Source organism: Arachis hypogaea, chromosome 6 (genome assembly GCF_003086295.3).
Source record: "Arachis hypogaea cultivar Tifrunner chromosome 6, arahy.Tifrunner.gnm2.J5K5, whole genome shotgun sequence".
In the NCBI taxonomy this organism is placed as follows: Eukaryota; Viridiplantae; Streptophyta; class Magnoliopsida; order Fabales; family Fabaceae; genus Arachis; species Arachis hypogaea.
In genome coordinates this window covers 9783970-9856058 of record NC_092041.1, presented here as the reverse complement: position 1 = coordinate 9856058, position 72089 = coordinate 9783970, and the positions used below count along the sequence as shown (strand labels likewise).

The 72089-nt window shown below is 32.7% G+C and overlaps 6 protein-coding genes and 1 pseudogene across 20 annotated transcripts; 2 read left to right on the top strand and 5 right to left on the bottom strand.

The window, feature by feature from the left end:
• Positions 1–1816: 1816 nt before the first annotated feature.
• Positions 1817–6491, bottom strand: LOC112695893 (protein WHAT'S THIS FACTOR 9, mitochondrial-like). Its single transcript, XM_025748424.3, has one exon. The coding sequence runs from the start codon at positions 3088–3090 to the stop codon at positions 1879–1881; it is 1212 nt and encodes a 403-aa protein (XP_025604209.1). The 5' UTR covers positions 3091–6491; the 3' UTR covers positions 1817–1878.
• Positions 6492–8112: 1621 nt separating this feature from the next.
• On the bottom strand, positions 8113–13642 carry LOC112695892 (carbon catabolite repressor protein 4 homolog 2). Of its 3 annotated transcripts, none has more exons than XM_025748423.3 (12): positions 13037–13642; positions 10993–11737; positions 10773–10859; positions 10609–10692; positions 10447–10533; positions 10262–10348; positions 9589–9642; positions 9411–9502; positions 9187–9301; positions 8873–9017; positions 8628–8784; positions 8113–8361 (listed from the first exon to the last, which is right to left on the bottom strand). In XM_025748423.3, exons 1-11 carry the CDS (start codon positions 13192–13194, stop codon positions 8636–8638), a joined length of 1803 nt encoding a protein of 600 aa, XP_025604208.1. In that variant the 5' UTR covers positions 13195–13642; the 3' UTR covers positions 8113–8361; positions 8628–8635. The 3 variants fall into 3 exon arrangements, with proteins under 3 accessions (XP_025604208.1, XP_025604206.1, XP_025604207.1); XM_025748421.3 differs by having other exon boundaries at positions 8113–8309; XM_025748422.3 differs by having other exon boundaries at positions 8113–8304.
• Positions 13643–14290: 648 nt separating this feature from the next.
• On the bottom strand, positions 14291–20803 carry LOC112695890 (carbon catabolite repressor protein 4 homolog 1). Of its 2 annotated transcripts, XR_003150610.3 has the most exons (13): positions 20049–20803; positions 19085–19829; positions 18894–18980; positions 18726–18809; positions 18564–18650; positions 18377–18463; positions 17478–17531; positions 17298–17389; positions 17078–17192; positions 16810–16954; positions 16569–16725; positions 15868–15970; positions 14291–14655 (listed from the first exon to the last, which is right to left on the bottom strand). XR_003150610.3 is itself a non-coding variant. In XM_025748417.2 (12 exons), the coding sequence occupies exons 1-11, from the start codon at positions 20204–20206 to the stop codon at positions 16577–16579; spliced, it is 1803 nt and encodes a 600-aa protein (XP_025604202.1). In that variant the 5' UTR covers positions 20207–20803; the 3' UTR covers positions 15734–15970; positions 16569–16576. The 2 variants fall into 2 exon arrangements, 1 of the variants encoding a protein (XP_025604202.1); XM_025748417.2 differs by lacking the exon at positions 14291–14655 and having other exon boundaries at positions 15734–15970.
• Positions 20804–20867: 64 nt separating this feature from the next.
• Positions 20868–23397, top strand: LOC112695891 (protein SUPPRESSOR OF QUENCHING 1, chloroplastic). Of its 11 annotated transcripts, none has more exons than XR_003150612.3 (6): positions 20868–21291; positions 21557–21929; positions 22010–22120; positions 22307–22389; positions 22633–22755; positions 23073–23397. XR_003150612.3 is itself a non-coding variant. In XM_025748419.3 (4 exons), the coding sequence occupies exons 1-4, from the start codon at positions 21261–21263 to the stop codon at positions 23193–23195; spliced, it is 360 nt and encodes a 119-aa protein (XP_025604204.1). In that variant the 5' UTR covers positions 20868–21260; the 3' UTR covers positions 23196–23397. The 11 variants fall into 11 exon arrangements, 3 of the variants coding, with proteins under 3 accessions (XP_025604204.1, XP_029143248.1, XP_072054069.1); XR_003150613.3 differs by having other exon boundaries at positions 21145–21291; positions 21568–21929; positions 22010–22064; XR_003150611.3 differs by having other exon boundaries at positions 21145–21291; positions 21568–21929.
• An 8257-nt stretch (positions 23398–31654) lies between these two features.
• Positions 31655–36196, bottom strand: LOC112805291 (uncharacterized). The gene is made up of 4 exons (XM_025847690.1): positions 34705–36196; positions 34400–34623; positions 33383–34051; positions 31655–32620 (listed from the first exon to the last, which is right to left on the bottom strand). Exons 1-4 carry the CDS (start codon positions 36194–36196, stop codon positions 31655–31657), a joined length of 3351 nt encoding a protein of 1116 aa, XP_025703475.1.
• LOC112695888 (F-box protein At2g23160) lies at positions 31718–50478 on the top strand. Of its 2 annotated transcripts, none has more exons than XM_025748416.3 (3): positions 31718–32182; positions 32255–32413; positions 43739–50478. In XM_025748416.3, exon 3 carries the CDS (start codon positions 43920–43922, stop codon positions 44874–44876), a length of 957 nt encoding a protein of 318 aa, XP_025604201.1. In that variant the 5' UTR covers positions 31718–32182; positions 32255–32413; positions 43739–43919; the 3' UTR covers positions 44877–50478. The 2 variants fall into 2 exon arrangements, with proteins under 2 accessions (XP_025604201.1, XP_025604200.1); XM_025748415.3 differs by lacking the exon at positions 31718–32182 and adding an exon at positions 43505–43643 and having other exon boundaries at positions 32274–32413.
• A 7221-nt stretch (positions 50479–57699) lies between these two features.
• LOC112695887 (uncharacterized) lies at positions 57700–59935 on the bottom strand (annotated as a pseudogene).
• Positions 59936–72089: the final 12154 nt, after the last annotated feature.

Sequence of the window (72089 nt, the reverse complement as noted above, 5' to 3'; positions counted from 1 at the left end):
AATCAATTAAAATTATTTTATTTTAATAATTAATAAATATTAAATAAAATAATTCTAACTATGTTTTTTTTTTCTAACACTAGCATAAACAAACAAGGTATAATATACGAATATTTCTACACCGTGCCAAATTCTTTGACTTTGACTTATATACATGTGTGTAATGAAGAGTAGGCGCGTGGAATAGTAATGCTATGTATAAATGAAGCGAGAGGGTGGTGAAGGGGTTAGTGAAGTGAGGAGAAGGAGCTTTTAAGGGAGGCAATGCAATTTAGTTGACGTGTCCACATCGCCTCTCGTTTGCAATTATTCTATTTCTGGTAGTTCGGTGCGAATAAGGGTGCCATATGCTTTGTTTTTTACTTTTCTCTAATGTCCTTGTGTTTTTAGCTTTGCATATTTCTGCTTAACATTTTTTAGATTCATTCAACGATCAAGTTGGTGGGACTCGTGGCTCTTGTTTGTTGATAGCCAAGCTTTATGAACTTCACTACATTATTCTATTTGTTACTATTGCTATTATTATTATTTTGCCGTCGGTCACTAAGTATATCAATAAGAAATTAGAAATCTAATCTATATATCTAAATATGTAAATGAATTTGAGCTACTACCACTCGGTATTTATACTTAGTGTGTGTTTGGATTATAGTTTGTAAACGGGAGTTTGAATAAAATTGATTTTGCAAACTTATATCAAAATGGATTATATCAAAATAAACTTGTATTAAGTGATTTATGTTTGACAATATTTATATCAAAATAGATTATAGTAAAATAAATATTGTTTGGATTACACTATTTAAAATCACTTTTAGATACAAATTTTTAAAATAGACATCAACTTAAATAATTTTTGTATATTATTTTAATTTAGATATTTAAATATATCTTATTAATTAATTCTAAAATAAAATTAATATTTATACACTAAAATAAAAATAATATATAAAAATTGGCAAAATATACTTTTAATTAAAACTAACAAAATATAAATTTTAGAGAGTATTAAAAATAATAAAAAATTAAATATTTATTTTGGTAATAATTGAAATAAATCAAAAAAAAATTTATGATATTTTTTATATAGTATATTTTTAGTACTCTTAGTACTCTTTTTTAGTATGTTATAATTTTTTATTATTATTATTTACAATTAATTTTTGTTTAATTCACTTTCTAATAGGATCAATATATTATATTAAAAAAATAAAAATAATACAAAAAAATTATAATTATAAAAGTGTATAATATCAAATAAATAATTAATAAAAAAATAGTAAATAATAGAAAAAGATAGTTCATATAAACAAAAATAATATAAATAATCCAATAGTATGCATAAAGGATAAAATTGGTAAAAGATAAATAAAGATTGAGTATTGATGGCTAAAAGTTCGTTGGTGAAACGCAGAAATTTAAAATTATTACTTCTTGAAAACGTGGTTTTGAATGCAAAATCACTTCTGCGTTCATAAATCAAAAATTTGTCAAACCAAAAATTACAACTTTCAAAATATCTAAACGTACTTCTTCTCTTTGAACTTCTTCTCTTTGAACGTGATTACCAAACACACCCTTAGTAATTGCTAGTCAGTGTAGACTTCTGCTATTTTCTGGTCCCGCTTCCAATTTAATTTTGTCATATCTTTTGGCTTTACTACCTCAAGGATTAATCTTTTAATTTCTACAGGAATGTTTTTGTTTAGAGATTTTTTCCTACTTATACTTGCATTATTATTTGTTCCTGAGTTTCTTTATAAACAAGAAACTACCTGAAAATGAATGGGCATATGCATCCATGAAGATTCAAGAATGGGACAAACAAAATCTGAAGATTCAATTACAAAGAATGTGTTTAACTAACACTAAAACAAATTATTCATTTTCTGAATCCGAAACCTCATCCTCACACAACTCATCACTCGATTCAACCTCTTCCGAATCCTCTCCTCCGTGAGCATGAGGATCGGCCTCCTCTACCAGGGCGCCTTTGGCCCGGTAGAGAAGGCCGGTTCTCATGACATGGTAGAACTTGTCTCTATGGCGAGCAAGTGGATGAGGATCCACAAGCTTGCCACTCTGATAAGCTTCTCTGAGAGTGACAGTAATAGTCTTACACTTGAGAGACAAGTAAAAGATGCCAGGGTAGCGAGTGAAAATCCTTGTAAACTTATGCGGAAGACTCAATTCTTCTCTCAAACTCCGAAGGTAGTTCCTCTTTGTTTTCTTATGAATACTCAAACTCAGAAACTCGTGCAGAACTCCAACAACCCTCTTCTCCATCAAGTCACTCTCAGGATCAATTTTACTGCAATCTGCATACGGAGATATGTATGGAAGCTTCTCGAACTCTTCCATCCAACTCCTAACCTTTTTCTGAGATCCGTAACCTCTCGGGAACCTCATCGGAAATACTAATGCCGCTTTTCCTCTCTTCGATTCTCTGCACTCATTCATCTTCTGTACTGCTGAAATCGCCAGATCTTCCCGCCATTGCGATATTTTCAGTCCGATCACGCCGTTAGGGTACTTTACCAGCTGGAACTGGTCGGGGAATTTGGGGATTAGGGTTTTCTCGAAGCAATCGGGGAGGCCGAGGTCCCATTTCAGAGGCTGGAGTGCGTGCAACGGCGCCGTTTTGGTTCTCATCATCATCAGCACCTTCGAGAGCCTCTCCACGGCGTCGTTTTCGTGGCTCTGGTGGATTTCTTCTTCGAGCGAATCGAGGAGCTTTGCGGTGTCGGTGAGGCGGAAGCAGGGGAGGGATGGCCAGCGAGGGTGCGGGAATTCCTCGAAGAGGGAAGGATAGCGGCGGAGGAAACGGAGGACGGGGACTGTCAGCCCGAGGAGCTTCTGCCAGTCGGCGACGGACTTCGCCGTCAGGAATCCGGCGGAGGAGCGCTTCACGGCGTCCTTGAGGAGGCAAGCGGCTTTTAGATCGGTTTCTTTGTCGATGATGTGGTCGAGGCTTCGGTTCTTCACCCACTTGAGCCGCACCTTCACTATGCTCCGCTGCCATTGCTGGTGGTGGTGGTGGCAGAGCTTGAGAAATTGAAAGACGCGATTTTTGTTTCCGAAATGGTTCATGCTTGCAGGGAAACTCTTCTGGAGGTAATAATTTACAAAAACCCCAATATAACCCTAGCACTCTTGTTTTTGTTATGGTTTTTTCTCGGTGGCGATTTTTTTTGGGGGTAGCGGGAGGGAGGGGCGGCGCCGGGCGCGGAGGTTGATGCTCATAATCTTGCTTTAAGCATAATAGGCTAGTGAGTGTGATCAGAGAAAGATAATGGGCCAAGGTTTATGGAGTGGAGTCCAAAAAAATATTGTAAATGGCTCTTTGGTTATAAACCCAAGAATAAGTAACATTGCACCATTCTAGACCAAAAACAATAAAAGCAACATTGCACCATCGCAGCCTGTCCATGACCACCAAAAAATTTTTACATAGACTTCATCCACAAAAACATAAATATTATTTTTTGGGTTTAGTGAACACTACACAGAAGTTATAGAGTAATTCTGGGCCTATCAAATTGAACTGTAGAACAGCAATGGAGGACTTGTAAAGGCCCAACAGAAGTGTATAGTATGATCCAAGTCTTTTATGATCCTACAAACAAAACAAAGATCTGATGATCAAATTGAAACAAAAAACGAGAAGTTTGTAACACACCCTGTCACAGGTTCTTTGATGATAGTTTTGACTATTGACTTATTGAGACGCATAAAACTATGAAAGTCTCTGCACTTTTGAAAGAAGCAGATCCAGTTTTAACTATGCTTATGTTAAGAATGATGTCTAATTTTTTAGAGATAAGTGATCCTTGTTTTTTTCGGGGAATAAACAATGTTCTCACCAAAGCCTTGTGAGATACTTATGTCAGTATTTAGTCATTGTGGTTGTCTTTTTCAAAAATTTTAACGAGTTTCTTTCGCAATAATATCTTGTATGAGATATCCCTTTTTTTCATCCATAATAGTCATTTGAAAAGAGAAATAGACTATGAGCCCTTTATATCTCTAACTAACAAACTAACATGTTCCCTTTTTTCTGTTGGATAATCCAGCATGGTGAATATTCTCTTACCCTTGATGCATTGCATGCTTCATCACCTCTTTTCTGTATCGCATAGCATAAGAATAATAACATCATCAATCAAATTAGAGGACGCGGTAAAGATCAGATGAGATGAGGGGTGATCCGTTGCTTGTAGCAAGCGTTCACCAAGAATGCCATTGTCTTTTCATGTCTCCTTTTTTCTTTCTTCTTTTTTTTTTTTCCTTGAAATGGTTCAAACAGAAGGAATACACAAGCACTTTCACAGTTCACTCACTCAAACTCAAGCATAATAAACAAAATAAGCATAATTCTTCTGACAAGTGACAAGATATGTCTTTGCAAGAGTCACTCACGTTCACGAAGGATATCTCACACAGATTCTCGTTGGTGTTCCCAGAAGAAATTCAAACTGTGTGTGTCCCTATCCTCTGTTTTCTGAAGGCACCTCATGTTTGAAATGACAAGACAAGAGTGTTCCTATTTTCCCAAACTCTATAAACAAAAGATCATAAAAATATTTGTTCACCTTAGACCAAAGTCACCCCCATCATTACCCCCTCATGCCCCAACATATAGCTGCGAAAAATCCTCTCTCTCTGTAGTCCTTTCAATCTTCTGCATAAATGCAGTACCTTCTTCATGTTCTGTACATTAACACGGTAAGAGATGATCATCTACCCTCACAGTATTCTTTTCATAAATAGGTACGAAGGAGCCAATAACAGTTTGTTAGATGGCTTATGCCCCACCACACTACTTAGGCTGAATTTAGAGATTGCTTCAAAAATGAAATAGAAAGATGATAGATGACACAAATTTATTTGCAGAGATATATAAGAGAGAGTGGATCAAATAGTCGTTCATTGCTTTTTCTGTTCATTCCAAAATATTGGGACAGTGGTCAGTGGGGGACCGGGGACATATTTTCTGTGTCCCGAATCAATCACCGTACAGGCCTTAGAGATATGGGACAGACATTCACAGAGGTTTAGGTTCATTTGACATGATCAGCTTTCTTCTTCACTCTATGGCTAGTAGCTTAATATGTATCTACATTGCTATAAAAAGCAAGAAGTAGAACGATCTTTATGCTCATCCGGACATGCATGCATTACTTTAGAAAAGTAATGATGACTTAAAAGAATGGGTTGAAGAACTACTACTTTTTGGTGGCATATGGGGAGAAGTCCAGGCAAAAGTTTTGCTTCTTATGTTCCAGTTCATAAGTATTTCAATTCAGTTTTATTAGTTATTTGCATCTTTTTGTAAGGTGAGTATGAAAATGGATTAATATTATCATTGATAGATGATTTTAGTTCATCTCAATAGTTGTCTTATTCTTCTGTGTGTTACTTCTTGCTACTGATGTAAATCAAAAGGATTTGCATATATATTTTCTTCTTATTGTTCCTGTTTTGTTTTGCAACATGCCAACAAATCCAATCAGAAAAAAAAAAGGGTTCCATTTCTTACAAATCGTACCATGCTTGCCACTAATCATGTACTATATGCTCCAAATTGGATGGAAATATTACCATACGTATCATATCGACTATTAAACATATATATTGGTCACTATGGGAAATATGCTAATGTGTTTCAAAAAAAAAACGTATGTTTAAGAATAAGTCATTAATATGACAAGAAAATATTTAATTTCTATAAATAATATCCCATGCAAAATAATTTCATTAAATAAGAATGATACCCGGTCTTGAATACCATTTACGAAAAGAAATAAACCACCACTCGCTCAAGTTAATTTGAGGGGAAATTATATATAATTGCTATCTTTCCTTCCACTTCTCTATCATCATCTCAACCCACGTATTTCTTTTTGGTCGCTCTTGCTCCAACTATGTATCCCGTATGTATGGTAAGTGATCTATAAACATTCAAATATTTAGTTTAATTTCTTTTATCTTGCTATTGGTCTCTCAATTTTTTTTTCTTCTATTTGATGCTAATAACTAGTTATTGTTTGATCTTGTAAGCTGCAAATTGAGTTGTTGGAATAGTGTTACCTAGACAATAATGTAGAATTCACACTCCATTTAATGGTGGGGTTCCAATAACATTTCTTGTAACAAATAATATTGTATTGTAGATGAGTCAAGGTTACTACTGTTGCCATGAGGGTTCATATCCTTACCCGTCATGTTATTGTGAACATCAGCAACACTATATAATCGACAACAACAATAACTATGTGGAAAGAAACCCTTACCCTTTTGACGGTTCATGTTTTGATGCAAGATTAAGGAGGCCTTATTATCCCTATTATTACCATAATTCTCGAAATGATGGTATTCAGGGAAGAGTGGATCCTTATGCAAGCTATGGAACACACTACTTTGAGTCTCCACTTTTGGCGTACCCTCAACCATTGCCACCACCACACAAGCATCCATTTCATGATCTAGAATCCATGTGCACAATTATGTGATCTTAGCTAGTTAGAAGCATCATTGAGTCGAGATTTTTTTTTTTTTGGGGGGGGGGGGGTGTGGGCTTAGAAACATTTTTTAGTTTAATGTTAACGTATCTTATCATATCATAATTTATGAGGTGGTGATGCGATATCACTTCCATTTTGCAGTCTGTAATCTAATTTATTGAAATCTTTTGTTCCTTTTTGGTGATACGACATACGACTTTACGCGGCATTATGTCTCTGATATAAAAGAATATTTTCAAATTGTCATTGTGTTTGTGCAAGTTTTGCCATATGAATGATGAGACATCTCGTTCATCTTTCACGGAATAAACTTTTTGTGCTTCACCGGTGATTTCATCCATTTATTTAAAATTAAAAAATACAAAACAGAAAACAATATATAATACATGTATATCTTGGAGAAGAAATTAATTCCCATAATGAAATAACAATTTTTGTTTTTGGTAAATCATCAGGGCAAGGGCCCAGAAAAGAGGACAAAATTCAAAAGAAGTAAAATTCTGCCCAAAAATTGAACTCTTTTGACAAACATCCAAAACACTAATGGTATTCGTGAGGTACACTTTAACTCCCCCAACCGCACGTCATGTTTTCTCTTGTTAACCATAATGGGCAAATTAATGTCTTCTCTTTCATTGTTGGATAGTAAGCCCTTAAATGCTGCACCTACCATAACCAATAGTACCTTATGAAAGAGAAGACATTTTGGCATAAAAAATTAAATTTTTAATAAAATAACTAAAAGATGACATTTTAATCCTTTAAAAATGATTTTGATTTTACAAAAAACATCATTTCTTCACATTTGACAAGCAACTCAAGTATGTATTTAATTTTGATGTCTCATCAATATAAAACCGTTTTACACATACATCCTTCATGACAGTCACATTTGAACAAATAACTTTACATTAACAGTGTAAATATTCATCCCAAAGACCAAATGTAATTACACAATCAATATATCAAAATTAAACTCATTCATATATTTGGTCTATTTTTTATTGAAACATTTAGAAATTTAATTAGAAAATACACTAAAAAACAACAAACTTCAACCTCTAGACCCTTTTCAACATAAAAAAAAACGTGCCAGAAACAAATTCACGTAGAAGATAAAAAAAAATCTCATTTTTTAAATAGACTTGCAAAATACCACGTTAAAATCTAATTATTAGAGTTCTTTCAAATGTCTTTATATTTAGTGCATTTTATCAAACTAAAATTATCTTTAGAAAATCAAAATGTCATTTTCTTTTTTGAAGGTCATTTTGTCAAAAATTAGATCTTTTGGAAACCAAAATGGTAATTTACCCTTTCAGTTCAGTCCCCATGCCCATTTCAAACTTGTCAGTACAATTAGCAACGCACTTGATTAGCAAAACAACAGTTTTGAAGACATACGTAAGCTAATGCTGCATTATTAGCAGATATTTAAACCATAAACTCGGCAGTTAGTTGATGTGACGGACTTAAAAGTGATTAGTTAATTGCTAGATCTATTAAGCCATTGGAGAATATAAGAAAGCTATAACTTTATAAAGAAAAATAAAAGAAGGTAAAGGAGGAAATTCGTAAAAGGGGATAATAATAATAATAATAATAATTACTTTTTTTTTTATGAAACAAAGGTGACATAATACAAAGCAGATCATTGCAAGGAACCCCACATGGGAGATACCTGGGAAAAAGACAAAGGCCATGATCTACCACTCTTACAATATCTTGTCAACTAAATACTTGATTCTTTCAACCTTTTTGTTTAAGTGTATCTCTGGATCTGACCTACACAAATTGAGATCCATGATCAATTAAGAAAACCCTCAACACAACATGCCTGAAAGACATAAGACGGGGAAAATCCTTCATCACATGCAAAATTCTGCTTTGTTTTTGCAATTTGAACATATATTTATTTGTTTATATCTTTATGAAATTTTTATGGCATCAGTTCACATATATATTTAAGTATCTTATGACACACATTACAAAATTGATACACCATAATGCACAATATGACAATTATGCTTTAAATTATAAAAGATAAAAACAGCGGATAGCAGGGAAGCAAGAAGAATGAATTATCAAGGGAAGGAATAATACCTTATGAGTCAACGCCTAGATCTATTCTTGCAGCAGCGGAACTCAGCTAAGAGAGCTATATGATCCGAGGACCATTCTGGAGAAGGAAGTGCGGTATCTTTCCTCAAACTCTCCTCATCCAATAGCTCCAATAGTGACTCCACAACCAATGAATCCGCTGAAAAGGAAACAAAAATGATATTGCGTCACAATAAGGAACCATGATGTTAGGTTTATAAATCATATAATACCGCAAGAAAGCTTACCTGTATAAAATATATAATCTAGAGAGCCAATAAAATCTCTCGTGACATTTGTGAATAAAGGTTCATTTGTTGTGCTGTCAAGTCTACGTTTATGCTGTTCATAACCAAGACCCATTGTTCTTGCAAAGGATGAATATGCACTGACCTGAAATTCAAAGTAAGATGAGTCAGGAAGAAAAAGCAGGGCGGAATTTATAGAACCAACGTGAGAGACCATACTACTTCATAGGTTCTTGTACATAACAACAAAGAAAAAACCAACAAAACAAAAAGAATTACATTATGGATTGTACTTGAATGAATGAATACATTACCAGTGGCAACTGGTGAACCAACTTGCTGTGAGGGCGCAATATATTAAGTGGGTCAACAGCTAAATCGGGATGTGAAGGATCTACCTTCCCCATTGCAAGAAGTGCATGGGGAGCACTACAGAAAGTATGAATACAACTTAGAAACAAATTACAGATAATGATTAAAAAAATCCCTTATGGAGCAAAAATGTATTGAAATTAAGCATAAAGAGAGGCAATCCAACCTTCCTGGAATTGAGTTGAAGTCTCCACAAACCAACATTGGAATGTCTGCACTAGCAGCTATTTTCTCCAATCCTTTTAACAATGTATGCACCTAACGGGGGGAGGAAGGAAATTTTTAACTATTACATTCATCATACACACAATGTTAAACATGAACGTGTGAAGGGAATGCCTTACCTGCCAGAGCTTGACATCCTTTAAATCTTGCTGCACATTTACATGAGTATTTGCCTAGCATCCATAAGAAATTATATTTTAGCAATGCCAATTATTTTGATAAAAATAGTCTTTTGAATTCAAACCTAAGCAAGAAAAGTAAGGCAGACAATACCATCTCTTTCTTAAAGGAATAATGATTCACCCTTAAACAAAATTCATTTAAAAGAGAATCAACAAATTTTGAAGCCAAACATTTATGCCAGTCTTTCAATGTTTATTTAGAGAGAAAAAAAGTAAACACCTCAGCATCTGCCTAATCCACAGTTCTTGAACCAGCCTAAAAGGTAAAAATACATAGCTAAGAAAATAGGCCATCAAAAATCAAAGTGGAAGCTGATTGAGAAAGGAAACATGCTTAAATGAAACAAACAAATTTCCAACACATATTACCACCCTTAATATTAATGGAATACTAAGAAGAAAATCAAGTGGAAAGCTGCTTCAGAAGGAGCATGCTTAAAAGACACAAACATGCCTAACATATATTGGGATGACCACCCTTACTAATAATGGAATAATAAGAAGAAGAATTCCATAGAGCAGATTCTAGATGCATCAAGGAACAAAAGGGAAGAGACGACCACCTAGTGATCAAGGAACATGAATAAATCAAAAAATAGAAAAAACATACCACACATAGAAGCTGCCTTTTTCCTGGATTATCAACAGGCTGATTGTTAACCTTTGCCTCTAGAACAACTATTAGTGCAACATTATCCTAAAAGACAAAATGGAAACTCGGTAAGCATCATTTCTATGAGATACTATTTCTATCTTCAGCATACAAAAGGTGACAAGTTATGTTCAACAAGTCACCTTAACAAGCCTATTCAAGGCAGTTTTCCTCTGGGTGGTGGGGATCATAGCATCTGTTAATGACTGTGCAGCCTTATTAAATTCAACCTGTGTGCACATATCACTGAGTTGAGTATAAAATGATTGGAAACACTACAAAGTACGCATAAAATAATCCCTAACCTCATATTTCTTCACATGTGAAAATCTGTCTCTACGAAAAAATGTTGCACAACCATCAATTTTATTGTTGCTATCATTGTATACCTGCAAGTTCACAAAGCATAATTAAACATTAGAAACGAATTTAAAAATTCCGTCAAAACAAACTAAAACACTGCAACCACCTCATTTGTTTTTCTCTTGTATAGACCATAATAGCCATGTTTATCCAGTTCTGGGGAAAAAAATTCCTCATAATGGTCACTTTGAACCTGCAACAGTACAATAAAACAGAGAGTACTTTATTCAAAACAATTTTAAAAAAAATAAAATTAGAAATAAATTTAGAAAAACAGATGTCATTAAAGATCAGTATAGATAACAGCAAAAAGCAGATGTACATACCTCCTGCAGACAAATAATATCTGCACGGTAACCAACTATTTCTCGTAACAAATTTTGCCGGCGATATGGCCACGAAAGAGCCCATGAAGGGCAATAATTGTAAAGATCGCTTGAGGCATATGCATCAGATAATATGTTATATGATAGAACTGTAAAAGATCCTGAAGATGTTATACGTCCGTCAGCATCTAAATGCCCCATCGGATCAACAGGTATCATTCGTCGTGGGCTAGGTGAAGGAGCAGGAATGACACGGGACGTTAGTAGAGTGCTAGCATGCCCCACAGGAAGTTTTGTCTCTGCGTCAACTACAACACACTCAAACTTCAGGACATGACCAATGTCATCGGCAGTAGGGGTGTATGTCTTAGAACGTCCAACTTCAAACCACGTTTCACCACCGCTTCGTTGTGTAACTGCTGCCGGATACAATGGTGCAGATCCATTTGTCAAGCTAGCACTTGATGCAGAGGCAGATAAGCTGGTATTTGATGACCCAGAGCCAGAATTATTAAAACGCCCAAATAACTCCTCCTCTTCATTTCCATTTTCATTGATTGCACTTGCAGCACGGTCATGTAAGACACGATGATGTTGCCATGCATCTGAAAAACACTTTGATGTGCAATGGTAACTCTTGGCAACAGGTATTTTGGCCTTGACACAACCTAGACACTGCAGGGTGGCTTGCTCTGATGGGTGTATGCTACAAACAGCAACCTTTTTATCACTTTGTACACGATACCTGCCATAAGAAATGTCGAAATGATCATGTCAAAAAACAGAGCAACTATTTGGAGAATCACCTTTTTAAAAAAACTATGTATAGAAGAATACTATCAAGACGTAGAGATTACTTTTGGTGATAAACAAGGTGACATCGTAAACATTCTTGCAAATCATAAATTAAAAGACACAACATTTTTCTTGCATTTGAGCCAACAGTAAACAGCTCCCCATTGTAAAAACTGAAAGTGATGGTCACATCCTCCTTAAAAAATGCATTTTGCATGCCAATTTTCCACAAAAATTAACACTAAACTAGATTTGTTTAAGAAATAACTAAACATCAGCACAAACTATAAAAGAAATCATGTGCAATACCTAACATAAAATTTGGTATTCATGTTGAGCTTTTCATTACATCTAGAACCTATATGCTATATTTACTAGTAAATGAACTCGTTAAAATACCTTTAAATGACTAACAATAAACATATGCACTTAAAATCTCCAACATCACAATGATACACTGGAAGACAAATCCACAATCCTGTATTAGAGATTATGAAACAAAATCTAAATGTAGTGATTTGTTGAGAACATATCACAATGTAACAAACTTGAAGTCCCAGTTTCCCCATATATGTATATAATTTTGTGCAGGCCAATACTGCCTAGCAGAGGACTAGCTGACAAGGGCATAGATGCAAATACCCAAGAAGCCATATATGACTATATCATGCAGTACAGGAATGGCGTAGCAATATCAGAACAAATTCTTTGGACAGCCAGACAGGCATCTGTGAGCACCACAGCACAATCAGAAAAAGTTTTTTTGATACTGCAACCAATTCTCTAATCACTACATACTTCAGTCAATTGTGCTGCACAGGTTTTGTACTACTATTATTATTTCTGTTTCTTAACCTTTGTTTGAAATAAAAAAAAAAAAACAATACTTACATGAAGATATAATAAAAAAGAAGCAAAAATGACATCAACCAATGGTGAAACCAAACAATATGAAATCCCGCTTAATAAGAGTAATCCGACTGCTTTCTAAGTTCAAACCAAGACTACATAAAATGAAATTTCAATTCATATTATCAGAAAAGAATAGACCAAAGTAAACAAGCAGATAAAGTAATCCTCCGACACGCACAATGAAGCTCAAATACCCACATTACACACGTATATACAACTACCCCCAAAGTCATCAAAAGCAAAGGCAATTCAAATAGCACCCAGAAAAGGTCAAATTTTTTGTAGAAAAAGAAGAGGGGGGAGGGGAAGAAGCTGCAAATAGGGGCAGTGCACTAACCACTTGTAACGCAAGAAATGGCCATCTAAGGGATTGGTCTCGGAAACATCATCGGTGGTAACGGTCTTATCTGGGCGGCGGAGGAGCACGTAAGGCGTGAGCTCACATCCTACAATGGGAATATCGGAAGGGAGGTGCACTCGCAGCACGCTCAGCATGCTTCACTCTTTGACCCTATCAACACCAATGTTCTTCTTCTTCTCCTGCTGCTACTGTTGCTGCTTCTGACGCTACCGCCCGTAACTGTATCTGTAACTGTAACTGTAATACGACGTTTGCAGGGGCAGATACCTGACGGATCCGCCATTTACATGGCTCGAGTACCCGCCAGCCTTGACGGAGGCCCAATCCGAAGAAACCCTAGGCGGAAAATTAGGAGATCTTACGAGGATAGGAGATTGGAGAGGGGAATCGATGAAGGGAGAGAGAAAGTGTGGGTTTTAGAGAGAGAAAGAGAAGAGAGATCGAAGATTAGGGTTTTACTGAGGGAGGATGTGGAGGGAACAGTGGAAGTAATCGCAAAATGGGTTCGAGTTTGTGTCTTGTCGAGTTGTCTTCTGCCTTTGGGGGGAAACACTTAGACAAGAGAGAGAAAGATACCATTATTCTTTTTTATATCAAAAATAGGAAATATATATTATCACTTTTTAATTAATAACCTTATTTTCTTCCGATGTATTGTTTCAAATCATTATTATTAATGATAAAAAAGTTCTTATATTATCATGAACAATAAAATAATAAGAATGAAAAATAATTTTAATTAGAAAGAAAAATATCATTTTTTTAAGACAAAACTGTACACAAAAATAGTGTCTCCTATCTTTCTCTCCTATGTTAGTTGTTATTAATATGCGTGGATTGATAGTTTTTTTCCGATACACATTTTTTTATTTTTATAAAAATAAAAATAGTTATATAATTTCAAAACTAAATATCATTATGAATTTAATTTTGATGCACTGTTAATGTTAATGTAAAAAATTTTATACGTACATCCAATTATATAATATTATATCAGTAAAAATAATTACCTTTCACATTGACGTAGATGATCATAAAAAATAATAGATATAATTGCACAACTGTATAAAATATTTTATACTATCAGTGCATCAAATTAAACTCTATTATTACATGTTAAAAATTATGAAAGGATTAGTAACCAACCATTTTTAACTAATATTTCAACTAATAATGTTCAAAGGAGCAAAATTTATGTGTTTGTAAATATCCCTAATCAAGAGTAAGGTATATGGCGCACCAAACGATATCAATCATCCACGTTAGTGGGGATAGAACATTGGTACTTATAAAATGAATATTGCTACTCCCATCATACTATCATACAAACATTACAATCTTACATTTATATATCAAACAACCGTATAAAAATTCCGGCAATAGAGATTGACATTAGAAGCTCTAAAACACAACACTATTCCAACTCAAAAAACCATCTATGGCGGCTCTTTTCCCTTTCCCCATCGGCGTACTTTGTCATTTGGGAACAACATTTTCACTCAATCTCAGCTCCCTAGTGGCTCTTCATCGTCCTTGTCCTGTGCTACAACATTAATCTTCACTGCTTACTTAACGGATGTTTAATATCACTCTATCTGAAAGTGATCAAAGATTGATAGTTGACTAGTTGTAATAATTATCAGAAAAAAAGGTTAATATGAAATTAACTACAATACTATTATGATCGTTTTCTTTATTCCTTTTCAACTACCAGTTAATGTTACAAGGGACATGCACCACAAGCCGATAGAAATACAGTGCAAAAGGGTTTCAGAGTTGAACTAGAAGAACCACCTCCTTGACTTGGTGGAATTTTTAACCAGTGCAATAATTATATTCACACGTCGTTGATGGTATCATGAGGTTCATTCCGACTTTGTTAGTTCGTTCATCATCAAAGTATCTCTGAAATATCGTCCATACTTTATTGGATCTTTGGCCATTAATACATGAGCAATGATAGGAGTAATCTCTTTACAATTATACTATGGCACAAACTTTAATTTTCATTCATGATTCAATACTCAAGTACCTATGTACAACTTGAAATAACTTCCATAAAATCAAATTAACTAAATAGTAATCCGATAAAAGTTTAACACAATTATATATTTATATGCTGCCAAGTGAGCAGAAGAAAGTGACTTTTGTACTTAATATCCATAATCTCAACAAAAAATAATAAAAATAGGAGAGAGAGCTTTGTGTCTACATGACAATGCATTATCAACTGTCAATTTATAACTCTTTACATTAACAATGGACAGAAATTAAATAATAGAAATGCATCATTACAGTTACATCATTCTAATTTAAGAAAATGCTGATGATATTCTTGCAAATAATTTGTATTTGCTATCTACCAGAAATTATGACGTAGAGCCGAAAACCTACTATTCCATTAATTATGCCCATGCTAGGCAACTCACCTCGTATGTGACAAAATTCACAAACTTAAATCAATACGCCATCCTAAACTAGTAAACTTTCAGGTTAGCAAATGAGATAAACAGTTTTCAAGATATATTATAATTTAATGGAGACAGATATCTATAAGCCCTGGACTCAGCACTCAGCTGTCACTTGATCAGAAGGACTTCAAGAATGGAAAGATTGATTAGTTAGTTGAGTTTTAGATGTATAAAGCCCGTGGGAAAATAAGAAAGCTTTCACTTTATAAAAAATATATATATTAGGGAAGAGGAGGTGAAGTAAGCAAATCAGTAAAAGGGATGATAAATTTTCTATGAAACAAAGGTAGCATGATACAAAGCAGATCATTGCAAGGACCCCCACATGGGAGATACCTGGGAAAAAAGACAAAGGCCATGATCTACCACTCTTACAATATCTTGTCAACTAAATGCTTGATTCTTTCAACCTTTTTGTTTACGTATATCCGGATCCGACCTACAAAAATTGAGAGCCATCACCACAAAAAAGTAGTAAAGCATAAAGACATAAAAAGGATCAAAACTCTACCCACTGTGGTAGTGGAACAAAACGATCAAAGACAAGAACGATTCAATGTGGGAATGGAAACAAGACACATCAAGGACAAGTACAGACACAATAAAATTGTAAAAACCATCAGTGAAAGAAAGTCAAATCCTGGAGAAAAAAATATCAACGGCATATAAGATATGGGAAATCCTTCATCACACCGAGAGATTACTCCAACTGATAGAAGTCCTTTAACTTTTAAAGAGACTCTAAAACAAAACTGGTACATACCTATTGGGCTCAGTGTTCATATTTAACAAGAGGGGAAAACTTAAGAGATTTCCCGTCATTAAGGGTCTATCTATGTGGGAATTATGATAAAATGGAAGGGGAAGTGTTTTAGGTCTATGTCCCCTACTTAGCACTTCTCTCTTAACATCTAACAAAATTATTATTTTTAAAAAAATTATGAATAAAACAAAATATATACACCAACACAAATCAAAAGATAAGAGGGTGTAAAGGACAATTCATTTGTCAAGGGAATAAGGAGTGATATTACTACCTTATGAGTCAGCGCCTAGATCTATTTTTGCAGCAGCGGAACTCAGCTAAGAGAGCTATATGATCTGAGGACCACTCAGGTGAAGGAAGAGCTGTATCCTTCCTCAAACTTTCCTCGTCCAATAGCTCCAACAACGACTCCACAACCAAGGAATCCGCTGAAAAAACAAATGATGTTACTTCACAAGCAAGAAACCAGGATGTTAGATTTATTAGTAAGATAATATGGCAAGATAGCTTACCTGTGTAGAATATGTAATCTAGAGATCCAATAAAATCTCTAGTGACATTGGTGAATAAAGGTTCATTTGTTGTGCTGTCCAATCTCCGTCTATGCTGCTCATACCCAACACCAATTGTTCTTGCAAAAGATGAATATGCACTGACCTAAAACAGAAAGGATGCCCCACCCAAAAAGTTAAAGTTAATAAGAAAAGTTGACAAGGAAATACAGAATTAAAGCGAGAGAGATTATATATAACTTTAAATATACTTGAATGAATGCATTACCAGTGGCAATTGGTGAACCAACTTGGTACGAGGGTGCAATATAGTAAGTGGGTCAACAGCTAAGTCAGGATGTGAAGGATCTACTTTTCCCATTGCAAGAAGAGAATGAGGAGCACTGCAGCAAAGTCAGAATAGCCCTTAGGAAAAAAATTACTGACACCGATAAAATGACCCTTGAAGAACTTTATTTAACATTAAACGTAAAGGGAAGGAACCAAACCTTCCTGGAACTGAGTTAAAGTCTCCACAAACCAACATTGGAATGTCCGCACTGGCAGCGATTTTCTCCAATCCTTTTAAAAGTGTATGCACCTAAAAGGGAGGAAGAAATTATTAAAGATCGAGTTCGAAGTACACACTGTTTCCTTTTCAATATGAACAAGTCAAAGCAATTACTAACCTGCCAGAGTTTGACATCCTTTAAATCGTCATGCACATTGACATGTGTATTTGCCTGAACTCCACAAACAAAAACTAAGATTTAGTAATAGCAATTAGATATTAGTTAAAAGAAATGAAGTTGAACATAAACCAACAGTAGTAAAGGTAGGGAACGGGGAGGAAAAGCATATCTTTAATAAAGATAAATCCAGACAGTGATTTCAATAAAAAAATTGAAACCAGACAATTATGTTGGTCATTTTTATATGAGGTTTCAGAGTTAATTCACGGGGGAAGAAGAAAAAACTAACACTACTGCGTCTACTGATGACAGACATCGTTTGGCTCACCAATCTTGTGAAGTTAATAAGCCCACTATGTTGAAAATATCCAAGAACCCATCTTGTTTGGCCAAACCAAGGATACTATACTAAACCTCTTACTGTTAAGAAAATTTAGGTGAAATAATAACAGACCTTACTATAGAGAATTTCAATACAACTCAACTAGGTGTGACAAGGTGTTACAATGGTTTATTTATATGCTACCCAAATTTGTATTAACAGAGCCAAAATCCACAAGTAAGACAATAAGCCATAAGAATAATGATTAAAAGAAAGAGGCCTTAAACATATATCAGGAATGATTAGCCTTAATAATAACTGAATACTAAGAACAAAGAAATGTCCATAAAGCAAAATTCAAAAAACAGCCCAATCATCAATTAAATATTGCAGCATAACACAGAAATGGAAAACAATAAGAGAAATCCATGCATAATTTGTGTAAGTAATATTGGCAACAACAACAAGGATGGATGCATAAGTATTTATATTACAAAAAAGCAACAGGAACCACAAAGGAGGACCCACGTAAGTGAGCAAGGGGAGTGACTAAATCAAAGTAAGAAAAGCATACCACACAAAGAAGCTGTCTTTTCCCAGGATTGTCAACAGGCTGATTGTTTACCTTTGCTTCTAGTACAACTATTAGTGCAACATTATCCTAAAAGCAAAATAAAGGAAACTTGTTAAGCAACATCTCTATTACAGATAATTTCTTCATTCAAAATATCAAAAGTATCATGTTTCATGCAATAAACAACCTTAACCAGCCGATTCAAGGCAGTTTTCCTCTGAGAGGTTGGAATCATTGCATCTGTTAATGACTGTGCAGCCTTATTAAATTCAACCTGCATGCAAGAAAACACCACTTTAAGTTGTATAGAAACTTAAGAGAAGTCTATACCCATAAAATAACTCCTCACCTCGTATTTTTTCACATGTGAAAATCTGTCTCTACGAAAAAATGTCGCACAACCATCAATTGTATTGGCATTACCAAGGAATACCTGCAAGACCCCCATCATCTTAGCTTAACAACAAAAGAAAAAACTTAAAATTATGTAAATAATGAAGTAAAGTTAAACATCAACCTCATTTGTTTTTTTCTTGTAAAGACCATAATAACCATGTTTATCCAGTTCAGGGGCAAAAAATTCCTCATAATGATCACTTTGAACCTGTGGTTGACATAAAGAGCTATTTACTCAGAACCATTCAACGAACAAAAAGTTTAAAAAACATTAAAAAAAATCTCATAGCATCTAACAGCACATGAACATACCTCCTGAAGACAAATAATATCAGCACGGTAACCAACTATTTCTCGTAACAAATTTTGCCGGCGATAAGGCCACGAAAGAGCCCATGAAGGGCAGTAATTGTATAATTCACTTGAGGCATATGAATCAGACAATATGTTGTATGATAGAACCGTAAAAGATCCCGAAGATGTTATACGCCCTTCTGCATCTAAATGCCCCATCCCATCAACAGGTATCATTCGACGTGGACTAGGCGAAGGAGCAGGAATGACACGGGATGTTAGTAGAGTGCTAGCATGCCCCACAGTAAGTTTTGTCTCTGCATCAACTACAACACACTCGAACTTAAGTACATGACCAATGTCATCAGCAGTAGGGGTGTATGTCTTAGAACGTCCAACTTCAAACCACGTTTCACCACCACTTCGTTGTGTAACTGCTGCCGGATACACAGGTGCAGCTCCATTTGTCAGGCTAGCACTTGAAGCAGAGGCAGATAAGGTGGTATTGGAAGATCCAGAACCAGAATTATTAAATCGCCCAAATAACTCCTCCTCTTCATTTCCGTTGTCATTAACTGCGCTTGCAGCACGGTCATGTAAGACACGATGATGCTGCCATGCATCTGAAAAACACTTTGGAGTGCAATGGTAACTTTTGGCAACAGGTATTTTAGCCTTAACACAACCTAGGCACTGCAGTGTGGCCTGCTCGGATGGATGTATGCTACAGACAGCAACTTTTTTATCACTTTGTACACGATACCTGCCAAAAGGAAGGTCCAAATGGTGATCTCAAATAGCAGACACTAAAAGATTCAAGTTTAATACGCCAAAATAGCTAAATGAGCTAAAACCTAACAGCAAACACTACATACACCCACTTCTAAGAAACAAGAAACACAATTCAAGATCATCAAGAAAGATAAATAATTCTTTCACAATAGAGTAAAAAGAAGATGCGAATAGAGGGAAGTGCACTAACCACTTGTAACGCAAGAAATGGCCATCTAAGGGGTTGATCTCGGAAACATCATCGGTGGTAACGGTCCTGTCAGGGCGGCGGAGGAGCACATAAGGTGTTAACTCACATCCTACGATGGGAATATCGGAAGGGAGGTGCACTCGCACCACGCTCAGCATGCTTCACTCTTCGCAATCTTCACAACTCTCTGACCCTATCAACACCACTCTTCTCCTTCTGCTGCTGCTTCTGCTTCCTATGCTACCGCCCGTAACTGTATCTGTAACTGTAACACAACGCTTGCAGGGGCGGATTGTTGGCGGATCCGCCATTTACATGACCCGGGTAGCCGCCAGCCTTGACGGAATTTCAATCAGAACAAACCCTAGGAGGAAAATTGGTGGCGCAATAGGAAAGCTTAGCGATTGGGGAGCGGGGATTTGATGGGCGAAGCGATCTGGAGGATCGGATATTAGGGTTTTAGAGAGCGGAAGAGGAGAGCGATCGAAGATTAGGGTTTTTACTACTGAGGATGTGAAAAAATGGTTTCTTTCTTTCTTGGCGTATGGTTTCTTTCTTGGCGTCTGTGTGTGAAAGTGAGTGTAAATTGGGGGGAAGACAAGATACGATTATTTAATCTTGTTTTGTTTTCATTTTCCTATTTGTTTGTTGGAGCTTTCTTCGGTGGGAAAAGAATAATCTGGACCTTGAAGGACCAGGTTATAAATTCAAATAATAAAAAAAGCATGGGTTGGTTCACAATTAAAGTAAAATAACGGTTGAGAGGAATTTGAAAAAATTTCAGAATTTCTTATTACAAGAAAGCACCAACGGCACGTCATGGTTGAGGGGAGGAGATCTGCACGGTGTCATCGCTGCGTCGTCTTCCCCGACAAGTTCTCCGCTTGTTCTGCTTTTGCTCCGGCGGATGTGAAGCACTCGGAGCACAGTTTGGGCGTGGACTCAATGCCACTGGCTGAGGAGATCTGAGAGAAGAGCAAAACAGAGAGATTCAGAGAGGAGAGAGAACTCGCCTCGCCGTCGTCTTGCCGTCGCCACCGCAGTTCATCGCCTCTCCAGATCTGGTCGCAACGCCCAAGCCTCTGAGGATGTTCCATTACGACCTCCTTGACGAGACGCAGAACAAGCTCGATTATATCCTCCCTCTCTCTCTCTCTCACTGTTGAGAACTTCCTCGAGTGCCGCCTTCATATTCTCATCTTCAAGTCCGGCATGGCCAAGTTCATCCATCAGTGCATATTAGGTCTTTTTACATCTTTTCAAATTTCCCTCAATTTAGGATTTTTAAATTCCTAATTTTCTATCACTCATGTTTCTTTGTTTTTTTGTGCTTACTTTAAAGTTTAGAATCTAATTTCTTAAACATTCAAGTAGCTCAAAATTTTAGTCTGATCTCTTTGTTGGTTTCTAGGCTTTTGATAAATTATTTAATTATGTATCTAACTTGGCTCAAATGATTGTTGATGAAGTATGATTTCAAGAAGTGACACAAATTTTACTGTGAGTAGCTTTTTCACAGGCCAGAGAGGAGGTTCATTGAGCTGGAGGCTCTGGAGAAAATCATACAGGAAAGAATATTGTCAGTACTGAAAATTTCAGTGGAGGATCTGTTGGATATAGTATGTAGTCTTGGGAGTTTGTTGTAAAATTTTTATCACAGATAATGTTTAAATCTCCTTATTTGGAAAAGGAAGTGGAGATTGAATGTTGAAGTTTTGGCATTTAGCCCGTGAGTGAGCAACTGTGGCTTGTAAATGAGAAGTTTTAATTTGATATTTGTCGTTAATTTCCCTTTACTGTTCAAGGGGAAACACTCAGATTGTTCCAGAATTTCCAGCGAAACTTGATTGGCTGAATACAGCTCCACTACAATTTCGCAGGGTACCTTTCTTCAGCTTGTGTTATAATCCAAATAAAAGATTTGCAATAACTCATTGGATTGTAATTTTATCTTTTGACAGGATCTGAAAGGAAAAGTTGTTGTCCTGGATTTCTGGACTTATTGTTGTATAAACTGTATGCATGTCTTACCAGACCTAGAATTTTTGGAGAAGAAATACAAAGATATGCCAGTAATTTATTTTAAATTTTATTTTTATATATTTTGGATATAAAATGTTGCATTTGCGTTTCTGCTTTATAAAATTTTCTCTGTTTGTTCAGTTTTCTTCTGCATGAAGGTGGCTAGTCATTATTGACATTGAAAACATGAGGTTATAATTTTATGTATGCTTTATATATCCAGTTCATTGTTGTAGGTGTTCATTCTGCGAAGTTTGATAATGAGAAAGATTCTGAAGCCATTCGTAATGCAGTTCTACGCTATGATATCACTCATCCGGTACGACAAAAGTTGGAATTCAATTAGTATTTCAAAGTCCATAATCTTTTACTTGAAATTTAACATTTTTAAATATTATCAAGTCTTTATCCTCTTCTGCTTATGGAGAACTGATATATCATGGTTATTCTGCTGCTATTTTGTTTTATTGTTGCACTACTGTTAATATTAATGCTTTAGGACTCCTGAACACATGATTAACAAAACTTGTTCTATCAAATTTCTATTTTGACTCATTTGTAGGTTGTGAATGATAGTGACATGTATCTTTGGCGCAAGTTAGGCATAAATTCATGGCCAACATTTGCTGTCGTTGGCCCCAATGGTAAGCTCCTAGCACAACTTGCTAGAGAAGGTCACAAGAAGGTACTGATTCAAATTGATATGTTGAATTAATGAAATATAATTTTGAGATATACTGATACTTGTAGTCATTCTTGTTATAGATATTAAGCTTATTACAGTGTGGTGATTTAAAAAAGTTTTGCATTGTTCCTGTTTTGGAAAGGATCTTGATGATTTTGTAGAGGCAGCACTGATGTTAGCAATTGATATCCTCAACAACTCTCTCTCTCTCTCTCTCTCTCTCTCTCTCTCTCTCTCTCTCTCTCTCTCTCTCTCTCTCTCTCTCTCTCTCTCTCTCTCAACTTCAAATTAAACCTCAAATCCCAAAATGTATTCAGGTGGTTACCGACCTTGATGGGAACTTCATTGTACAAATTAGTAGCAGTTGGGAGCAAGGTCTGCAGGATGGTTCATTTGATGATGCCACCTTTAACAAATTGGTGATAGTACTTGAAATTTAATGGAGATATGGAGGAGACAGATGATTCGATAAGCTGATCAATCTTGCTATTCTTTTTTTTATTAATCAAACTAGTATTTTGTGGATTATGTTGCTATATAAATTTTTAGGAATTCCGTTACCTGATGTACTCATTCTGTTCAAACAAGAGACTATAGTTTTTGATACGCTATTACTATTAAGGGTGACTTTATGTTTGGCAACTTTTTTTTTCTCTGAACGTAGACATAATTTTGTATTCTAAAAATGCGTTCACTTGACGCACAAGAAACTATAGCTTTTGCGCACTTAACGTGTGTTTAGGTTTGTTACTGGTCATTATTGGTTTTAATAGTTTTCTCCATAATTTTTTTTATCATTTTTAATACTTTCTTTTATATTTTGATTTTTTATTTTTTTAATTAAATTTTTTATTATAATTTTGTTATAATATGAATTATTGATTTTATTAAAAATGACAAAATAAATAAAAATTTGATCATACATAACAATAGAGTCATAAGTAGTAAAATGTTATCGTCTAAAATAATACTAAATAAAAAAATACTAAGAATATTAAAACAATTATAGAATATTTTTTGTTTGATATTGTAAAATTTATCATTGTAATTTTTGTGTATTGTTTATTATTCTAATTTTTTTTATAATATGTATTGTTGTTCCTATTAGAAATGATAAATTAAATCACTTGGAATTTATTATAAACTCTTTTTCATTTCTTTCAAATTTTTCCAGAAAAAAAAAATCAAATTTCAATATGAAAGATGAAATTGTACAGGAAAATATGTGTTTGATTAAAATATGTAGTGTTTGATCATTAAAATACGGGTAGTAATTCAGGCTGTTTTGGGAGTATGAATTTGTATTACATTATTTTGAGCCCATGTTACAAAAAAAAATAGTTGGTCCAAAAAGAAATCAATTTTTTCAAAAAAACCGGTCTTTAAATAGTTGGTCTAACTAAACCATAGTGAACCGGTCTACAAATTCATTAAATTTTGGGTCAAACATTGAATTTCTAACACTTGTTGTACGGATGCAATCCTATCCATTGAATTAGCATTTTTTCACTTGGTCCATCAAGGTCTTTAAAATACTTTTCCCACCAAAGACAAAGCCTGTTTTCATTTTCCTATTTGTTTCTTTTCTTTGTATTTTGTCTTCGTGTCTTGGCTGAATTTACTTTAGTTAAAGAGATCTTATATTCCTATGCTTGATGGACTTACATTATAAAATATATTTTAGTCTTTAGTAAGATTGATATCATGAATTAGTTTGTGCATGTGAATAAAAAAATCACTAAGAAATAGTAATTCACAAAACTTTTTTTCTTATGACATCAAACAATTCACTTCATTTTTTAATAATAGGTTAAAGTGCGGAATTTTTTTTGTCAATGAGTTAGAGTTCAAATGGTATAATTTTTTCATACTTACTTAAAAAGTTGTGATATTTATACGAGTTACATTTTATATTTTTTAGAAAAGATTTTAATATCTTAGAGAACTCAATACAATATAGAATCTTTATAAAAAATTTTCTTTTAAACAGAGGCCTCGCCTGCTTCACGCACTTGTCCCCCGGACGCCATCGTCCCTTACCTGAGGAAAGTTGAGTTTGGCGACACGGTGCAACTCATTGACTGTGTATTTAATAACTCTCTAATCACTACATTCGTTGAGCGGTAGTATTCGGAGACCCACACTTTTCACCTGCTATGGGATGAGTCCACCATCACCCTGCAAGACATTGCATGTCACCTTAGGTTACACACAGACAGGAAGCCAATGGGTGGGTGTCTACATGACTTTCAGACTTGGTACCACCGACTGACATGGGAGCACATGGAGGAACTCCTAGGTGCCAGACCGCCACTTCCAATGCAACAAGGCACCCAGAGGAAAGAGTCGTTTAGCATCAAGTTGACGTGGCTCCGAGATCGAGTCTGGCACGTGCCCCCACAAACTATCGATCCAGCCACCCTTTGACAATACACCAGGTGTTACACATGATGTTGATCGGTGGCTACCTGATGACACACAAGTCTGACAATTAGGTGCATATCAGATGGTTGTCATTGTTGGCTGACTTCAAAAGGTGCATCGGTCTTTCGTAGGGGATCCGTTGTGCTTGCATAGACATACCACTTCTTGTGCCATGCAGCACATTGTGCCACAACTGACATAGCTGGGTTGCACACTATTGCTTGTCTCGTGGATATACCACAGGTTTCCACAGTGATATTCGGTCGACAGGCAGATTTCGACCTTTTCCCTAGAAGTGAGATACGATTTTGGTTTTGATTTTATCTCATCGGGTTTTGTACGACGCATTCAAGGCCCCGTTTGAGGCGGACCATGTGATCTCCATTCAGCCTACTACTGACGACAGGCCGACACTAGAATACTGGGTCTAGTACCAGTAGGCCTGCAGGGTCAGGCATCTGTCCGGGGAAGATGTGCTTAACGATCCCAGACTTTCGACCCTCCCTGACAACGTCTAGCCCACACCTAGTATGCTAAGGGAGGTCCTCCACCTTCCACCAGATGTCCCTGATCGCCGTAGGCGTGCCAGGGAGGTGCGACCAGACATTCAGAGGCCTGCCCAATAACCATATATCTACGCAATTGCCTTTTGTTTTGCCATCCAAACTTTCCTGTATGACTGCTTGAAGTGATAGCTATGCTCACTGTACTCTATAGAATAGGGTCGGAAACTGATGGATTGGACTGTATGAGGGACAAGATGATTCTACATATGAGGCTGCTGTTCAATTGTCGATGATCCTGCAACATGGTGAGGCTATACACGTGTGTGATCCGCCAAATTTACGCACCTCCCTAATAATTTTAAATATAATCGAATTAAAATCTAACCAAAATAACAACGACAAAGAAGAAAACAAACTAAAATACTATAGCACTCACCAATATCCTAGATTCTATCGGAGGGCGACACGCAAACTCCAAGGACAACCATTAGTGAATTGCCGACAACATACACGGTACTTTAACCGATTCGACTCGACTACTCGATACTCCGCATTTCTCTGAATACTGTAATTCTTCATGCCTTGCAGCACTACCTCTCTACTCCTGAATTTGTGACCAACCCTAAACTTCACACCACCGTCGGTATCGTAATCGTCGGCCCCCATACTCGAATATGGAATTTTCTCGTGCATCGCATCCAAATCTAATATATGGTAGTGGCTGGATACAGATGCTAACTCTGAAATTAGACGCGAAGCAGGAGAAAGGTATTGAACTGATCAACCAACAGGAGTCTCTAGTATGAACTCATCCTCACCATCATCGTTAGAGGAACCACTTCTGTGTCTATCTGCAACGTAGTCCTCGTCGGATTCCTCATCCTCAACGTCCATGTCCATATCCTGCATTGAACTAGCACAGTGTAACGGTCGTGGTGTGAGAGGAGGGTCATTCGACACAAAGTCCGAGCTGCCAGTACCACCGCCACCAACATCACGAACCTCCATAAAAAGTTCCATCACTTGTTCAACCATACTTCTCCCGTGCACGTCAAACATTAGGCGCACGTGTTCATCGCCATCAAGCCATAACAGACGAAACTAAAATATACCATTCCCCATCGGTACTAGCATCCTATACCCAACTCTATCAACCTCTTTTCTCTTCCTACCACTTACTGCGCCAATATCATACTTTTTAATTTGAACAACGAATTTGCTCTTCAAGTTTAGAATAGCGCAAGACTATCACACTCAAATATAATTCCGTTGTCACTATTTTTCATTTAATATTTGAGATATACCATCACAACAAGGAAACAACTGCCACTGGACATTTTTGCTAATTTTTTTGAAGAAAAGACAGAAGAGAAGGAAGATCTGAGAGTTTTGTAAAGAATACCAACGGTTTGCTGATCCTTTTATAGATGGTTGATTTTTGTCCTAATATATCTCATTTACTGTGTAAATATTTCAAAATCCCACGTATCTCGTTTATAGAGTAAATAAGATATGCGTAGTTCGCTCTTTCCTACGTAACATGTTTATAAATGTGATACATTGACACGTGTTTGTGCCTTATCTCGTTTACACTGTAAATGAGATAAAACACATAATGAAAAAACGTAAAATACTCTAAAAATTACGTATATTGGTAATTAAAATATTTATTTTATTTATTTAAAAAAATCCGTTAAGTGCGTGGTTGGCGCTATTAAATCGATAAAAAAAATTGTGTTTGCCAAATTTTTAATAACAAAAGTAAAAATACTAAAAAAAATAAAAAAATTCTTTTTTGAGAAGTTATAATTTACATATTTTTTAAAAGATATTTTTTTCTTAAAAAAAATATATTTTTTATATGATAAATAAACAAAAAAAACTTTTATCTTATTGCCCAAATATAATTAATAGATAAAAAAATCTTTTCACATGGGATATCCAAATATAAAATTACTTTACTTTTCTAAAAAATCTTTTAAAAAAAGATATTTTAAAAAAAAGATATTTTATTAAAAACTCACCCGAGCAAACCCTAAATATTTTAATAAAAATTTGGATGGACAATAATCATATATTATTGTTTTAATAAAATAATTAATTTTAAAATTTATTTTCTAAAAAATAATATAAAAATATAAATTTAATTGTGTAAAATATTTTTATTGTACATGAAAATTAAACTTTTATATCTATTGTTTTATAATTATTTATATTGTAAATGTGTAAATTATTTTTTTTTCTGACAATAATATAAGATTAAATGCAAAAAATTTAATTTTAATACACAGTCAGTGTAAATAATTTTATGCGTGCGTTTAATTATGCAATGACACATTAATAAAAATAACTATTTTTTACATTAACTACCTGAATTATCATCTAAAAAAAATATAATTGTACAAGATTAGTACATCAAGAATAAATTCTAAATGCATATGTAAAATAACTTTAGACTAATAATTTGTGAAAATTAAATACATATTAAAAAATGAAAACAAAATTTAGGATAATGATAATAACTTAAATCTATTATAAAGTGATAATAATGATGAAAACAAATTTTTTTTTTTGGACGGTGATGAAAACAAAACTTAAAAGCATGCTCCTAAGGTTTTTTTAACAGTGCAATACCCCCTTTGTTTGCTGATTAGCTTCCTTTTTTCATGGGCTGTGCACTTATTTTTATTTTGGACCTGCACCATTAAAATTTTTATCAAACATTATGGGCTTTCAACCCAATTAAATATATATTTGACATCACCAATTATAATTTGAAAAATAATTTAAGCTAATTTATAAATTTATTCTTTTCTGGTTTGAATTATATTGGTTCAGCATCTTTCACGAAATGAAATTTAAAAGTTTGAATATTAAAAAATAAAAAAGGTAATTTAAGTTTAAAAATGATTTATAAAAAAAAAAGCAATTAAATACTTATATGAAAGTCTGTTTTTTTTAAAAAAATAATTCACATACACTAAAAATTAACTAATATATATATATATATATATATATATATATATATATATATATATATATATATATATTACATATTAATTTACATATTTTTTACTAATAATTACTACTAGAATAATCAAATTTATCATAATAAAATAATTAAATTTATAACAGATGAATAATTAAATTTGTTTATAATAACGTAATAAAAAATTTTGAGATGAAAAATACGTTTTTAAAGGCGATAGTTAATGGTTTGCATATAATATGGCTGTATAATTATATGTTAACCACAGTTGTTATTAAATGAAATATAAAATATAATCATGTATGATTAATTAATAATTGAGATAATGTCTAAAATGGTTTTTGAAATTTTTTACTCACATTAAATAAGTTCTTGAAAATCTTGATTTTTTAAAATGACTAAATATACTTCTCTCTTCACTCTCATACATGTGAATCTTTGTTAATACAAAAATCATTAGACGTTTTAACTGCATTCTGATGTGGACAATAAGTTTAATTCAAATTAGAATTCAAAATTTAGTTAAAACACTCAAATTGATCTGTACACACTTATAAAATTCTAATCCCTAAAATCTTCATCTTAGTGATATCTTTTTCTATTTCCACTCTTCGTAGCTGTTGTTCATAGTATCCTTTTGTCAAGTTCTAAAAACTTATTTATTCTTTTAGGGAGGCATGATGAATGGTAATGATAGAAATCAAAGAAATTCAAATAAAAACTATAGTGAGAGAATTTACAGTAATAAGGACATTCAAATCAGAGATAAGAAAATTATATTATGTAATTGTGGGTTGTATACAGTAATTAAATATTGAACAAGATGAGAGAATTTAAGAAAATTTTGTTTTAAATGTTTTAACTATGAAGTAAAATTTTTTATTTAATAAAATTGTTAAGTTAATACAAATTTAAAAGAATAATTTGGTGATTGTTGATTCAAGTTTTTTTTATATTGTTATAGTCTGAAGTTTACTGTAATTTTTTTCGCTGAGCTGAGTTGATGAAGATGAAGAACAACAAAATATAGATCAGATTACATAAAAAAGAATTAATAAACTCAATTGAAGAATGAAAAATTTAGAATGCGATATTGGTATATCGAAAATGCTGATAATGGTACTGTTGTGTTGTAATAATTATTGGTTTTAGTTTTAGTATTTGGATGTTTTGATTTTTAGTTACGAAATAGCAATCAAAATGTGCTTAGTGGAGAACAAGTTGACAACTATATGCCTTACGACTAATTCTATAACTGGTATACAGGAGTATATGGTGCTTATTTGAGATTGTCTCCTAAAGTTTGGCAGCTGCACCCATACTCGTAGACACTATATCATTATGATCAAGGTATCAACTATCAAGGTATTATGCACCATTACACAATCATATTTGGGCTTTTTTGTAAAGCCTATTAGTTAAAATGGCAAAATCATAGGCTTTAGAAAAAGTTTACAAAATTCGTTGGGTCGACTCGTCAAAATATATATATATATATATATATATATATATATATATATATATATTTTTGTAAAAATAAGTTATTCTTAAACACAAAACAAAACTAAAAAGAATCAATAGTTAATACTAACTACGTAGTTTTTTTGTTAAAAAAAAGTTTATGAATTGTAAATATGATTACGATATATGACTAAAAACTATTATATAAATGAATTTTTTTACAAATCATGATTTATAAATTTTAGAATCCATTTAATGTCAATTTAGATTTCTTTTAAATTTATTGTTTTTTGAGTTCTAATTTACAAAACAAACTTTTTAAATTGATCGGGCTTTAAATAGGTCGGGCTTGAGCCCGAAAAAAAAGCCTGTGAGAAGTAACATATCTAGACTTGGGCCGTCTATTTATAATATAAGTCAAGCTCGTCAAAGCCAAAGTTCAACTCGGCTCGATCCATTTTTATCCCTAATTGTAAAATTCATTGTTGAAGTGAAATCGATTCTCTTGGTTTTTACTTTTTCATCAAAGTCAGAACTAGAAAGAACAAATAAATAAAATAAGACCAGTAATCCATAGGAACTTGACCTAATATTACTATTCAGAATTTAGAAAACATGGAAATACATAATTTTACATCCCATGTAAAATGTAGCTGCATTACATTTATAAAAAGAGAAGGGATAACAAATTTAGAGGTTCTCTCAACCTCAACTGTTATTAACAGGTAACAGAATGTTATAAATAATTATAAACATGAAACAAGGAGCTTTCTGCAATGGGGCAAATCACTTCTTAAGTGATGATGATAATACACCTTGTTCAAGTTTATATTAGCATTGTGAGGAGGGTCTGTTTCTCTTCCTTCTTGTGCCATCCCCATGGCCTCTCATTTTACTAGCTGCTACAAGTTAATAGTTAGAAGGAAGCATTTCATTCATCTTGCCAAATCCTTTTCATAAAAGTCCCATATTTTGGACCTGTTCAAAGGCAGATGTTTAAACAACTTTCATAAAACACCAACAAAACATGAAGATTTTAGATTTGGACATCTTGTTATTTACCAGTATGCTAGGGACTGACAGGGCTCATACTTTTCATAAACTTTTTCAACATCTGTTTGAATTGTTTTCAAGGTATAATTTCTTGAATGAACCTACTGTAATAATTAACAAATCCCATACATATCAAGATTCAAGATCATTTTTTTTTGACAGTGTAAATAGATAGCTTTCATTCATGAATAGGACTAATAATGTCCAAAAAAGCAAGATTACAAATATTGCTTGGAGCATCTTCCATCCACACTTCATTTGAATTGGTAAGAGCCATTTTAGCCAATTCATGAGCTACCCTATTACCACTTCTTTTCACATGAGAGAACTTTACTGATCTTAAATTAGTTACTAAATTAAAACAGTCAACAATAAAAGACCCAAAATAATTATTTTGCCTCTTGTTGAGTCTGAGGCTTTGGATGACTTCTATATTATCATTCTCCACAATGACATCAAAAAAACATCATTGTTGGGCTTTTTCTAAACCCATTAAGCAAGCCAATGCTTCAGCCTCTTGGGAATTGAGGGATAAGTCCCCTTTCCACGTGCTGGCCATTAAAATGGCACCAAAATTATCTCTTGCCACTATTCCTATGCCAACCAAACCATTCTCTGAAGTAGATGCATCCACATTTATTTTAATGGTATTGGTAGGTGGACAATTCCATCTTTCGGAGCTATTGGAGCCAGGAGGTGGTGATTGAATCTCGGCATCAGTAATTCTCAGAGCAAACAGGAACTCCTCATGCTTTCTTCTTGCCCGATCAACTGCTTCCATGGAAGATTCTTCTATATTCTCAAAGATGAGATGGTTACGGCTTGTCCAAAGAGATAGAAGACAGTTGCAGAGCAAACCTTGATCTTGTGAATTAAGGGATTTCAGCAGAAATTCAATCCATTCTGGTGCTTCCATAGATGGGTTTGCAGTTGTTCGAATTGTCAAGGGGGATTCAAACCAAAATCTTCGAGCAAATTCGCAATTCTTGAAGAGGTGAGTTTCAGATTCTTCATTCTTCCAACATCGGGGACAGAGGGCAATACAATTGACATCTCTCTTTTGCAGGTTCAATTTTGTTGGCAATGATTTATTAAGGATTCTCCACGCACAGTGAATTGCGCGGGGTTGGGCTTTTGCTTTCCAAAGCTGTTTCCACCGAGGCTCTTCTGGGTTTTGTGGTAGTCCACTTCTATTCCGAAGTTGTTCTTGCTTTATAATCCTGTGGTACGCATCCTTGACTCTGTACTTCCCATTTTTTGAGAATTTCCAATAATATTGATCTTGCTGTGCTGTTACTAGGGATGGCAACGGGTCCCCATGGAGGCGGGGACATGCCCCCCGCCCCCCGCCCCCGTCTCCATTATCCGTCCCCGTCCCCGCTCCGTCCCCGTAACGGGTAACGGGGGCCCCGTATCCGCCGGGGACCCGGGTCTCCGCGGATATCCACGGATTTTTATAAAAAATAATAAAAATTAAAAAAAATTAGAAAAAAATTAAAAAAATAGTGTATTGTATATAATTTAATATTTTACTTTCATCAATATCTACTTCAATATTATGAATTACATGTATAGCACTCAAATGCTTAACCAAAAATTCAAAATCAGTAAAATAATAAAAATTTCAGAATAATTATAACAAATGCTTATCCAAATCACAGTAATTATAACAGAAAAAGCAAACAAAGATAATGAAGATGATAACAAATGCTTAATTATAATCATATAAATTATACTTAACCTAACTCAATAATTATAACAAATACTTAACAAAATCATAGTACACACAAATGGGGTATTCTAGTCTTTTTACATAAACGGAGTTTAAACGGGTCTCCACGGGGCGGGGACCTCTATCCCCGTCCCCGCCCCGTTTAATATACGGGGCCCCGTCCCCCGTCCCCGCGGGTACAAAATCGTCCCCATATCCGCCCCGTGACGGGTAAATCCCCGCGGATACCCGCCCCGTTGGGGATTTTTGCCATCCCTAGCTGTTACTGGTAGTGGAATTCTAATGATTTGTTGGGCTTCAAACTCCATGAACATGTTCCTAATTTTCATAATGTCCCACCTATTTCCTTCATCATTCATTAACTCTCTAACAGTTGCATTCACATCTAAATTGTTAATTGGGCTCCATATTCTGTGATTGTTCTGTTCTGGTAACCATGGTACCCCCCAAATCTTTACAGACCTTCCATTTCCTATCTTCCATAGCCCCCCCTAAATCAAGAACTTCTTTTGCATTCAAAATACTTCTCCATGTGTAGCTTGGTGCATAGCCTGTTGATGCTTCTAGGAAACTGGTTCTTGGAAAATGCCTCGCTTTTAGGACTCTTGCTGCTAGGGATTCAGGTCTTGTCATTATTCTCCACCCTTGTTTCGCCAAAAGTGCTGAATTAAAGGCCTCAAATTTTCGGAATCCTAGTCCACCTTCTGGTTTGCTGGAACAAAGTTTATCCCACTTGATCCAATGTATCTTCCTTTCGCCATTCCTACTCCCCCAGTAAAATTTTCTTATCATGGCATCTAAGTGTTGGCAAAGTCCTTTGGGTATTTGAAAGCATCCCATGATGTAAGTAGGGATTGATTGTGCAATCGATTTTATCAGAGTCTCCTTTCCTACTCTTGAGAGATATTTCTCCTTCCATCCCTTGAGCTTCTTCCAAACTCTCTCCTGGATAAAGTCAAAAACTTCCTTCTTGGATTTTCCCATGAAAGTGGGCAAGCCCAAGTACTTCGAATGTTGTTCCACCGCCTTTATCCCTAACCAGTCTTGGATAAGATTTTGTCTGATAGTAGGCACATTTCGGCTGAATGAAATTTCTGACTTGTCCAAATTGATTCTTTGGCCTGAAGCTGTCTAGTATTGGATGAGAACTTCCTTAATACCCTGTATGTCTTGATCTGATGCTCTGGAGAACAAGATGCTATCATCCGCAAAAAAAAGGTGGTTTATCTGGGGAGCTTGTCGGGCAACTCTAATGCCTCTGATGATCTCGCTGTTTTGGGCCTTGATTAGGAGTCTTGAGAGAACTTCCGCACACAAAATAAATAGGTAGGGAGATAGAGGATCTCCCTGCCTCAAACCCCGTGTTAGTAGAAACGGCTTACTTGGGATTCCATTAACCAGGATTGAAAAAGTCACCGTCGAGACACATCTTTGGATTAAATTCACCCATCTTTGTGAGAAACCCATTAATATCATGACCTCTTTCAAGAAGCACCACTCTATTCTATCATATGCCTTGGCCATATCTAATTTGATTCCGATGTACCCCTTTTGGCCTGTCACCTTCTTCTTCATGTAATGAAAAATTTCGAACGCCACCAATCCATTGTCAGTGATTAGCCTGTCCTGCACAAAGGCACTTTGAAACTCTCCAACAATATCCGGAAGGATTTGTTTGAGTCTATTTGCAATAGTTTTGGTAACTAATTTAAAAATAACATTACATAAAGAGATGGGCCTAAAATCTTTGGCATATCTGGGAGTTTTTATTTTTGGAATCATACAAATATGTGTCGAATTAATAGGGGAGGGATCAGCTTCATGATTCAGAATATTAAGCACATAATCACTAATATCATTACCGACAATTCTCCACATTTTTTGGTAAAAGAGTGCCGGCATACCATCGGGCCCTGGTGCTTTGGTTGGGTGCATCTGTTTGAGGGCTTGGGTTACTTCTTCAACAGTGAAAGGCTGATCTAGGAATTCTCTTTTCTCTGCATCAATCCTATTCTTCACTATATTAGCCGCTTGTCTTGCTTCTTCCACACCCTCTGACCTGAAAATGTTATCATAATACTCCACCATCACCTCTTCAATTTTCTCCTCCTCCTCATGTGTTACTCCGGCTTCATCCCTGATGGCTTTCACCCAATTCCTATTCTTTCTTTGTGAAGCTTTTTGGTGAAAAAATCTAGAGTTTTGGTCTCCATGCCTAAGCCAATTGGTTCGGGATCTTTGAGCCCACCAAGTTTTTTCCTCCTTAAGTGCTTCGTCCAAATCCGCTTCCACCTCTTTGATTAGCAAGATGACTCCTTCTTCCTGTTTTATGGTGTTTAGGTGTTGGAGTTTGTTTTGTAGCTTTCTTATCTTCTTTGGTATGTCTCCAAAGAGCATATCGCCCCATCTATCTAACTCCTTCCCGCAATAAGCTATTCTTCCTTGTATGGGTCCTTGCTCCCCTTTCCACGCTTCTTCCACGGTTCTTTCACACTCTTCGTTGCTTAGCCAACATTCTTCAAATCTGAACCTGTGAGGAATCTTCCTTCTTTGCCTTTTCTCACCCATCATATCAATTAAAATGGGGCTATGGTCTGATTTGTATCTGCTGAGGTGTTGGACAATTGTTTTTGGAAAAGTTTGTTGCCATTCTATAGTTGCTAGAGCCCTATCCAGCCTTTCTTGGATATTATCTTCTCCTGATTGGCCATTTGTCCATGTAAATGAATGGCCTACAAAGCCAAGATCAAGCAATTCATTGATTTGGACAGCATCTCTGAAGCCTTGAACCTGCGAATAAGTAACCGGGTTCCCCCCTTGCTTCTCCTCTTGTCCCATGATTTGGTTGAAATCTCCGAACACTATCCATGCCAAATTAGAGTCTCTCCCTAGCGACTTTAAGAGATCCCAGCTAATGTGTTTATTTTTATTCTCCGGCTTCCCATAAAATCCCGTTGCTCTCCACCTTTGCTCATTTTCTACTACTTCCACCTCCATATCTATGTGGTTGGTAGATAAAGACCTGACTTCTATCTTGATGGTGTTGTCCCACAAAATTGCTAAGCCCCCAGCTCTTTGTTTGCCATCACCCTCACAGTCCACAGCCACTATATTAGCCATCCCTCCTTTATATCTCATTCTCATCATTTCTATTTCCTTTCTCCTTGTCTCCATAAGGAAAACAAGGTTGGGTCCTTGTTGTTTAATGAGCTTTGTCAAGGCTCGGACTGCCCATGGGTTCCCAAGCCCACGACAGTTCCAACTAATCATCTTCATGGCCTTCGGCAGGGCTGCTGAGCAGCCTCTGCCGTTAGAAGTATGGATTCTGCGTTGATTTTTATCATCTTCACCTCAGTACTATCAATCTCCATCTCCTCAGCCTCTAGTGCCTTCCTCTTTTGCCGTCCAAAGTCTGCATTCTCTTTTTCAAGATCATTTAGCATACATGAAACAGGAAAAAACAAGAAAACAACACCTAGATAAGCTTGCATCTTTGGAAAGTTCTTCAAATTGTCCTAATTGAAATTTTCCTTCAACGATAGCTTGAGCTAGTTTTATTATGCAACGTGCTTTATACTCAAGTTTGCTTCGCTTTGCCAAAAACAGCTCATCAAGGTGTGCTAACTCACTAGAAGGAAAATTTCCAATATGATTAAAAATTGAATCATTCAAACTTAGCTCTTTTGTTGAGGAAACTTAACTTCATTTATAATCATTGCATAATGATCATGAACACACTCACACTCTAATTATTTCTTAACTAAAAACCAAAACAACCAAACACTAAAACCAAATCTAATAATTATTAGGACACACAACAGCACCATCATCAACATTTTCAATATACTAATACCGTTCTCTAAATTTTTCATTCTTTAATTGAGCTCATTGAAAACTTCTTGTGAAACCTAAATTACATATACCTTATTGTTCTTTATATCCATCAGCTCAACGAAAAAAATTATAATGAACTCCATATTATAATAATGAAAAAAGAAATATTGAATCAACAATTATTAAATCATTCTTTTAAACTCGTATTCACTTAACAATTCCATCAAATAAAATTTTTTACCTCATAGTTGGAACACTCATAAAAAGGTCTTCTTGGATTCTTTAGCCTCACTCGGTACAACCCACAATTACATAATATAATGTTCTTACTTCTAGTTTGAATGTCCCTGTTAGTGTAATTTCTCCCACCATAGTTATTCTTGTTTGAACTTTCTTGATTTCTATCACCACCATCCAAGCACAACAATGAGGGGCACTTGCCTCCATGGTGTTTTTAATTTTTATTTTAAAAAATATAGTTATATATAATATGCTCCCACTTTAAATTTTAAATGACCCTACTACAAATAAAATAAATTCAATTAGCTAAAGTTTTAAATTTACTTTTTTATTTTTCTATCATTTGACTATTATTTAACCTAATCAAATTTAATTATTGTACCGTCGTTCTTTTATTCTCTTAAACCCTCTTCTTATTTTTATATTTTCAACTTTCTTTTTCTATTCTTTGGCCAGTGGTTATCTTCTCTTCATTAAAAAGTAAATTTTAAATTCTCCAATTTTTTTATATAGCTTTCCATGACTCTATGTATCTTTCAATTTCATTATTTCTCTTTTTGTTATTTTCAATTGCAATTTTTAATTCAAACAATTATAGTTTAGGTATTAATCTAATATTTTATTTTTTTCGTGACTTTATATATTTTATTTTATTCTTGATTTATTCATCCTTATTACTTATTTTTTTATCTTTTATTCTATTATTATATGTACTTATATTACATATAAAATTTTAAAATGAACTGATTAATTTACTAAATTTAAAATATGTTTTTTATTTTAAAAAATAATGATAAAAAAATATTTTAATTACAATATATAATTAAACAAATACATAAAATCTTTTATCTAATTAATATTATATCAAAATTAAATTGAAAAATATATAACAAATTTAATTATTTTAAAAAAATAAAAAAATTATAAATTATGTTTCTATTATTTTGTATAAACATACTTTTCATATAAAAATCTAATTTTTCTAGTATTTATATATAATTCTAATTTCAAATTATAAATACTAATATATCATTAGGCGCTAATATGCTAGTTAATTCAGTCTTTTATTATTAAATGTGTAAAAAAAAAATTAGTTAGGATAATAAGTTATCTATAATTTAATTAAAATATTTTAATTTTAGAAATAAAAAAATATTTTTTATAAATAATAAATAATATATAATGAATAGTATTTTAAAAATAAAAATGTTCACTAACTCTTTTTAATTTTTATATTTCTATATAATTAATAATATTTAACAAAACTTATTTAATATATATATATATATATATATATATATATTTGCCTCCACTCCTAAAATTTTCTGGGTCCGTCACTGCCATTCATCATGACTTATCCAAAAGAACGAGTTTTCAAAATTTGACAAGAGAATGCTATGAACAACAATGAAAAGAAGTGGAGACAAAAAATAATATATGATAAAGATGAAGATTTGGGAGTTAGAATTTTATAAGTGTGGATGGATCAATTTGAATGTGTTAACCAAATTTTAAATACCAATTTAAATTAAACTCATTATGTATCTACATCATCGTGCAATATCTGGTGACTTCTAAACTAACAACATTCACGTTTCTGAGAGTAAAAATACATTTGGTCATTTAAAAAACATGAAGGACTTATCCGATGCATTAATAATTCCATCAATATGATCAGAGCTTGCATTCGTTCTTATAAAAAGATAACATGCAGATACACCTTTTTAACAATACATGTCATTTACGTGATTGATTAGTAGTATATAGTGGTTTGATTAAGCAAAAGCTAACTTGGCAGAAAAAAAAAGGCATTAGTTTTGTGTATCATTCATATTCCACTAAAACAATTTAACACTGCACGAACTTGAATATTTCTTTTTACAATTATTACCTGATAATCAGCCATATTGCAGCTAATTATATTTTAAATTATAACAAATTTAAAAAAAATTTACTAACAGTTTTGCAAATACTATTGAGTAGATAGAGATAATAATTATGCAACCAAATAAGATGTGAAAGTTATAATGTGAATCTAAAATAATTAAGCAAAAATTTGCTATTAATAAAAATATATCGAAATGAATTTTCTTTTTTCTAAAACTAACAAACAAACATTAGATCCTTAATTTGGATTATCTGATCAGTAAATATTCTGCACCTCCACATTATCTCCGATGATAATATCTTTCAGTGGGATAAGAGTAGGAACATGGTGAATTATTTAAAACTTGCCATGAGCCTTGAAATCACACCAAGGAGTCACAAAAATCCTAAACTCTTGATTTTCACGATCAAGGGAGCATTGCAGCTAGGTAATTGAGATGTGGTTATGGAAGAATTAGTATATTGAAAAATGGGAGCCCAAGATTCTCCATCTCCATATATTTTCATCATCCACATTGTGACAAGTAGCTCATTAAAATATATCAAGCAAATAGAACTCCTGAATTCAAATATCCGGACTTTTGTACCTTGATCCCTCGGCGGCATAGAAAAGGATTGAAACCTTTCCATGTCAAAATTGAAAGCCCATATTGAGACATTTCCATCAACATCTGTACCAATCCAATGAAGTGCCCCATTGAAATAAGCAGAATGAGTTAACAAATGTATCAAATTTTTGGGATAATCTACCTCAACATTTATCCATGTCGAAGTTCCAACTGTGTGCATTTCAACAACCATACGATGATCATGTTTAGAGATATATATTCTCATTACCTTGTATTGGTTTGTTTTTGGGTGAAAACCAAAACCCCAAGATATTTGCTCGTAGGGCTTCAGGATTGGAGGTTGTTTTGGAAGTCTTATGAACTCACCTGTTATTGGGTTGCAAACAAGTGAAATGTCTCTGTCCATTGAACAACTCAAGTAAAAAAGACCATTACAAGAAAGCACATCAACATAAACTCTTCTACCCTGGATTGATTTGGGACCAGGGAGAGGAATCTCAAATTTAGGATCAAGTTTTATGTTGCTACTACTCTTGGGATCCAGGACTTCAAACACACTGCAGCATAATGGATTGTTTAATGTGTTCCGATGCTTGCAAACACATCTACAAACCAGAACAGACTTCATAGGAAGCCTAACAAAAATGTCGGTAATTACATCACTTAAGTTAATTTTGGAGTTCACCAAGAATCGAACCTTTGACCTTTCGGATCTAGAACTCTAATACCATGTCACGAACTCACTCATCACAAAAGCGTAATCTGACAGGACAATGTAACATTAATGATCATATCTCTAATACTTCCTAAACTTCCATTGTATTGTACGCTTAGACCATTGGCTCCCTATACTTTTCCGTAAAAATTCTGTAGACGTAGATTTATATTTATTCATTAACATGACAAATTTGTGCATAAACTACTCAATTGAAAGTATATAAAAATGTAAAATCGAATTATAATATAAAATATATCAAACGAAAAAATTGAAGGAATAATAATAATAGTGAAGAATAACGTTATTGCTTTAGCCTCTTAGCCTTTGCCTATGGCGATCATATATTTTTTCCCCTTCTTTTGCTTTCTTTTTTTAATTATCAAATCATAAAAAAATAAAAAATAATCCAAAAAAATAAAAAATAATAAAATAAGTAATAATTATACAAATTAAAATACATAAAAAATTAGACTAATATATAAATAAAGTGAGAAAAAAATGATAAAAAAAATTAAAATAACAGAAAAATGATATTTACAATTTTGTTCCATCATTTTTATATATAGAAAACTGAAAAACAACAAACTTTTAATTAAATTAATTTATATTTATTGTATTCAATTAAAATAAGTAATAAGTTTTTTTTATTTTATTTAATCCAAAAATTTACATATCATAAAAATCAAATTAATTAATTGATATACATAATTTTAAATTATATAATACTTTAATATTTAATTAAATCAATTAGTTGATATAATTAATTTATCGTAATAAGTTGTATTTAATGAGTTAAAACAAATAAATTAAAAAATACTATGAAAAATATGTCATATTAATTCTATCATTAAATGTAGATATTCGATTTTTATATAATAGAATAGATAGATAGATATGATTGTCTTTAATATAATCGTGTATGATTAATTAATAATTCATCAATATTATTAGCATTTGCATTTTAGTTATATATCATTTGCAGTAATGACTTCATTCCCAAAAGATGAAGCTAATATTACTAATCATATAACCATATCATCTTCAAATTGATCCTAATCGTTAGCTAAGTTGAGTCTTACTTGTAGTTTTTTAATTTAATTAAGTCAAAGAAAGAAAAAAAGAAAGAAAAAATCTTCAATTTCAAAAATATCATAGTTAACAATAATAATTTGAGATTATTTTTTAGGTAATAAATTTTAAAATTAATTATTTGAGATCAGCCTCTTTACAAAGAAAAACTGAAAAATCTTATCCTCATGTGACTTGATCCGAAAAGTTTTAGGATGATTTTAAATTGCGATAAACACTTCCTCTAATATTCTAAGGCCAAAACCCTTCCTTAACATCCTCTTCCTCTAATATCACCAAGTCCTCCTCCACATTAATAGGTGGATTCAAATCTCTCTCTTTCTTTCTTTCTTACATAGACATTAGACGGATCCAAAAAATTTAATATAAAGAAGCCAAATTTTAGATAAATTTTTTTTATTCTATAAAAATAATTAATATATAATTATTAGAGTTAGTTTTTCAAAAAAATTATATATATATATATAATTATAAATTTTTTCACAATTTTATTTTTAATATGATTTTTTTTTTTTTTTTTTTTACCAAAGATAAGAGACTCGAACCCGCAACCTCTTAATTGAGTATGGGGAGACTATGCCATTTGAGCTATTACTCATTGGCTTTATTTTTAATATGATAGTTACATAAAAAAAAACAATATCAATAATACATTATAAAATTATAAAGTACTAATAATTTATAGGGTGTTTAGTTAAAAATATCACATATCTTATTAATTAAATTAATTCTTTCAAAAAATTTTAAAAATTTGAAAATAAATGATAAATTATTAATTATTTGAAAGATACAATACCTTTTATAGAATACAAGATATAAGATATTTTTATAAAATATTTTCTTTCAACAACGTAAATGTAGAAGAAAAATAAGTATTTTTTATAAGAAAATAATATCTAAAGTACATAATGTGATTATCAAAATATAACTACATAAGTTATTACTAATATAATAATATAAATTTTAAATATGTGAATATAAAATAAATAAATGATTTTTTTAAAATAAATATAGAGATTATTATATAAAAATTAATTTAAAACTTACAAAGATTTGAGAGTTTGATATTAAATTAGTTAAGTGAAAAATATTAGTGAATTAAATAATTAAAAAATAAATCTATCACATAATAAAAAATAATAAATATAAAAATATTAAATTATATAATATTTTTTATTTTTTAAATACATATCTCATATATAAATATAATTTCTAAACATTTTGGGAGGCCAAGACCACTACTGGCCCTTAGATCCGTCTCTTGTAATCACTCACAAAATTGACTTTTCATGCACTAAGATTCACAGTTTCACACACACTCGGACAAAATTCTCACAACATCATTCTATTTGTATTTGTATTACTATTATTATTATTAGTACTATAGAGATAAAAATATAATTAAATATTAAAAATAAAAAAGTACAAGAGATATTAAAGAATTCGAAATTTATTTATTGTTCACTTTATAATAAAATAAAAACTAATAAAAATTAACAAAACTAATAAAAATATTTAGTTTGTTATCCAATTCATTATATTTTGAGAATTTTTTTTCACAAGAGTTGAATTAATATTTTATATTATATTAGTTCACAATATCTATAATATAAATATTTTATCTATTTATCATTTTTGAGTTGATGTGCTGTGGTGGAGTATAAAATTTTTGAAAATTCTGATATGAATATGCTTATTTTTCTAAATTTTGATTTGTCATTTTTGTCTATTTTAATTTTTGTTAGTTATAAAATTTGATGGCTGAAGTAATTTGTTAATTTTTAACTATAATTTTAAATTTTATTAACCTAAAATTTATTAAATTTAAATATTTAAAATTGTATATTAAATTTTTAATAATTTTATTATATATTTAATTAAACTAGTTAAATTCCAGTTAAATCTCGATTAAATCTTTAAATTATTGAATTAGTTATTCTATCAGTTTATTAATCGGTTCGATTTTTACAATCTTGAGGGGGATTATAAGGTGAGAGCAGGTATAGGTAGCAGATAAAAGATAACAATTCTATTAAGATTTTGGTGTAGAGATCATATATAGTGTGAATGAATTTAATTATTAGTCTTAATTTTTTAAATTTCAAAATCTGAATTTAAGTAATTATTGAATAATTAATTAAAAATCTCTTTTTTAATTTTTGAAATACATTCCTTTTTAAGCCCATTAAAATCATTAACTCCACATACTTTCCCTTAAAGTAGTAGCTGATGTTCACATTCATCTAGTTATAAAAATCAGTAAACTTCCCTTTGAAAGCATCAATTTCACTTGGGTGCTTGACTTCTCCCAACAATCATTGCCACGCGAGAGTACGGGTAAAATGATCAAATTCCTCTTCCAATCCTTCTTTGTGCGGTGGATGAGGTAAGTCATATTTTGTTTTTTCATGGAGTAACACAAAAGAACACCGTGAATTTTTTATTTCTCTTCTTCTGAATTATTCTGTACTTAATTGTCAGGAAACTCCAAATACGAAGGTCTTATGTTGCCAGTCTTCCAGCTGATATAATTACCGATATTTTTGTTAGACTTCCCATAAAATCTGTTCTGATTTGTAGATGTGTTTGCAAGTATTGGAACACATTGATTTCTAATCCAAACTTTGCCAAGTTACTTCTTACTTATACACTTCCTGCTGTGATGATCCGACGCAAGCATTCAAGATTCTTTCACCTTGTTGAATATGACCGAATTGAATGGCATGAAAGGAGAAACAATACATTATTCAGCGGTGTGTTTGAGGTCCTGAAACCCAATAGTAGCAGCATAAAACTTGATCCTAAGTTTGAAATTCCTCTCCTTGGTACAAAAGTTTATGCTGTGCTTGTTTGTAATGGTCTTTTTTACTTGAGTTGCTCAAATAATGGAGACATTTCACTTGTCTGCAATCCAATAACAGGTGAGTTTATAAGACTTCCAAAACACCCTCCAATCCTGAAACCCTGCGAGTGCGAAATATCTCGGGGTTTTGGTTTTCACCCAAAAACAAACCAATACAAGGTAATGAGAATTCTTATATTTAAACATGATCATCCTATGGTTGTTGAAATGCTCAGAGTTGGATCGACAACATGGATAAATATTGAGGTGGATTATCCCAAAAATTTGATATCTATATCGAGATTTTCTGTTTATTTAAATGGGGCACTTCATTGGCTTGGTAAGGATGTTGATGGCAATGTGTCGATCTGGGCTTTTAATTTCGACACGGAGAGGTTCCAATCCTTTTCTATACCGAGCGATCAGGGTCCAAAAGTCGGCATACATGAATTCAGTGGATTTTTTTGCATGACATATTATAATGAGCCAATCACAATGTGGATGATGAAACGATATGGAATTGAAGAATCTTGGACTCCCATTCTCGTAAGTTCTGACAGAAATATTAATTCTTCCATAACCATGTTTCATGATTACATTGCCTACCATGATCGTGAAAACAAAGAATATAAAATTTTTCGGACTGACTGTAGCGACAACATTCAAATTCTTTGTCTTGTTCCTACTCTTATCCCACTAAAGGATATTATCATTGGAGATAATGTGGAGGTACATAATATTTACTCATTGAATTATCCAAAATTGAGGTTCTATTAGTTTTAGGAAATCATTTCATTTGATATTTTTTTATTAATAGCAAATTTTTACTTAATTATTTTAGATTTACATTATAATGTTCACATCTTATTTGATTGTTTAATTATTGTTTCTAGTTATTCAATAGTATTTGCAAAATTTCTTTTTTTAAACTATTATAATTTGAAATATAATTTAAATTAATTCAATTTATAATCCCTGTTGTAATTTTATTGGTTTAATCACCTTTGACGAAACAAAATTTTAAATTTTGAATATTAAAAAATAAAGAACTAATTTAAATTCACAAACTAATTTTTTTTGAAAAATCAATTTAATGTTTTTACAAAATATTTTTTATAACAGTGTACTCTCTAAACTAAAAATCAATTCTTATATATTTGTATATGTAGATGCATTTTTTTTATTAAATAATCAGTTATCCGAATAATCAAATTTATTTACGGATATTATAATAAATTTATTTTATAAAATGTAAAATTTGTATTTCAATATAAGATAGTTAATTAGGGTTGATTTTTAATATATTTATAGCATGATTGTATAATTATATGTTGACCGCTATTATTATAAAATTAAAATATAAATTATAAAAATGTTAGATGCACAATAAAATTCGATCACTAAATTAATTACCATATATTTATCTATAATATAATATATATTGTTCAACTCATTTTCAATCGTATTGTATTTAATATAATTGTGTATGATTTATTAATAATTCATCAATATTACTAGCATTCGCATTCTACTTATATATCATTTGCAGTAATTACTTCATTCCTAAAAGAAGATGAAGCTAACACTATTAATCATATAATCATATCATCTTTAAATTGATCCTAATCGTTAGCTAAGTCAAGTCTTACGTGTAGTTTTTTAATTCAATTCAAGTCAAAGAAGGAAAGAAAGAAAGAATCTTCAATTCCAAGAAGATCATAGTTAACAATAATAATGGTTGAACTGAACGTGGCGGCAAGCATCAAAATAATTAAAGGAAATTAACAAAGATGTATCTTGATAATTGAGTATTAGTATTGTACTAGTGCTAATAAGTAATAAGGCATGGCTTAGAGTCAATTTTTTTTTGTTTTAATAATCTTGATATAGAAAGAAAGAAAAAAGGCTGGTTGTTGGCATAAACAAGTTGATTAATTGGTATTCAATTAATTCAGGGTCTATTTCATGATACTTAGTCCAACAAAGATGTTCTTTTTTTTGAAAAAATGAGCTCAATACAGTAAAGTGAAGCGACAGAAACAAAAGAACTCATACAACAAAGCAACAAAACAATATGAACACAATTCCTATTGTTATCATCGGTATTGTCATCAACAGAAAGGATCTGCACTACTCCACTCTCTATAATTGGTCAAAGATTTGTAAAACATACACCTCTTGAACACCTGCTTCCTTGTTATTAAATATCCGTCCGTTTCTCTCAAGTCAAACATTCCATATAACTGCAAAAAAAAACATATAAGCCACTTGTTGCGCTCCTCTTTCTTGCTAATGACACATGTCCAACTCTCAAAGTACTCTTTCAGTGAACCCGGAACAGACCACAACCTCCCAAATTCAGATAATCATTCACACCACACTTGCCAAGTAAACTCACAACCAAGAAACAAGTGGTGAATATGTTCTACATCTTTTTTACACAAGACACACAAGTTATCATCGTGGTTAATAATACCCAGTCTAAGCAATCTTTCTTTAGTATTAACTTTTTCTATTAAAGCAAACAAGATAAATAACTCCACTCGTGACAGAACCAAACTTTTTCATATGGTTCTGGTGAAACTATAGCTGGTAATATCCTCCGGAAGCGTTTCTGACTGCAGCACCTGCACAAAAGAGTTAGTTGAAAAAATGTCTTCTTTGTCAAACTTCCAAACAACTCTATCTTGCATATCACGTGCTATCTTTACTGGTCTTAAAGTCTCATGTAATTGATCCACTAGTTCCAACTCCTATTGGTATAATTCTCGCCTCCACTGGAAGTTCCAAATCCACTCTAACCCATCCTAAAACCCACAATCCCCTATAACAGATCCTGTTTGGTTTGAAACAGAGAAAAGCATCGGAAAACGCATCTTGAGCGAACCACTTTGTAGCCAAACATCTTCCCAAAAACGAGTCCTCCTTCCATCACCCACCTCCATAGTTAACCCAGTAATCATCTTATCTCTCACATTATGGTCCTTAAACTGCAACTGATAGATGTCCTTCCATGGACCTCCTCGACTAGGCAATGTCTGAGCTGACAATATTCTATTGGGGTTCAAGTTATGACAAGAGCATACAACCTTCTTCCATAACAGACACTCCTCTTTTGAGAAACGACACCACCACTTGAAGAGGAGAGCTGTGTTCCTCACCACTGCATCACCCACCCCCAATCCTCCCAACTTTTTAGGAGCCTGGACCACTTCCCACTTGACAAGTGCCATTCCATGTCTACCTTCCTCCTTGCTCCATAAAAATTTTCTCTACAGCGAAATCAGCTTCTCTGCCACTTCCTTTGGCATCTTATACAGACTCAAATACTACACCGGCAAGCTATTCAAGACAGACTTAATCAGGACTTACCCGCTTTGTTAAGGACTTTTGCCTTCCATAGACTAAGCTTCTCCTCGATCTTATCAATGATCGGTTTCCACGTGCTGACCCGCCTTGGGTTTGCTCCCAATGAAATGCCAAGATATCTGACTGGGAGGTTCGCCTCCTTGTACCCTAATAAATTACACATATTATATGTCCATGGTTGTTCGCAATTGATTGGGATCAGACTGGACTTATCGAAATTTATACTTAACCCCGATATCATCCCAAAGCACCTCAGCAGTCTGGTATAGTTTCTGAGGGTCTCCTCCTCCGGCGAATAGAACAATATAGTGTCATCTGCAAACTAAAGATGTGACAGCTCTATATTATCCTTGCCAACCAGCAAAAGCGAAAAACGTCTGTTCCTGACTGCCTCCCCCACAATTCTATGCAGTACATCACATCTAAATTCAATACATTTAAAATCCATTCGAACAACTAAACAATAAACATAAAACAAACACACATAGACATAAAACAAACATATAATGAAGAGTTCAGAAGCAAAAAATGAGGGGTAGGGACTTAGGGTTAGAGGAGGCGCTACGAGCTTAATAGACGCTGAGTGACTTGGACCTTGGGGGTTGGGGACTTTCGTTGTTAGGTTAAAGGTTAAAATAATTCAGACATTAAAATGTATGCATATCTTCGGTTCGGTTCGATTTTTATTGAGCCAACCAAAAATCGAACCGAACTAATCGGTTTTGTCAGAAAAACCGATTTTTTTGGTTTTTAAATTAGTTGTTGTAATTTTCGGTTCAGTTTTTCGGTAATTTTCTATCTGGTTCGATAACTTACAACCCTATCGGTGCGTGCAAAATAATAAGAAAAGTTGTTGGTAGGGAAGCACGTAGGATCAGGTGAAGTCGGATTCATCTTGATCCAGACTTAATTTTAAATAATGACGGGGTTTATTGTTTAGATTCTTATTCGGTCTTAGATATGATAAAATCACACTACTTTCGGGTCACATTAAAATTGGATCTAGACTAGGTGAAATTCCGATTTTGATAAATTTTATGTTAAAAAATTATGATGCACTTATTTATAAAGAAGAAAAAATATACTTGTTACCAAAAAATTGATATCCATATTTGAACTTGAATTTGTCCATAAATTCTAATTTCATACTTCTTTGATATATTTTCTAAGTCAATAAATATAATTAAAAATAAAATAATAAGCTTATAATTAATATAACATAGTATTGAAATTAATTTAAAAAAAATATATATATATATATACTTTTTTTAGTCCCTTAGAGTGTACATGGGTCGGGTAAAGTCGGGTTCGCTTGAATCGGATTCGACCTTAAATAATAATCGAGTCTATCTTTAAAATCCTTATCCAATTCTAGACCTAATAAAATCATACCAAATTAGATCTAAAGTATTTAGGTTCAGACCGAATATTCGAGGCCGTCCGAATCATGTGCACCACTAGTTACTGAAAAATGTGTATTGATTTGTTGCAATTGGTTTTTGTTTATGGATAAATTATTATTTTTATTTACAAATATTCAAAATGCTAAAGATATTCATAATAAAAGTAAAATTTATCTTATACCATTATACTCATGGAAAATAATATTATTTTAATAAAATTATGGACACTCTAAAAAAATATTAAAAATTCTCAAATGATTTAAATTCTAAAAGAACTAATAAAATAAAATTTGATTAATTTTTTTCTTTGCAGAGCCAACTATAATGTTGGTGAGCAATGGCAGAACTTGAACATTTTTTTTAGCAGACCAAAAATTTTAACATAAAATTTATATAAAAATATTATATAAAAACAATTTATAAATATCACAATTTTTTAATATTTTGTCATGAAATAAATTTCTTTCGCAAATTTTAAGTGATTTAAAATTTTTAATAATTAAATTAGAACAAAAATTTTTATTATTTTTTGTAATATAAATAATTAAATTATTCATAAAAAACATTAATGAAACATAAAACAACATTAAAAAAGTAAATCAAATATTGTAATGATTATGATGAATCTTTCTAGTTACTTCAATAGTCTATCATATCAAATTTAGAAAACTATTGAGTGAAAATGGATGAAGAGTCGAAGACATATACTTTTAAATTATTATCTAAGACTTTTGTCAAATGAGCTTATTATCTACAACAATATATAATGGTAAAAGTTATTTCGGTATTTAAATATTTTTTTATTTTTATTCTTTCTAATAACTTATTCCACCAGTGTATGTTAGTTACAGAATTTTTGCTATTTTATTTTTATTCATGTTCTCTTATGCTATACGTTACTGCAAAATACTCTAGCATAGGTTCAGTTATAGAATTTCCACTACTTTATCTTCATCTATAATCATCTCACTGACTGAACTAATAGGATACCAGTTTCTAATCTCTCTTACTTCACATCACTGGTTACTGCATAATAGAAAAAACTTTCTTCCTTTCTCATCTATCTTTTCTTACATTATTCTCACTTCACCTAAATATAACGTAAAACCTACTATAAATTGCTTTTCGTCGTTAAACAAAAGTGTAAAACTATGTTTATATATTTCTTTAATTAATTACCGTTGACAACATACCAATAGAAGATTCACGTGAAAGTGGTCGACCGAATTGGCAAGATTATGCCAGGCAACAAGGACAAAATATTAGCGAAGAATAGAGTCAGCAACATCTCGTTAGAAGGCGTGCCAGTTACTGAGAGATTATTAGACGGGAAAAACAAATCGATACATTGAGTAGTCAAACTAACATGACAAGACAATTACAAGATATCACAAATATACCTGTTCATCAATATTCTGTATCAAGTAGTACTTTAAGTTATACTTTCTATTTATAAATTTATGCTGTTAGTTTATTATTTAATATGAAATATCTTTTACGATTTATGTTACTGTATTCTTAGTACTAATTATATATAGTTTATCTCTTGAATGTATCCTTAAATTATCAAGTTACATTATTTTTATCTTAATAATAAATTTTTTAAATATACAGATATTAAAAGCAGAATTAGTTCAAATAATATATGGAATGATATAAATATGGGTAAGAATTCTGTAGATGTAGATTTATATTTATTCATTAACATGACAAATTTGTGTATAAACTACTCAATCAAAAGTATATAAAAATGTAAAACCGAATTATAATATAAAATATATCAAACGAAAAAATTAAAGGAATAATAATAATAGTGAAGAATAACGTTATTGCTTTAGCCTCTTAGCCTTTGCCTATGGCGATCATATATTTTTTTCCCCTTCTTTTGCTTTTTTTTTTAATTATCAAATCATAAAAAAATAAAAAATAATCCAAAAAAATAAAAAATAATAAAATAAATAATAATTATACAAATCAAAATACATAAAAATTAGACTAATATATAAATAAAGTGAGAAAAAATGATAAAAAAATTAAAATAACAGAAAAATAATATTTACAATTTTGTTCCATCATTTTTATATATAGAAAACTGAAAAACAATAAACTTTTAATTAAATTAATTTATATTTATTGTATTCAATTAAAATAAGTAATAAATTATTTTATTTTATTTAGTCCAAAAATTTACATATCATAAAAATCAAATTAATTAATTGATATACATAATTTTAAATTATATAATACTTTAATATTTAATTAAATCAATTAGTTGATATAATTAATTTATCGTAATAAATTATATTTAATGAGTTAAAAAAATAAATTAAAAAATACTATGAGAAATATGCCATATTAATTCTATCATCAAATGTAGAAATACAATTTTTATATAATAAAATAGATGGATAAATATGATTGTATTTAGTATAATCGTGTATGATTAATTAATAATTCATCAATATTATTAGCATTTGCATTCTAGTTATATATCATTTGCAGTAATGACTTCATTCCCAAAAGATGAAGCTAATATTTATATTACTAATCATATAATCATATCATCTTCAAATTGATCCTAATCGTTAGCTAAGTCGAGTCTTACGTGTAGGTTTTTAATTTAATTAAGTCAAAGAAAGAAAAAATCTTCAATTTCAAAAATATCATAGTTAACAATAATAATTTGAGATTATTTTTTAGGTAATAAATTTTAAAATTAATTATTTTAAGATCAGCCTCTTTACAAAGAAAAACTGAAAAACCTTATCCTCATGTGACTTGATCCGAAAAGTTTTAGGATGATTTCAAATTGCGATAAACACTCCTTCTAATATTCCAATGCCAAAACCTTTCTTTAACATCCTCTTCCTCTAATATCACCAAGTCCTCCTCCACATTAATAGGTAGATTTAAATCTCTCTCTTCCTTTCTTTCTCACGTAGATATTGGACAGATCCAGAAAGTTTAGTAAGAAAGGGCCAAATTTTAGATAATTTTTTTTTTCATTTCATAAAAATAATTAACATATAATTATTAGAGTTAGTTTTTCAAAAAATTATATATATATATAATTATAAATTTTTTTACAATTTTATTTTTAACATGATAGTTACATAAAAAAATATAACAATATCAATAATACATTATAAAATTATAAAGTACTAATAATTTATAGCGTGTTTAGTTAAAAATATCACATATCTTATTAATTAAATTAATTCTTTCAAAATTTTTTAAAAATTTGAAAATAAATGATAAATTATTAATTATTTGAAAGATACAATACCTTTTATAGAATATAAGATATAAGATATAAGATATTTTTATAAAAATTTTTCTTTCAACAACGTAAATGTAGAAGAAAAATAAGTATTTTTTATAAGAAAATAATATCTAAAGTATATAATGTGATTATCAAAATATAACTACATAAGTTATTACTAATATAATAATATAAATTTTAAATATGTTAATATAAAATAAATAAATGATTTTTTTAAATAAATATAGAGATTATTATATAAAAATTAATTTAAAACTTACAAAGATTTGAGAGTATGATATTAAATTAGTTAAGTGAAAAATATTAGTGAATTAAACAATTAAGAAATAAATCTATCACATAATAAAAAATAAAAAATATAAAAATATTAAATTATATAATATTTTTTATTTTTTAAATACATATCTTATATATAAATATAGTTTCTAAAAATTTTGAGGGGTCGAGGCCACTACTCACCCCCTTAGATCCGTCCCTTGTAATCACTCACAAAATTGACTTTTCATGCACTAAAATTCATAGTTTCACACACACTCCTACAAAATTCTCACGACATAATTCTATTTGTATTTGTATTACTATTATTATTATTAGTACTATAAAGATAAAAATATAATTAAATATTAGAAATAAAAAAGTACAAGAGAGATTAAAGAATTCGAAATTTATTTATTATTCACTTTACAACAAAATAAAAACTAATAAAAATTAACAAAACTAATAAAAATATTTAGTTTGTTATCCAATTCATTATATTTTGAGAATTTTTTTTCACAAGAGTTGAATTAATATTTTATATTATATTAGTTCACAATATCTATAATATAAATATTTTATCTATTTATCATTTTTGAGTTGATGTGCTGTGGTGGAGTATAAAATTTTTGAAAATTCCGAGATGAATATGCTTATTTTTCTAAATTTTGATTTGTCATTTTTGTTTATTTTAATTTTTGATAGTTATAAAATTTGATGGCTGAAGTAATTTGTTAATTTTTAACTATAATTTTAAATTTTATTAACCTAAAATTTATTAAATTTAAATATTTAAAATTGTATATTAGATTTTTAATAATTTTATTATATATTTAATTAAACCAGTTAAATTCCAGTTAAATCTCGATTAAATCTTTAAATTATTGAATTAGTTATTCTATCAGTTTATTAATCGGTTCGATTTTTACAATCTTGAGGGGGATTATGAGGCGAGAGCAGGTATAGGTAGCAGATGAAAGATAACAACTCTATTAAGATTTTGGTGTAGAGATCATATATAGTGTGAATGAATTTAATTATTAGTCTTAATTTTTTAAATTTCAAAATCTGAATTTAAGTAATTATTGAATAATTAATTAAAAATTCTTTTTTAATTTTTGAAATACATTCCTTTTTAAGCCCATTAAAATCATTAACTCCACGTACTTTCCCTTAAAGTAGTAGCTGATTTTCACATTCATCTAAGTTATAAAAATCAGTAAACTTCCCTTTGAAAGCATCAATTTCACTTGGGTGCCTGACTTCTCCCAACAATCATTGCCACGCGAGAGTACGGGTAAAATGATCAAATTCCTCTTCCAATCCTTCTTTGTGCGGTGGATGAGGTAAGTCATATTTTGTTTTTTCATGGAGTAACACAAAACAACACCGTGAATTTCTTATTTCTCTTCTTCTGAATTATTCTGTACTTAATTGTCAGGAAACTCCAGATACGAAGGTCTTATGTTTCTAGTCTTCCAGCCGATATAATTACTGATATTTTTGTTAGACTTCCCATAAAATCTGTTTTGATTTGTAGATGTGTTTGCAAGCATTGGAACACATTGATTTCTAATCCAAACTTAGCCAAGTTACTCCTTACTTATACACTTCTTGCTGTGATGATCCGACGCAAGCATTCAAGATTCTTTCACCTTGTTGAATATGACCGAATTGAATGGCATGAAAAGAGAAACAATCCATTCTTCAGCGGTGTGTTTGAGGTCCTGAAACCTAATAGTAGCAATATAAAACTTGATCCTAAATTTGAAATTCCTCTCCTTGGTGCAAAAGTTTATGCTAATGTGCATGTGTTTATTTGTAATGATCTTTTTTACTTGAGGAGTTGGTCAAAGGACAGAGACATTTCACTTGTTTGCAACCCAATAACAGGTGAGTTCATAAGACTTCCAAAACACCCTCCAATCCTAAAACCCTGCGAGTGCGAAATATCTCGAGGTTTTGGTTTTCACCCAAAAACAAACCAATACAAGGTAATGAGAATCCTTATCTTTAAACATGATCATTCTATGGTTGTTGAAATGCTCAGAGTTGGAATATCGACAACATGGATAAATATTGAGGTGGATTATGCCAAGAATTTGATATCTATGTCGAGCTTTTCTGTTTATTTAAATGGGGGCACTTCATTGGATTGGTAAGGATGTTGATGGCAATGTGTCGATATGGGCTTTTAATTTCGACACGGAGAGGTTCCAATCCTTTTCTATACCGAGCGATCAGGGTCCAAAAGTCGGCATATATGAATTCAGGGGTTTTTTTTTGCATGATATATTTTAATGAGCCGATCACAATGAGGATGATGAAAAGATATGGAGTTGGAGAATCTTGGACTCCCATTCTCGTAAGTTCTGACAGAAATATTAATTCTTCCATAACCATGTCTCATGATTACCTTGCCTTCCATGATCGTGAAAACAAAGAATATTGCATTTTGCGGACTCACTGTAATAACAACATTCAAATTCTTGTTCTTGTTCCCACTCTTATCCCACTAAAGGATATTATCATTGGAGATAATGTGGAGGTGCATAATATTTACTCATTGAATTACCCAAAATTGAGGTTCTATTAGTTTTAGGAAATCATTTCATTTGATATTTTTTTATTAGTAGCAAATTTTTACTTAATTATTTTAGATTCACATTATAATGCTCATATTTATTTGATTGTTTAATTATTGTTTCTAGTTATTCAATAGTGTTTGCAAAATTTCTTTTTTTAAACTATTATAATTTGAAATATAATTTAAATTAATTCAATTTATAATCCCTGTTGTAATTTTATTGGTTTCACCTTTGACGAAACAAAATTTTAAATTTTGAATATTAAAAAATAAAGAACTAATTTAAATTCACAAACTAATTTTTTTTGAAAAAGCAATTTAATGTTTTTACAAAATATTTTTATAACAGTGTACTCTCTACACTAAAATCAATTCTTATATATTTGTATATGTAGATGCATTTTTTTTATTAAATAATCAGTTATCCGAATAATTAAATTTATTTACGGACATTATAATAAATTTATTTTATAAAATGTAAAATTTGTATTTCTATATAAGATAGTTAATTAGGGATTGATTTTTAGTATATTTATAGCATGATTGTATAATTATATGTTGACCGCTATTATTATAAAATTAAAATATAAAAATGTTAGATGCACAATAAAATTTGATCACTAAATTAATTACCATATATTTATCTATAATATAATATATGTTGTTCAACTTATTTTCAATGGTATTATATATATATATATATATATATATATATATATATATATATATATATATATAATTGATTTAAATTGATTTTTTATAAACATATTATATGATTGTATTTAATATAATCGTGTATGATTAATTAATAATTCATCAATATTACTAGCATTTGCATTCTACTTATATATCATTTGCAGTAATTACTTCATTCCTAAAAGAAGATGAAGCTAACACTACTAATCATATAATCATATCATCTTTAAATTGATCCTAATCGTTAGCTAAGTCAAGTCTTACGTGTAGTTTTTTAATTAAATTCAAGTCAAAGAAGGAAAGAAAGAAAAAAACTTCAATTCCAAGAAGATCATAGTTAACAATAATAATGGTTGAACTGAATGTGGCTGGCAAGCTTCAAAATAATTAAAGGAAATTAACAAAGCGTGGCAATAACGAGATACGGCCACGCTTTTGAAGCGTAACAATAGCAAGTGATATGACTACGATTTAAAAACGTGGCCATAGCTAGAGATATGGCCACGCTTCAAAAGCGTGGCCATAACTAGATACGTGGCCATAGCCTTACCAAATTTAAAAAAAAAATCTTTTTTTCCTGATTTTTCCTTTATCACTGCACAATATAAATTTTTAGTCATTTTTTATTACCAAACCTATAAATATAATGCAATTTTTATTTCAAGACAAATCAAATCAAATAGTAATTAGTGACGTATATAATTTTTACTATAATTATTTTATACATTAATACTCAAATACATAATATATCTCAGTTCAAAATTCTTATTTCTAAACCAGAGTATAATAGCAATAATCAAATGGGCAAAACATCATCTCCATATATATATATGTCCCACGGAGAAAGAAAACACTAGGGCACTCTTTTTTTATATGGATAATTATGGATAAAAGAACGGACGGAATTTAAGAGTTTAAAATTACAAGTCACATTATATATAATAAATTCTATGCTTGTCCTCTACCAACTAACAACAAAAATGAAATTCTTTAAATAGTACAAAATGTCGTCACCCGAGTCGCGATTAATTTCCACAATTAAATAACCTGGGTCCATCTTCAATAATTGGACTTGGCTAATGATGGCTGTTAAGTAATTCACCTGTAGTGATAGGGACTCGAGCAATCTAACGTAATCAGCAGTTGAGCACCATGCTGGAAGATAGAATGCATCACATATCTTCTTCAAGTGTTTTTCTTCCCATGGCTTTAAGGATTCTTCATCAGGGCCAAGATCTCTGTGGCACCATGTTACTATTATTATGGTGGCACCCGGTGCAGCTACTCTAGCCAACTCACTCACAAACTGCAAGTGGGGAAATCAAAATCAAAAGGGAAGAGAAATAGCATTCAAGTTCATTATTCTCCTATGCAAAAACGATGTTTCGTTTGATGGACTTTGGTGGGCTCTAATTCTAAACTTAGCTCTTCTTGTGAACCTAAAATGGAATTGCATAGTAGTTGACTAAGTCAGGATAAATGCTAAAATTAATACTTTTCCATTAACTTTTTCCATATATATCATTTCAAACTGATGTATGTATATTTCAGTGATTTTATTTTATCTTATTCAAACAAAAAGCAATAAACTACAAAAGGTAGGATTTGAATCACTGGCCACTTGAAAAGAACTAGGAAGCAGCTAAATGAGGTTTGGTAAGAAAGCTTAGTTCACATAGGATTTATTTAACACCATATTTTTATTTTTATTTATTTAACACACCAATATAAATCGTGTGTGCAAATAAAGAGAAGAAAGCAGGTCAAAATGCATGAGCAATGTGCAAAGACTAATTGATCGCATACTATAAAAGCTTGTAAGAAGAGATCTCATAAGACTAACCAGATGGTGTATTGGAACAGCTGTAAGGGTTCCAAATCATCCGTTGATGCGGCAAACTGCTGGAACAAGAAAAGTGCTGCTCCAACACTGACAACCGCAACTCCAATTCACAAAGCATCAATTAATTTCAGAATAAACTAAATATTGAAAGCAATCTTATATTTTGAAAAGGTTAAGCAAAACAAAATAAAAGTCAAAGTGAGCAGTTGGGTTAAGCAAAACAAAAAAGGGAAAAGAAAAGAAAGGTTGTGCAGACCAAAAGAAAGGAGCATTCACAAGTAGACATTTAAAATGCAGCACTAGAATTAAATTCTTTAAGGCATATCAAATGAAAAGATCTTCTATGTCTGTTAGGGGTTCGGCATTTCCGAGAGACTTATCGGGTACATTAACCACCAATTGTCCACATGCACCACTTATGTCCTGACCCATCTGCTTCTGAATTTTTGTTCGGATATTATACATACCTCTAAGAATTTTCTGAAATGCCCAAACTTTCTGCTCAGTAGTTGGTTTTGAATTGACTCAACATACCAATGGAGTTGAAAGGTATTAAGTTCACCACCTGCGAGATAGATGAGACAATATGCACACTTTTATTACATAACTGGGAATGTCGATCAAGTTTAATAACAAACAGATGCAAGGTACAAAACAATTAGCATACACCAAGATATGAAACTAGGTACCATGATTAAAAATGTAACAGATGTCCTATTTGATTTTAATCATTAAGGGTACTGAGTTCTTGAGAAACACCGACAGAAATATATTATAGACGAGCTTAGATGTTCAGTGCTTACCACTTGAAATGTTTCTAGCGGTTTTCCGATTGGTGGGCATGCTGCTCTTCATCATTGACCCCATCAAGAATTATGTACTCGATCAATATCTTCTGCTGACTATTAAGGATGAAACACGGAAGTTTCAAAACCACTGGAATTGTTCACACCTGAAGGGCCAAAAATACAGACTACATAAGAAATCATACGAATAGTGTGATTACCTGTTTCTTTGATATTCTTGCAGTGAAGCCATCAGTTTTTGCAAAGGAAAAGCACGAGCAGCAGGCATTATCTGGCATCTGATATCTTGTGCTGGTGCGTGTAGTGAGACTGCCAAGTTCAAACAAATGAATAATAAAACAACAACTTTGCTATTAGCTGAAAATCAACACACAAAACAGGACAAATTAAAACAACAACCCTCCAACACTTAGCTATTAGCTGACACCAAAAGACTACCAATATTAGCACACGAATAATGACAATAATAACAACAAATGAATAATAATCTGAATGATCCAATTTTAGCATTAACAAATCAAAGCATTAAAGGTTGAATTTCAACAACTACAAATTCGAAAATTTTACTCCAAAAACAAGCTAATAGAATCACGAAGCTCCATTTCCATTTTCAATTAACCCTAGCAACTCTTTCTCTCTTCCTACTTGACGTTTTCTTAATCTAACGATTCCATATATCTTTGCAATAGAATCTCTTGTATTAATCAGTAATCCTAAACAATACAAACAAAATTACAACAAATACATCCCCACAAAAGATTTAAACAGATCTTCTTAATAATTAATTTCAGATGGAAATTTTACCTATTGCAAACCATATTTCGGAACACTATATACATAGTAAATTTATTTTCTCAACAAAGTAACAAACATTTCTAAGACGAGTGTAAAAACCCCTAGAAAGCTCAAATGTTTTCTAAGCAAATTCACCAAATGAGAAACATATTTTTAACCTAGCTAAAGCTAAAACGAAATCAAAGGCGCAAAACTAACAAGAGCAATACACGCGTGCCTAGGGCTCATTTCGATGTATTTGAAACACATGATTCTGTAGGAAGCAGAAAGTAAATAAGCTAATAAAGAAAAGTGAATTCAGGAGAGTAATTAGATGGGTGGGGGAGTACGAAGTGGTAGAAAACGATGGAAGAGCTTATATTGAAGGGGCTGGGATCTTGTGGAGCGAGAGAGAGAGAGAGAGATTGAAAGGGGATGCCCAGCAGAGACGAACGCACCAGCAGGGAAAATCGAGCAAAACAGAGACGAACGCACCAGCAGGGAAAATCGAGGCAAACACGAACGAGGGATGTAGCAGATGCGAGGCGGAGGCGCGGTGGAGGCGCGGTGGAGGGGACGTAGCAGCGCGATGACTGAGGAATGCAATGGTGAGGGTTAGGGCGTGGTGGCAGGAAGATGCAGAGGAGATCGGCGCTAGTGACGACGATAGTGACGAGGAGGAGACGAGGCTAATGGCACAGCGGGGATCTGCCCTCTTCCAGGGTTGGCATGGAGATGAGAGTTGAGAGTTGAGAGTTGAGAGTGACGACGGTAATAAGGGTTTGTTCAATAAAGAGCGAGGAGGAGATCCGGATCGAAGCTTTGTTCTGGGTCATAAGAGTTTTACTGTTCAATAACCTTTTGGCCACGCTCTAAAGCGCGCCTAAAGAGTGCCACTATATGGCCACACTTCATAACCGCAACCATAATGAAGATCTGTTGCCACGCTTTTAAAACGATCCTGTTTCACTCTATAGTCACGTTTTTGAAGCGTGGCAAAAAAACGTGGCCATATCTCTAATCAATTGCCACCATTTTAAAAGTGTGTCCGTTGACCCTTTTCGCCACGTTTTTAAAGCGTGGCAAGAAAAAATATGGCCGAATCTCTATTTAATCGCCACCCTCACAAAAGCGTGGCCATTAATCGCTTTTGGCGTGGCCATAGGCCTTATTGTAGTGGTATTAGTATTGTACTAGTGCTAATAAGGCATTGGTTAGAGTCAATTTTTTTTGTTTTAATAATCTTGATATAGAAAGAAACAAAAAAGGCTGGTTGTTGGCATAAACAAGTTGATTAATTGGTGTTCAATTAATTTAGGGTCTATTTCATGATACTTAGTCCAATAAAGATGTTTTTTTTTTTAAAAAAATGAGCTCAACACAGTAAAGTGGAGCGCCAGAAACAAAAGAACTCAGACAACAAAGCAACAAAATAATATGAACACAATCCCTATTGTTATCTTCGGCATTGTCATCAATAACAGAAGGGATTCGCATTACTCCACTCTCTATAATTGGTCAAAAATTTGTAAAACACCTCTTGAACACCTGCTTCCTTGTTGTTAAATATCCGTTCGTTTCTCTCAAGCCAAAAATTCCATATAACTGCAAAAAAACATATAAGCCACTTGTTGTGCTCCTCTTTCTTGCTAATGACACCCATCCAATTCTCAAAGTGCTCTTTCAGTGAACCCAGAACAGACCACAACCTCCCAAATTTAAATAGCCATTCACACCACACCTGCCAGGTAAACTCACAACCAAGAAACAAGTGGTGAATATGTTCTACATCTTTTTTACACAAGACACACAAGTTATCATCGTGGTTAATAATACCCATTCTAAGCAATCTTTCTTTAGGATAATTTTGTTGTTGATGGCAATGTCGGAGATGACATTGGGATAATTTTTAGGTGTTTAGAATAGGTGTTTCTTTTTTATTCATACTTGTCCGCTTTACTATCATGTTGAGCTTCTTTGTTTCAAAAAAAAAAGTGTTGGCCATATTTTAATATAAATGTTGGTCTCCTTGACTTTCTTAATAATAAATATAGAATCTTTTGCTTTTTAATTTTTCCTGCCAAGTTTATTATATAATTATAAAAATGTATCTTTCATCTCAAAATCTTTTATTATATCATTATAAACAAGTTTAATTATTGATCTTATTGAGGATATAAAAGAAAAAGTAGAATAACAAGAAAGAATTAGAAGTAATTTTCTTGTTTTAACTAATGTTGCAGCTCTATATCATAGTTATAAAAATCGGACTGGACCGGACCGACCAATTTGATCGAAAAACCGATAAACTGGACATTGTACTAGTCCAGTTTAGTATACCGACCGCTTAAGAAAATGAACCGGACAAAACTGGTAAGAATCGATCAAACCGGTCAAAATCGACATGAACCAGAACCGAACCGGTCCAATCAACAACGCTGTCAACGGTCAACCTACGTTCCGGCATGACATCAGCATGCGGATTGTGAAATTAGAAAAAATGTATTGCAAGGAGTGGGAGTCAAGCTTAGCTCTTCTGGAATGAAAACCAAGTTGACAATCACTGCACTAACCCGTTTCATAGTGTTATGAATGCTTTTTATAATATATATATATATATATATATATATATATATATATATATATATATATATATATATAGAAATACTTAACTCATTTTTTAATTAAAGTACAAATTAATTAATTTTAAACTAAAAAAATGATAATGAATATCAAAATAAAATAAAAATTACTTATTCTGAGAAAAAAATAGCTATTTATATAATTATTTAATTATATAAAAATATTTAGACCTTGAAATTATTCTTTGGATATAATTCATAGATTGTTATTCTTATTGTGTCTAATTAAGATACTATATAGTAGTATGAACTAATTATATGTCTATCTTTGTATTAATTATTTATAGAATTCGACTTAATTGTTCTTAAAATGTTAGTAAAAATATGTATTTCAAATTTTAATTTTAGGTTTTTGACTATTTTATATTTTTTATTTATATGAGAGCAGCTTTACCGATTGAACCAGTAACTCATCGGTTGAACCAATAAATCAGTAAACTAGTAATATGATCGGTTCGATCACCGGTTCGATTTTGACAACTATGCTTTATATATTAGAAGAGAGAGCTATGACTTATTTTTTTAGTATTTTCTATTCACTTGTGTATAACCCTAATGGTTACACTATTATTCAGATTAATCACATCAGATTCAATACACTCTTCTCTGTTTCATTGTCTTCTTGGTTTAACTCTCTGTTATTAATCTTTTATTCATCTCTTATTCTTTGAGCTTCTGTATTTGAACTTATTATGATAAATTTAATTATTTTAGTGGTTAATTATTAGTAAAAAATATCTAAATTATATATAAAAGTTGATTTTTAGTTTATGTGATTTTTTTTAAAGTTTATCTGATTTTTTTTAAAAAAAATAGGCTTTCGTATAAGTATTGAATTGCTTTTTTTATAAATCATTTTTTGAACTTAAATTACGTCCTTAATTATTTTTTAATATTAAAACTTTTTTAAATTTTATTTCGTAAAAGATGCTGAACCAATATAATTCAAACAAAAAAAATTTACAAATTAAATTAAATTAGTTTAAATTATATTTCAAATTATAATTGATGATGATAAATATATATTTAATTTGGTTTGAAAATTCAAAATATACTTGATGTGAATTTTACTAGTGCAAGCCCAAAATAAAAACAAGTGTACATCCCATAAAAAAAATGGTAATTAGTGTTGGACATAAACAAAGGGATATTGCAGCGGTTACAAAAAAATTAGAAGCATGCTTTTAAATTTTGTTTTCATCATTATTGTCACTTTATAATAGATTTAAGTTATCATCATTATTCTAAATTTTATTTTCATTTTTTAATATGTATTTAATTTTCATAAATTATTAGTCTAAAGTTATTTTGCATATGCATTTAATTATATATTATTAAGTCAGAAAAAATTATTTTACACATTCATAATATAAATCATTTTAAACAATAGATATAAGAATTTAATTTTGATGCAATATAAAAAAATTACACAATTAGATTCATAATTTGAGATTATTTTTTAGGTAATAAATTTTAAAATTAATTATTTGAGATCGGCCTCTTTGTAAAGAAAAACTGGAAAATCTTGTCCCCATGTGGCTTAATTCGAAAAGTTTTAGGATGATTTCAAATTGTGGTAAACACTCCTTCTAATATTTGTAAACTCTGTTAAATTAGTAAATAATTAGTCAATAAATTAGATTTTAATAAAGAAAATTAGAAATGTGAATATTATATTAAATTATGCTAGAGCTCATCAAAACAAGAATTTTGACACTAATTTCAAAGAATTCGGTCCAATATTAGACCAAACGGATCGAACCGATTGAACTGGACCCAAATCAGGCCCGTGGCCCAACTGGCCCAGCATTTAAATGAGCTGAAGCTCATCTTCTTCCTCCCCATTCAGCATAGACGCTGAATACAGCCAGGGAAGGGGAAAAGAAGATTAGCCCTAACGCCAAAAATAAAACCCATGTAACTTCTCGCTCCGAGTTCCGATCGCCGCACCGCGTCGAGCTCTATGATTCTACCGAAATAATTTCATAGGTAAGCCATTTAATTACTCTCAGCCACTCCTTTTCCTAATTTTCGAAAATTATGTAGTGGTGTTGAATTTCTTTGTCTTTTGATGTATTAGGATCCAATTAGCTTGAGAAAAATGTTCACTCTTGCTTATACAAAGCTTGGGTAAGGTGAGGATACCATAATTCTATTTAATTTTCTAAATTTGTTCTTTGGGTATTAAATTGGATGTATATGTGTTATGAATGTGTATTAGGTTGTGAATAAATGATTGGAGGTTGAAATTGTGGATATTGGAACTTGGAGGAAGTTGAGCACTAGTATTTATTGAACTTTGGGGGGCTATGTTTGTTTTGGTGAGTTGCTTTGGACAATACGTGGAAACAGGCTAAGGTATAGTTTAGGTTTCTTGCATTTAATATATAATGTCCTATGAAAACTTAGGCTAGATGACCATGGGTTAAACTAGAATGCACGAAAATGTACAATGCTTAGTATCCTTGATATCTATGATGAAAGTTGGTTATGTGATGATGATTGTTGCTATATTGATATTAGTGTGGAAAATGGTTGAGTTGGTGGTGATATGATTATGCATATATTGAGTTAGTGCATGATAATTGTTGAAATGTGAGATTGTGAACTGTTAATGTATGATGGATGATAAAATGGTGTAAGATCATGTGGCTGTGATATTGTATGTATTAGGATTGACTTCAGGTGAGAAATGGCTGATATGTGAATGGAAAAAAATGAAATGGAGGTTTGATGAGCTTTGTAAAAAGTTGGTTTTGGGCCGAACTTCGGCGAACTATAACTTGGCTTCCGAACCCTCAATTTGTTTCCAACTTGTTTTAAATAAAAATTGGGTTCGTGAAATTTATGCCATTCAAAGAACAGATGAAAAACGATTGAAAATGATTAAGTTATGTACGTCAGAAGTTTGGTTTGGAATTATGTGAATTCTGTAGCTTTCTACTTAATCAGATTTTTGGAAAAACGTACGTTCACGCGTACGAGTGGCATGGAATTTTTTGGCTGACCTCCTTATATGCATACGCATAATGAGCCAGCATGCATGTCCACGCAGACGCATGGCCCACACGTACGCGTGACATGAGGTACTCACCTATGCGTACGTATGATAAGGGATTCGTGCACGAGCTGCCTTTTTACACTCCCATGCGTATGCGTGAGCCACGCGTACGCATGGCCCCTATTCCAGCAAATATGGTTTTCTGAGTTTTAAACCTTATTTCAAACTTTTAAACCTCTATTTTTATTCTTTTAGTCATAAATAATAGTATTATGTTTGATAATCAAGTGAAGTTAGGAAATGAGGATAACTTGGAGGTAAAGTAAAGCTGAAAAAGTGATGAATTGACTATGAAATGTTATGAATGATTATGTATAATACTTGGCTTGAATAATCAAATGATCTAAGATACAAGGTTCCCTGAGTAAAGTACCGTGGCTTGCCACCACGTGTACCAAGTTAAAACTGGATACTCTATTGACCCTATGTCGTAAGGGTGACCGGACACGTATAAATTCCCGAGAATGGTACCCCCATTGAGCAATTGATATTTATATAAGAGAAAAAGCTATGCATAGACTCTTGAGAATGTGCGACGAGGGATAGTCCAAGGGTTTAGCAAATTGAACTTGTCAGGTTGGCTTGATAATCGACAGATGAGACTCATCAGCCATAGGACAGGCATGTATCATGTGCATATTACTTGAATTACTTGTTTGTGCATTAACTGGGTATGCCTAAGTGTAGTTGTGATGTTAACTGTATATTTGTTAGCTGCAGTACTTGTAATCTTCTTGTACTTGCCTTTATCTGCTTGTTTGTCTATGATATATTGTCGGAGATAGAGGTAAGGAGGAAAGGTGGTAAGACTTAGATTCAAGGTTTAGTTAAGTTAGGCTTAGATACTCTTAAAAAACCACCTTTTATGGTTTCTGTTTAATACTTTAAGCTTTATAATCTGAGTGTCGGCATTCCTCTGACATTCCCAAGACCTTATATCTTATATGTGTGGCACCTTTACCAAGCTAAGAACCTCTGGTTCTCACCCCATACTTTGTTATTTTTTTTCAGATGCAGGTCGAGAGGCACCTCGTTAGGTGGTGCAGAATTTACAACCACAAACTAACTGGCAAGTGCACCGGGTCGTACCAAGTAGTACCTCAAGTGAATGAGGGTCGATCCCACGAGGATTGATGGACTAAGCAACAATAGTTAAGTGATTTACTTAGTTAGACAAACAGAAAATGGTGTTTGAGAGTTCAAAAACATTAAACAGTAGATTTAGAATATCAAAAGATAGGCAGTAAGTAAGTTGAGAATAATATATGGAAAAACAATTAAGGCTTCAGAGTTATCTATTTTCTTGATTGACTTTTCTTACTAACTACTTAAATCTGCAAGATTTAATTCATGGCAAACTATATGTGACTAAACCCTAATTCCTTAGACCTTTTTAGTCTCCTCTAACTCTCATCAACCGCCAATTACTTGGTCAATTAATTTCAATTAGGGGGTGAAGTTCAATTCTAGTTATATGCCACAGAAATCCTAATTACCCAAATATAAGAGGATTATATGTCACGTATCCCGTTAAATCCAAATAATTAGAGATTTAGGAGAATATATTTTCAAGCTGTTGTTCAAGTAAAGAGCTTTTCCAAGTTATACAGGAACTCAATTAGAAAGAGGGTCATACTTTCGTTCCACCCAAATTCATAAAATAAAGAACGAAAACAATTCTTGAATTATATGAATCAATACATGAATTCAAATAGAAAAACAATAGAATCAATCCATACAATAGACAGAGCTCCTAACCTTAACAGTGGAGGTTTAGTTGCTCATGGTTCAGAGTGGAAACTAGGATTCTCTTAAACTGTGAATTGTGAATAATATGAAATAATCCCCATAAGAGAAGTTTCTTTTCTCTTTTATATCTAATCCTAATTAATTTAAAATCTATTTTTTTAAACTAAAATAATATCTTTTCTTATTTTAAAATAAAATAAAGTTTAAATCAGAATTAATTAAAATCTTCGAACAACCTCAATTTGGACGCTGGGACCACTTGAATTGGAAGATCATGCACCTAACTTGAGTTCTCATGCGCCTTACTTAGTCATGGCCTCATGGATTGGAGTTTGAGTGAGTGAGCTTGCACCTAACTCAAGCTTTGGTGCGCCTTACTTGAAGTCGAACTAATTGGTGCGTGTTGTTGTTGCTGTCTTGCGCCTAACTTTTGAAATCTTAAGTTAGGCACAGCCTAGCCAGCATTCCTTGGATGTCATTTGCTTCATCCTTGTGCCTAACTTGAATATTCTCAAGTTAGGCGTAGCCTTGGCTGCATTGGATTGATGTGGGTGGCTTGTCTTGGCGCCTAACTTGAGAAATCTCAAGTTAGGCGCCACCTTTGCTGACTTGGTGGAAAAGAAGTATGAATTGTTATATATTGTTGGAAAGCTCTGGAAGTTAGCTTTCCAACGCCACTAGAATCATATCCATTGGACCTCTGTAGCTCGAGTTATTTAGGTTTGAGTGCAGAGAGGTTGGGGTTGACAACATCATTCGTCTTCTTCTCTTTTTCTGTGGAAACTCCATCAAATCCAGCCGAATGATACCTAAAATAAATAGAATTTCACACGACTCAAAGTAGCATCCATAGTGGCTAAAAGATAATTAATTCTTGATTAAACTCAACAAATTGAATGCAAATTCACTAGAAAAAGATAGGAATGATGCTCACGCATCATAACACCAAACTTGAATTGTTGCTTATCCTCAACCAACCAAACTAATATAGGCTTAGGATGTGAATTTACATGAGAATGAGAGTTCGATTAAGCTCATGTCTCTTCTTATAGTGGGGTTTACAACTGCAATCCTGAATAGTTCTGGCATCCCATTCTCCTTTGAATTAGAAGGATGTCAATGTCATTCGGAATTAAAATCTGGATAATATTATGAATTCTCTAATCTTTTGTACTTCAATTTAATCCTTGAACACGGAAAATTTCCTTTGATTCTCTTTTCTTTGGTGCTTTGCACCTTGAGCCTAGCCGTGACTTTAAATATTTTGTCTCAAGCTTCACTTGACACAAAAACACCACAAGCACTTAATTGGGGAATTCTCTTTAAGTTCTAAATTTCTTTTCAGTTACTCCCAGACAGTGGTGCTCAAAGCCTTTGGCATACTCTGTTACATGCATTTGATTTTGACTCTTAGTGTTCTGTCTCAAGGATTACTTGACACAATCACACCACAAGCATATGACCAGGAAAACAGCTATTTGAGATTTTAATTATGTCTGACCTCCCTAGTCATTGATGCTCAGAGCCTTGGACCTTGCTTTTATTTTTCTTTTGTTGTTTCTTCTATTTCAAGGATTAAACTTTCACTTATTGCAGAGAATTCATAATAGTTCTCTAAATTCCTGTTCCTTGTACATCAACATTCTTTGCTTCAAATTTAAATATGCACTGTTCATGTCATACATTCAGAATCACAGAAAATACCACCACATTTGGATAAATGAGACTACTCTTAAAATTAAACTCAATTTCTTATGCACTACATCCTTTCTTTTTTTTTTAATTTCAAGCTCAGTGGGTAATACATGAGACACCTTTCAACATTAAGGCAAATAATAGAAAATTTCAAAATAGTAGAACTAAACTAGAACCTAGGAATTTATCTAATAAAGGATCATGCAATAAACGAGACAAAATATCAGAAGACATGAATATATTAAAGTAATTGCAAACTACTATAGAATGTGAAAAGAACTGGACCACCTTAATCTCCCTCGTGGGGATCTCTCTCCTCAGACTGCGCTCCACATGGTCCTCTCAGGCGGTTGTAATCATACCTCAGCATGCTAGATCTCCTGCCATTGGAATTCCTAAGCAGCTCTCATCTCATCAAGGGTTGTACAGAGATTTGCCTAACGGCTATCGTTCATGACCCTCATCTGCTCAATGGAGGTGGTGAGCTACTGCCAGTATTCCGGAGGAGGGTCATGCTGTCCCTGAGGTGGTGGCTGATCTATGATGAGCGGATAATTTGTACGCTTTTTGGCATTGTTTTTAGTATGTTTTTAGTATGACCTAGTTAGTTTTTAGTATATTTTTATTAGTTTTTAGTTAAAATTCACTTTTCTGGACTTTACTATGAGTTTGTGTGTTTTTCTGTGATTTCAGGTATTTTCTGGCTGAAATTGAGGGACCTGAGCAAAAATCTGATTCAGAGACTAAAAAGGACTGCAGATGCTGTTGGATTCTGACCTCCCTGCACTCGAAGTAGATTTTCTGGAGCTACAGAAGCCCAATTGGCGCGCTCTCAACGGCGTTGGAAAGTAGATATCCTGAGCTTTCCAGCAATATATGATAGTCCATACTTTGCTCAAGATTTGATGGCCCAAACCGGCGTTCAAAGTCACCCTCAGAATTCCCAGCGTTAAACGCCGGAACTGGCACCAAAGTGGGAGTTAAACGCCCAAACTGGCATAAAAGCTGGCGTTTAACTCCAAGAAGAGTCTCTACACGAAAATGCTTCAATGCTCAGCCCAAGCACACACCAAGTGGGCCCGGAAGTGGATTTTTATGTCATTTACTCATCTCTGTAAACCCTAGGCTACTAGTTCTCTATAAGTAGGACCTTTTACTATTGTATTATCATCTTTGGACATTTAGTTCTTAGATCATATCTGGGTAGTTATCTTTGTTCTGATGCTATCTTAGATCATTGGGAGGCTGGCCATTCGGCCATGCCTAGACCTTGTTCTTATGTATTTTCAACGGTGGAGTTTCTACACACTATATATTAAGGTGTGGAGCTCTGCTGTACCTCGAGTATTAATGCAATTACTATTGTTCTTCTATTCAATTCCGCTTGTTCTTGTTCTAAGATACCACTTGTTCTTCAACTTAATGAATGTGATGATCCGTGACACTCATCATCATTCTCACCTATGAACGTGTGCCTGACAACCACCTCCGTTCTACCTTAGATTGGGTGGATATCTCTTGGATTCCTGATACACGATGCATGGTTGATCGCCTGACAACTGAGTGCTCGCCTGACAACCGAGCCAGCCATTCCGTGAGATCAGAGTCTTCGTGGTATAGGCTAGAACTGATGGCGGCATTCAAGAGAATCCGGAAGGTCTAACCTTGTCTGTGGTATTCTGAGTAGGATTCAATGATTGAATGACTGTGACGAGCTTCAAACTCCTGAGGGCGGGGCGTTAGTGACAGACGCAAAAGAATCACTGGATTCTATTCCGGCCTGATTGAGAACCGACAGATGGATAGCCGTGCCGTGACAGGGTGCGTTGAACATTTCCACTGAGAGGATGGGAGGTAGCCACTGACAACGGTGAAACCCTTGCATAAGCTTGCCATGGAAAGGAGTAAGAAGGATTGGATGAAGACAGTAGGAAAGCAGAGAGACGGAAGGGACCAAGCATCTTCATACGCTTATCTGAAATTCCCACCAATGAATTGCATAAGTATCTCTATCTTTATCTTTATGCTTTATTCGTATATCACCCATATCCATTTGTGTTTGCCTAACTAAGATTTACAAGGTGACCATAGCTTGCTTCATACCAACAATCTCTGTGGGATCGACCCTTACTCGCGTAAGGTTTATTACTTGGACGACCCAGTACACTTGCTGGTTAGTTGTGTGAAGTTGTAGTGATCACAATTTCGCGCACCAAGTTTTTGGCGCCGTTGCCGGGGATTGTTCGAGTATTTCGGCAAGCTTTTGGTCCGGTAACATCAGTGCCAAATTTCTGATCCGGCAACAGCACCAAGTTTTTGGTGCCGTTGCCGGGGATTGTTCGAGTATGGACAACTGACGGTTCATCTTGTTGCTTAGATTAGGTATTTTTTTCAGAATTCTTGAAGATGAATTCTAGTGTTTCATAATGATCTGTTGAAGTCTGGCTGGCTGTGAAGCCATGTCTAATTTCATTGGACCGAGGTTTCAACTTATCATCACAAGAGCACGTTGATTTCTATCAACCTTGCTGTTGGAGCAGTGATCTGCTAAGGCTTGGCTGGCCATTGGCCATGTCTAGTGTTTTGGACCGAAGCTTTCTTTGAAAGCTTGGCTGGCTGTGAAGCCATGTCTAATTCCTGGACCGGAGTCTTAGACTAAACATTGCTTGATTCCTGGAATTCTCATTGAGAATTTTGATACCTTCTTCCACTTTATTTTCGAAAAATCCAAAAAAATTACAAAATCATAAAATCCAAAAATATTTCTTGTTTGAGTCCAGAGTTTTATTTTAAGTTTGGTGTCAATTGCATGTTTTTGTTCTTCTTGCATTCATGCATATATCTTCATTAATCTTCAAGTTGTTCTTGATGATTTCTTACTCTGATCCTTGAATTCTCTTGACTTGAGTGTTTATGTGTCTCATATGCATTATCATTAGTGTCAGTAGTATACAAACTGCTAAGTTTGGTGTCTTGCATGCATTGTTATTTGATTTTAGTTGCATTTTGATTATTCCTCACTATTAAAAATCCAAAAATATTTTTAATTTGTGTCTTTTCAAGTCAATAATACAGAGAATTGAAGATTCAGAACATACAGCAGAGGAATTATACAGAAAAAGCTGGGCGTTCAAAACGCCCAGTGAAGAAGGACAGACTGGCGTTTAAACGCCAGCCAGGGTGCCTGGTTGGGCGTTTAACGCCCAAAAGGGTAGAGTCTTGGGCGTTAAACGCCAGAATGTGCACCATTCTGGGCGTTTAACGCCAGGATGGCACAAGATGGAAGATTTTGTTTTCAAATCAATTTTTTTTTAGTTTTCAAAATCTTTTCAAAATCAAATCTTTTTCAAATCATATCTTTTCAATCAAATCTTTTTCAAAATCAATTTCTTTCTATTTTCAAAGATACTTGCTATCAATTAATGATTTGATTCAACATTTCAAGTATGTTGCCTTTTCTGTTGAGAAAGGTTTAATGTTTGAATCATATCTTTTCTTGATAGGCAAGTTATTAATTTTCAAAATCAAATCTTTTTAAAATGTTTTTCAAATCATATCTTCTCAATCACATCTTTTTAAAACCAATCATATCTTCTTAACCACATCTTTTTCAAAATAGCTTTCAATCAAATCTCTTTGATTTCTAATTTCAAAATCTTTTTCAAAAATCACTTTACTTCTTTCCCACTTTTATTTTCGAAAATCAAGTAGTGTTTTTCAAAATGTTTTCAAAATCTTTTACTTAATTTTCGAAAATTGCTTCCCTTCTTCTCACCTCCTTCTATTTATGGACTAACACTATTCCTTAATGCAAAATTCGAACTCCA

What these genes read in the sequence shown, in the direction of transcription:
- LOC112695893 (XM_025748424.3), bottom strand. Translation starts at nt 3,090, where the DNA reads ATGAACCATTTCGGAAACAAAAATCGCGTCTTTCAATTTCTCAAGCTC.
- LOC112695892 (XM_025748423.3), bottom strand. Translation starts at nt 13,194, where the DNA reads ATGCTGAGCGTGCTGCGAGTGCACCTCCCTTCCGATATTCCCATTGTA. An exon ending in CCTTGAATAGGCTTGTTAAG is followed by an intron (nt 10,349 to 10,446) that starts GTGACTTGTTGA and finishes TTTGTCTTTTAG; the next exon opens with GATAATGTTGCACTAATAGT. An exon ending in TGGTTCACCAGTTGCCACTG is followed by an intron (nt 9,018 to 9,186) that starts GTAATGTATTCA and finishes TTTGAATTTCAG; the next exon opens with GTCAGTGCATATTCATCCTT.
- LOC112695890 (XM_025748417.2), bottom strand. Translation starts at nt 20,206, where the DNA reads ATGCTGAGCGTGGTGCGAGTGCACCTCCCTTCCGATATTCCCATCGTA. An exon ending in ACAAGAAAAAAACAAATGAG is followed by an intron (nt 18,810 to 18,893) that starts GTTGATGTTTAA and finishes GGGGTCTTGCAG; the next exon opens with GTATTCCTTGGTAATGCCAA. An exon ending in AAAGACAGCTTCTTTGTGTG is followed by an intron (nt 17,532 to 18,376) that starts GTATGCTTTTCT and finishes TGTGGAGTTCAG; the next exon opens with GCAAATACACATGTCAATGT.
- LOC112695891 (XM_029287415.2), top strand. Translation starts at nt 21,261, where the DNA reads ATGGCCAAGTTCATCCATCAGTGCATATTAG. An exon ending in GCTATGATATCACTCATCCG is followed by an intron (nt 22,390 to 22,632) that starts GTACGACAAAAG and finishes ACTCATTTGTAG; the next exon opens with GTTGTGAATGATAGTGACAT. An exon ending in CTAGAGAAGGTCACAAGAAG is followed by an intron (nt 22,756 to 22,897) that starts GTACTGATTCAA and finishes TGTTTTGGAAAG; the next exon opens with GATCTTGATGATTTTGTAGA.
- LOC112805291 (XM_025847690.1), bottom strand. Translation starts at nt 36,196, where the DNA reads ATGAAGATGATTAGTTGGAACTGTCGTGGGCTTGGGAACCCATGGGCA. An exon ending in TATTAATTCGACACATATTT is followed by an intron (nt 34,624 to 34,704) that starts GTATGATTCCAA and finishes TTTTTAAATTAG; the next exon opens with TTACCAAAACTATTGCAAAT. An exon ending in AGTGGTGCTTCTTGAAAGAG is followed by an intron (nt 34,052 to 34,399) that starts GTCATGATATTA and finishes ATCCAATACTAG; the next exon opens with ACAGCTTCAGGCCAAAGAAT.
- LOC112695888 (XM_025748415.3), top strand. Translation starts at nt 43,600, where the DNA reads ATGATCAAATTCCTCTTCCAATCCTTCTTTGTGCGGTGGATGAG. An exon ending in TTCTTTGTGCGGTGGATGAG is followed by an intron (nt 43,644 to 43,738) that starts GTAAGTCATATT and finishes CTTAATTGTCAG; the next exon opens with GAAACTCCAAATACGAAGGT.